This window comes from Pseudophryne corroboree, chromosome 1 (assembly GCF_028390025.1).
Source record: "Pseudophryne corroboree isolate aPseCor3 chromosome 1, aPseCor3.hap2, whole genome shotgun sequence".
NCBI lineage: Eukaryota > Metazoa > Chordata > Amphibia > Anura > Myobatrachidae > Pseudophryne > Pseudophryne corroboree.
The window spans coordinates 383,436,939-383,509,027 of NC_086444.1; the positions used below are offsets into that span (position 1 = coordinate 383,436,939).

Consider the following 72,089-nt stretch of genomic DNA (forward strand, 5'->3'; position numbering starts at 1 on the left):
TGACTAGATTGCTTAGATTTTAAGCACACGGATCTGCCGTGTGTATGTTCCCCAGCGATAGCGATGCACGGCCCCGCACATTGCTATCGCCGGTGCTAGATTAAGCCTGCATGCAGGCTCAATCTAGCGCAGTGTTTCCCAACCACGGTCCTCAAGGCACACCAACAGTGCAGGTTTTAGTGATATCCAGGCTTTAGCACAGGTGACTTAATTAGTAGCTCAGTTATTTTGATTAAACCATCTGTGCTGAAGCCTGGATATCACTAAAACCTGCACTTTTGGTGTGCCTTGAGGACCGCGGTTGGGAATGCCTGATCTAGCGGGTCGCTCACTTCAGCGCTGTGTGAAGTGAGCGGCCCCCAGTCGTCGCCCCTTGCTCTGCACATTGCGCTGTGTTGAGCGGGAGGAGAGATGTGTGCTGAGCGGTCTGTGTTAAGATCGCTCAGCACACATCTCCCCCGTCAATAGTGGCCTTTAGAATGGAATTGTTGAAGAAGGTTGACAGTAATGACCCATAGAAGGGAATTATATGGGTGTACCACTTCTCGCCAGCAAGTAATGAACTTACTAAGGTGGCTAAGTGGTACTGGCTCATCATTAACTCTGAGGTGGACTTACCTCTTCTCAGAGATTCTAAATTATACCTTGCTACAAACGCAGTAAAAATATCAGAGACTGGGTGGTTCGGACAGATATCACGGGGTTGTCATGAAAGTGGACAAAACGGGAACTACCGGTGTCTAGGATGTGCAACATGTGGGTTCTGTAACAAGGGAACACACTCCATCGGCCACATTCTGAAAAACTGATAAAAATCAAGCATGTACTTAATTGCATTAGATGCCCCTGTGGTCTAGTATACACTATGTAGGCAAAACTGTCTGTAAATTTAAAGAACATATGGCAATGCACCGCAGTGCAATACGTCTTGCCTTAGAAGGTAAAACATCCGACCATCTGGTGGCGAAACATTTTAGGGAACTTAATCATGGCCTCACGACGATATGTTACAAAATGATTGCTAACATCCCCGAGCATTATAGAGGGGGATGATAAGGCTAAGAAGCTGCTGTAGGCTGAGGTGAGGTGAAGTTACCGTTTGAACACTGTGTATCCTTATGGTTTAAATGAACAACTTCCTATAAAGTTTATTATCAGAGCTATTTATACCATTCGAGTTCAGCCTTATGTATACTGTGATATTTCTAGTATGTTAATATCTTGCAATGCTGTGCGCTGTTCAGCTCACTACTTTCTACTTGATATTTCTGTCACCTAGCAAAGTCCCCCGTTCCCTATGACGTCATTGCTGATGTGACTGATTACTGCCCAGACACTGATGCATTGGGGCGGGTGGAGCCTGTGTACATGTGGTATTTGATGCTAGGGCTTATAAAGTAAGCACATTGTATTTGTCTTGTACTCCTGATTAAAATTTCTTAATGAAATTTACCCCTTTTGGTTTCTCTAATTTAGCGGTTTCCATCATATGAATGAATGGGGCAGCGTCTCCATTCACTCCTATGGGCTAACATTGATAGGCTGAGCCCTGTGAGTGCAAAGCCAGGAAGCTGTATGGCAGCAGCTCCTGATTGGCTGGCAGGTAAATCTAGTGACATTAGTCACGTGGAGGGCCTCCATTCGCATAGTGAAAGTGTATATAAAAAAAAAATACGGGAGACCCCTATGTCCTTTTCCCCAAAAAGTTTTGGAACCAGGACTGGTCTAAGATCCCGGTGCTGATTCATAAAATACTGGGGAAACCTACACAAATGTTCCCAGTATTTTAAGCACCAGGACCAGCTCAAAGAGCCCGGAGCTGGTTATGCTTAGGAGGGGGGACTCCGCTCATTTTATTTCTGATTTTTAACTCTTTACTATACTTTTACACAATGAAGCCCTCTCACTGATCTGTTCGGGCTTCATTGTGTCATAGTCGACAGTGTTTTACAAAACTCCACCGTAAAACACTGCTCTAGATTACAAATAACATCGACATCAGTAAACTCGAATTGAACTGACACGGTAGTTTAGGAAATTATCAAGTTTGTTTTCAAAAAGCTGCAATTTTACACAGCCGATGTCAGCCGAGATTGATCTCGCTAAAATTGCTTAAACACGAATCTTAGTAAATTTACTTCACTGGTGTGCCAAAAAATCTTAGTATTGTCTATATATATAAGACTATTCCTCAGATTCTTGCTGCTGCGATAACAGGGCATGAGCTTGGTGTCCATAAGATTCAAGCCAGAATCCGTATTGATTAGTGTTCATATTTATTTGAAATATCTAGTAATGTGGGGGCTTAGATGTGTATATGTATTAGCCCACACAAACTTATATTCCTTAGATTTGACTCTTTTACCTTTCAAAAGTTCATCAGGCCAAAGTCTTATTTTTCATTTGATTTAAAGTCTTAGGGCTGATCCAGTGGAGACTGTACATCAGTGAGTTGTATTGACAGAATAGAAGAGAAACCAAAAAACAATTGTGCATAAAACCACACGTGCAGCCCAGGTCAACTTAAAATGGTTCACCACACCATAAACAATACATGCAATGGAAAGGAGAGAGACCCAGTGGCGCAAATGAGGTAATGCAATGAAAAATAATACAATACAATTCCCTTTAAAAGGGGATAATAAGTTCGTTCCAGGATTTTCGTTTTCCTTTCAAGGATTCCACATCAGATAAACACCTCAAGCAGGGAAGAAAAAATATCCTTAGTGCAACACTGTTATAAATGGGTATGTCACACTTTTAACATATGATTTCGCACTCACATTTTATAAATATTATATGTGCTCATCATCCTCCACATATGTGTTTTCTTCCTTCACCGCAGTATATGAAACTCAAGAAGGAAAATATATTTAGTGCAACACTGTTTCTTTAAAACAGAAAAGGTTTATTACAGAATTACACTAACAATAGTTAAAAAGAAACAAAGCATATAGGACCTCCTCAGAGGACAGAATGACTCTCACGACAGAGGGATTCGGAACCAGCCGGTCCAACCGCAAAAAGTGTCAGCGTCCCCACGATATTCCAGAAGAAAGTCCAAAGTCCAAACAGAGTCCACCTGCTTAACGCGTTTCGGACTCTATGGTCCTTCGTCAGAAGCACGGTGGAGTGCAGTCCAATGGGATTTTTATACCCAAAACAATCAAATAAGACCACCCCCACCCAACCTGAGAATGGGCGCCAAACCACAACAGCCAATAATATAAATAATAGGAACAAATTCATCCTTAGTGTTCCGTAGTGTCACTTCCGGCATTTCTGGAAGTGAGGTGTGCGTTTCACCGCGTTCCACTTGATAATATTCGGAACGTCACTTCCGGACATACCCGGAAATGACAAATGCATTCCACCGCGTTCCACAGCAGCCGCCTGTAATACTTCCATAGATGCGCTGTTAGTGGAAGAACTCAAGGACATAGCGGTAGATGTCTCCATAGTAATGCGGTCATTTTTCAAAGCGGCGCACATTATCATGGGGTGACGGTGGTCTATAATAAATGAATACAATACAAATTAATAATTTGAACAATATAAAAATAAAATTTTCAAAAGAGGAAAGAAGTAAAAAAAAAATTTTTAAGATCAAAATACAATTAAAGAGAAAGAGTGATAGGGAATAAAACAAATCTTAAAGAAAGTGCTTAAGTTCAAAGTCCCCATTTAAACCTCTAGGAACAAGAGTTTTTAATACGTAGATCCATTTAATTTCGGCTTTAGATAATCTCAGGTCTACGTCCCTAGTTTTCCAATTATGTTGTATTAATTGGATACCCCAGAAGGATTTAACATGACATTCATTTGAATGATGTTTATCTTTAAAATGGGCAGATAATGTATGTGACTCTAAGCCCTTTTTGATGTTATAAACGTGTTCTGCTAGTCTAGTTTTTAAAGTTCTTGTGGTTTTACCCACATATAATAGATTGCAGTTACATTGTACCACATAAATAACATTCTTTGAATTACATGTAATAAAATCCCTTATAGGGTACGTTTTGCCATTAACCACAAAATCTCTTATTTTAGAGGGATTGTTCTTAGTAGTGGTCTTGCACATTAGGAAAGATCCACATCGCTGGAAGCCTTGTATTCTCAGGCTACTTCGTTTTACTTCATAAACACTACTCCGCACTAATTTATTTTTTAATTTTGGGGCTTTTCTGTATATAAAGGATGGTTTAAATGGAAATTCCTTCCCAATAACCGGATCTTTACGGAGTATAAACCAATTCCTCTTAATACATTTTTCTATTTCTTTTGAGTTGGAACTAAATCTACTGGTAAATGCCCACATATAGTTATTATCATTCAAAGCTTTAGTTTTATCCTTTAATAAATCACTCCTCTCTATCTTTTCAAGCTGATCTTCTGCCTTAGTTAACTCTTCTATTTTATATCCCTTTTCCAAAAAGCGTCCTTATGTTTCATTAATGAGTTTTTTACAAATTTCAGGTTCTGAACAGTTCCTCTTTATACGGCTGTACTGTCCAAAAGGTTTACCCCTTAACCAATTGTCATGGTGTAAACTGTCCCTATAGAGGTAACTATTACAGTCAGTAGGTTTACGGTAATTCTTTGTTTGAATTTCACCATTTTTTACATACATCAATAAGTCAAGAAAGACTATTTCACTCTTACTGGTTTGAAAAGTCAAAGTGATATTGAAATCATTAATATTTAAAGAATTACAGAAGACATGAAGATCTTCCTCTGTCCCCTTCCAGATGAAAAATATATTGTCAATAAATCTTTGCCAGGATACCAGGCCCGCCCCCAGAGAGCCATCATGCCAAATGGCATTTTCCTCCCAAAAGGACATGAAGAGGTTGGCATAACTGGGGGCGAACCTGGTACCCATGGCAGTTCCAATGGACTGTAAATAGTAGGATCCATCAAAGAAAAAATAATTGTTTTTCAAAATAAATTCTATACCTCCAAGTATGAAAGCTGAGGTATTTTCATCAAAGTTACTTTGGTTAAGAAAAAAGGACACTGATTCCAATCCTTTGCTGCAATCTATGACCGTATATAGGGTACTAACATCAGCACTACATAAAATATACCTCTCATCCCATGTCATATCATTCACCTTGTTCAGAACATCCTTAGTATCTTTAAGATATGCTCGAGTTTGTTTAACTAACGGTTGTAAATAGCTGTCTATAACTGCTGAAAGATTACTAGTAGCACTATTGATCCCTGCAATTATTGGACATCCTGGGGATGCACAGGATTTTTATGATAGAGAGGAGTGATTTATTAAAGGATAAAACTAAAGCTTCGAATGATAATAACTATGTGTGGGCATTTACCAGTAGATTTAGTTCCAACTCAAAAGAAATAGAAAAATGTATTAAGAGGTATTGGTTTATACTCCGTAAAGATCCGGTTATTGGGAAGGAACTTCCATTTAAACCATCCTTTATATACAGAAAAGCACCAATTTTAAAAAATAAATTAGTGCGGGGTAGTGTTGATGAAGTAAAACGAAGTAGCCTGAGAATACAAGGCTTTCAGCGATGTGGATGTTGCCTAATGTGCAAGACCACTACTAAGAACAATCCCTCTAAAATAAGAGATTTTGTGGTTAATGGCAAAATTTACCCTATAAGGGATTTTATTACATGTAATTCAAAGAATGTTATTTATGTGGTACAGTGTAACTGCAATCTATTATATGTGGGTAAAACCACAAGAAATGTAAAAACTAGACTAGCAGAGTCACATACATTATCTGCCCATTTTAAAGATAAACATCATTCAAATGAATGTCATGTTAAATCCTTCTGGGGTATCCAATTAATACAACATAATTGGAAAACTAGGGACGTAGACCTGAGATTATCTAAAGCCGAAATGAAATGGATATACGTATTAAAAACTCTTGTTCCTAGAGGTTTAAATGGGGACTTTGAACTTAAGCACTTTCTTTAAGATTTGTTTTATTCCCTATCACTCTCTTTCTCTTTAATTGTATTTTGATCTTAAAATAATTTTTTTTTACCTCTTTCCTCTTTTGAAAATTTTATTTTTATATTGTTCAAATTATTAATTTGTATTGTATTTATTTATTATAGACCACCGTCACCCCATGATAATGTGCGCCGCTTTGAAAAATGACCGCGTTACTATGGAGACATCTACCGCTATGTCCTTGAGTTCTTCCACTAACAGCGCATCTACGGAAGTATTACAGGCGGCTGCTGTGGAACGCATTTGTCATTTCCGGGTATGTCCGGAAGTGACGTTCCGAATATTATCAAGTGGAACGCGGTGAAACGCACACCTCACTTCCGGAAATGCCGGAAGTGACGCTACGGAACACTAAGGATGAATTTGTTCCTATTATTTATATTATTGGCTGTTGTGGTTTGGCGCCCATTCTCAGATGGGGTGGGGGTGGTCTTATTTGATTGTTTTGGGTATAAAAATCCCATTGGACTGCACTCCACCATGCTTCTGACGAAGGACCATAAAGTCCGAAACGCGTTAAGCAGGTGGACTTTGTTTGGACTTTGGACTTTCTTCTGGAATATCGTGGGGACATTGACACTTTTTGCGGTTGGACCGGCTGGTTCCGAATCCCTCTGTCGTGAGAGTCATTCTGTCCTCTGAGTAGGTCCTATATGCTTTGTTTCTTTTTAACTATTGTGAGTGTAATTCTGTAATAAACCTTTTCTGTTTTTAAGAAACAGTGTTGCACTAAATATATTTTCCTTCTTGAGTTTCATATACTGCGGTGAAGGAAGAAAACACATATGTAGAGGATGATGAGCACATATAATATTTATAAAATGTGAGTGCGAAATCATATGTTAAAAGTGTGACATATCCATTTATAACAGTGTTGCACTAAGGATATTTTTTCTTCCCTGCTTGAGGTATTTATCTGATGTGGAATCCTTGAAAGGAAAACGAAAATCCTGGAACGAACTTATTATCCCCTTTTAAAGGGAATTGTATTGTATTATTTTTCGTTGCATTACCTCATTTGCGCTACTGGGTCTCTCTCCTTTCCATTGCTTGTATTGACAGAAGGCACGCTTTTTAGCTTTTCTAAATCTGAAGCAGAGGATATTTTATTTTCTGCAGATCCACAGGCACATAGTGGAGATGTGAACCTGCTGGACCAGTTTAAAGAATTATTGAGCCTTAAGAAACATGAGCTAGATTTGTTTTTTTATGGCCTAACCTTATCCGTGAATTATCATGAAAAAAAAAATCCACACAGGATCAGAATAAAAAACACCCCAACTATTGGGAGGTATAATGCCGATTTCTGTATTAAGTGGATATCTATCTAAATCGATTTGCGTTTACTAGTGATAGAGTATTCCAGACGTGAAATGGAACTGGTTAAAGTGAAAATTTCTGCATATGAAACCAAAGTTAACAGCTGATAAAGGGGGTAATTCAGAGTTGATAGCAGCAGCAAATTTGTTAGCAGTTGGGCAAAACCATAGGGGTGATTCTGGCTTGATCGTAGCTGTGCTAAATTTAACACAGCTGCAATCAGGCACACTGACATGCAGGGGGACGACCATCACAGGGCCAGCCCGCCCCGCATGTCAGTCCCTGCCCTGTTACAGAAGTGCTAAAGCACCGCACAGCGCATCAGACAGGCCAAAAGGCCCCCAGCACCATCCGACAGTCCAGAGGGCCCCCAGCAGCATCTGACAGGACAGAGGGCCAACAGCGCAAGCACACAGGCCAGAAGGCCCCAGCACCATCAGACTTGCCTGAAGGTCCCCAGTGCCATCTGACAGGCCAGCCTGCCCAGCACCATCAGACAGGCCAGTGGGCCTCCAGTGCTATCAGACAGATCCCCAATGCCATCTGAAAGTCCAGAAAGCCCCCAGCACCATCTGACATACCATCGGGCCCTCAGCGACATCTGAAAGGCCAGAGGGCCCGCAGTGCCATCTGACAGGTCAGAGGGCCCCCAGTGCCATCTGTCAGGCCAGACTGCCCCAGCACCATCAGACAGGCCAGTGGGCCCCCAGTACTATTAGACAGGCCCCCAATGCCATCTGACAGTCCAGCACTATTCAAACAGGCCCCTAGTGCCATCTGACAGTCCAGAAGGCCCCTCAGCGCCATCAGACATGCCATTGGGCCCGAGCTCCATCAGACAGGCCAGAAAGCCCCCAGCACCATTAGACTTGCCAGAAGGCCCCCAGTGTCATCTGAAAGGCCAGCCTGCCCCAGCACCATCAGACAGGCCAGTGGGTCCCCAGCACAGACCCACAATGCCATCTGACAGCCCAGAAAGCCCCAGCACCATGTGTCAGGCCCACCAGCACCTAGCACCATCTGACAGGCCCGCCAGCACCCAGCACCATCCGAAAGTCCAGAGGGCCCCAGCACCATCTGACAGGATAGAGGGCCAACAGCGCAAGCACACAGGCCAGAAGGCCCCAGCACCATCAGACTTGCCTGAAGGCCTCCACTGCCATCTGACAGGCCAGTGGGCCCCCAGCGCCATCAGACAGGTCCCCAATGCTATCTGCCAGTCCAGAAAGCCCCCAGCACCATCTGACATTCCATCGGGCCCCCAGCGACATTTGAAAGGCCAGAGGACCTGCAGTGCCATCTGACAGGCCTGAGGGCCCCCAGTGCCATCTGACAGGCCAGAAGACCCCCAGCGCCATCAGACAAGCCAGAAGACTCCCAGAGCCATCAGACAAGCCAGAGGCCCACCCGTGGCATCAGACATTCCAGAGGGCCCCCATTGCCATCAGACAGGCCAGAAGACCCCCATTGCCATCTGATAGGCCAGAGATTACCCCACCTGCACCTGAAAGGCCATAAGGTCCCAATCATCATCAGACAGGCCAAAGGGCCCCTAGTGCCATCAGATAGGCCAGAGGGCCCTCAGTGCCATCAGACAGGCCAGAAGGACACCAGCGCCATTAGACAGGCCAGCAAGCTCCCCACACCATCAGACAGGCCAGAGGACCTTCAGTGCCATCAGACAAACCAGAAGGCCACAAGCACCATCAGACATGCCAGCAAGTCCCCAGAACCATCAGACAGGCCAGTGGGCCCCCAGCACTATTCAAACAGGCCCCCAGTGCTATCTGACAGTCCAGAAGGCACACCAGTGCCATCAGACATGCGATTGGGCCCTCAGCACCATCTGACAGTCCAGAGGGCCCTCAGCATCATCTGACAGACCAGAGGGCCCCAGAGCCATCAGACAGGCCAGAAGGCCCCCAGCACCATCAGACTTGCCAGAAGGCCCAGCGCCATCTGACAGGCCAGCCTGCCCCAGCACCATCAGACAGGCCAGTGGACCCCCAGGACTCTTAGACAGGCCCTCAATGCCATCTGACAGTCCAGAAGGCCCCCAGCACTATCTGACATACCATCAGGCCTCCAGCAACATCTGACAGGACATAGGGCCCGCAGTGCCATCTAACAGGCCAGAGGGCCCCCAGTGCCATCAGATAGACCAGAAGACCCCCAGCGCCATCAGACAAGCCAGAAGACTCCCAGAGCCATTAGACAAGCCAGAGGCCATCAGACATTCCAGAGGGCCCCCATCGCCAATAGACAGGCTAGAGGGCCCCCAGCACCATCAGACAGGCCAGAAGGCCCCAAGCACCATCAGACAGACATTCCAGAGGGCCCCCATCGCCAACAGACAGGCCAGGGGGGGCCCAGCACCATCAGACAGGCCAGAGGGCCCAAAGCACCATCAGACAGGCCAAAGGGCCCCTAGTGTCATCAGACAGTCCAGAAGGCCCCCCAGCACCATAAGACATGTAATTGGGCCTCCAGCATCATCTGACAGACCATGGGGCCCCCTCCAGCACCAGCACCATCAGACAGGCTAGTGAGCTCCCAGCACAATCAGACAGACCCCCAGTGACATCTGACAGTCCAGAAGGCCATCCAGCACCATCAGACATGCCATTAAGCCCCCAGAACCATCTGACAGTCCAGAGGGCCCCCAGCACCATCTGTCAGGCCAGAGGGCCCCCAGCGCAATCACACAGGTTAGAAAGCCACAGCACCATCAGACTTGCCTGAAGGCCCCCACTGCCATCTGACAGGCCAGCCTGCCCAGTACCATCAGACAGGCCAGTGGGCCCCAAGCGCCATCAGATAGGCCCCCAATGCCATCTGACAGTCCAGAAGGCCCCCAGCACCATCTGACAGGCCAGCCGGCCCCCAGAGCCATCAGACAGGCCAGTGGGTCCCCAGCACCATCAGACAAGCCAGTGGGACACCAGCACCATCAGGCGAGCCCCCAACACTATCTGACAGTCCAGAAGGCCCCCAGCGCTATCTCACATATTATCGGGCCCCCAGCGACATCTGACAGGCCAGAAGGCCCGCAGTGCCATCTGACAGGCCAGAGGGCCCCCAGTGCCATCAGATAGGCCAGAAAACCCCCAGCGCCATCAGATAAGCCAGAAGACTCCCAGAGCCATCAAACAGGTCAGAGTGCCCCCAGCACCATCAGACAAGCCTCCAACACCATCTGACAGTCTATAAGGCCCCCAGCACCATCAGACATACCATTAGGCCCCCAGCACCATCAGACATACCATCAGGCCCCCAGCACCATCAGACATACCATCAGGCCCCAAGCAACATCTGACAGGCCAGAGGGCGTGCAGATCCATCTGACAGGCCAGAGGGCCCCCAGTGCCATCAGATAGGCCAGAAGAACCCCAGCGCCATCAGACATCCAGATGACCCCCAGAGCCATCAGACAAGCCAGAGGGCCCAAGCACCATAGACAGTCCAGAGGGCCCCCAGCACCATCAGACAGGTCAGAGGGCCCCTGGTGCCATCTGATAAGACAGAGGTTACCCCAGCTGCATCTAACAGGTCGTAAGGCCCCCAGCACCATCAAACAGACCATAGGGCTCCCAGTGCCATCAGACAGGTCAGAGGGCCCCCAGCGCCATCAGACAGGCTAGAAGGCCACCAGTGCCATTAGACAGACCAGCGAGTTCAGACAAACAGTGGTAGCTGCTCAATCATCCCTGGAGATAATTATATATCAGGAGCTAGAAAAGGGGATGGGTCCCAAAGAGCAGGCAGAGAGAGGGGGGTGCTTTCCCCCCCCCTCCCGGTATCACCCCAGCACACTAAAAATTACCTGTAAGCATACCTGAACCTATCTGGTAATAGAATTTCAGAGAAATTGGTCACATAAGTTTGCAAAGACATGTTTAGCTGCTGGCCGCGTCAAGGCTTCTCCGATATCAGCTGTCCTAACACTACATAATGGCAGTGCCCACAGAGGGCCATGTGATTTGACTACAGTAAGGCCTCATGCTAAAGGCTCATACAAAAACGCATCCAGACAGAGGGTTAGCTTACCTGGGAGCCACCCCTAGGATCTCCCATTAGCACTACAAGGAACAGAATGCCTTTCAAATGCTGCTCCCATTCAATGCCTTCTCACACATGTAGGCAAACAGTGGTAGCTGCTCAATCATTCCTGGAGATAATTATATATCAGGTGCTAGAAAAGGGGAGGGATCACAGCGAGTTCCCCACACCATTAGAAAGTCTAGAGGGCCCCCAGTGCCATCAGACAGGCCAGAGGGCCCCCAGTGCCATATGATAGGCCAGAGGTCCCACAGCAGCATCTGACAGGCCATAAGGGCCCCCACCGTCTGACAGGCCAGAGGCCCCCCAGTGCCATCAGACATTCCAAAGGGCCCCCATCGCTATCAGACAGAGCAGAGGGCCCCCAGTGCCATATTATAGGCCAGAGGTTACTCCAGGTGCATCTGACAGGCCATAAGGCCCCCACCACCATCAGACAGGCCAAAGGGCCCCCAGTGCCACCAGACAGGCCAGAGGCCCCACAGCACCATCAGACAGGTCACAAGGCACCAGCGCCATCAGACAGGTCAGTGAGTTCCCACATAATCAGACAGGCCAGAGAGCCCAGAGTGCCATCAGAAAGGCCAGAAGGCCCCCAGCATCATCAGACAGTCTAGAAAGCCACCAGCACCATCAGACATGCCAGCAGGTTCCCAGCACCATCAGACAGGCCAGTGGGCCACCCAGCACTATTCAAACAGGCCCCCAGCACCATCTAACAGCCCAGAAGGCCCCCAGCACCATCAGATATGCCATTGGGCCCCCAGCACCATCAGACAAGGCAGAAGACCACCAGCCCCCAACACCATCTGACAGTCCAGAAGACCCCCATCGCTATCTGACATACCATCAGGCCACCAGCAACATCTGACAGACCAGAGGGCCTGAACTGCCTTCTGACAGGCTAGAGGGCCCCCAGTGCCATCAGACAGGCCAGAAGACCTCCAGAGCAATCAGACAAGCCAGAGGTCCCCAAGCACCATCAGACAGTCCAGAGGGCCTCCAGCACCATCAGACAAGCCAGAGGGCCCCAAGTGCCATCAGACAGTCCAGAAAGCCCTCAGTGCCATCTGACAGGCCAGCCGGCCCCCAGAACCATCAGACAGACAGGCCAGTGTTCCCCCAATACCATCAGACTAACCCCTAACACCAACTGACAGTCCAGAATTCCCCCAGCGCCATCTGACATACCATCGGGCCTCCAGTGCCATCTGACAAGCCCCCACCACCGTCTAACAGTCCAGAAGGTCCCCAGTGCCATCTGACATACCATCGGGCCCCCAGCGCCATCTGACTGGCCAGAGGGCCCGCAATGCCATCTGACTGGCCAGAGGGCTCCCAAAGCCATCAGAATGGCCAGAAGTCCCCAAGCATCATCAGACAGTCCAAAGGGCCCCCAGCACCTTCTGACAGGCCGGTTGACCCCCAACACCATCAGACAGGCCAGAGGGCCCCCAGCACCATCAGTCATGCCAGAGGGCCCCTAGTTCCATCAGACAGTCCAGAAGGTCCCCAACACCATCAGATAAGCCCCCAACACCATCTGACAGTCCAGAAAACCCCTAGTGCTATCTGACATACCATCAGGCCTCCAGCAACATCTGACAGGCCAGAGGGCCTGCAGTGCCATCTGACAGGCTAGAGGGTCCCCAGTGCCATCAGATAGACCAGACGACCCCCAGAGCCATCAGACAAGCTAGAGGGCCCCCAGCACCATCAGACAGTCCAGAGGGCCCCCAGCACCATCAGACAGGCCAGAGGGCCCCAAGTGCCATCAGACAGTCCAGAAAGCCCTCAGTGCCATCTGACAGGCCAGCCGGCCCCCATAACCATCAGACAGACAGGCCAGAGGGCCCCCAGTACCATCAGACTAACCCCTAACACCAACTGACAGTCCAGAATTCCCCCAGCGCCAACTGACATACCATCGGGCCCCCAGTGCCATCTGACAAGCCCCCACCACCGTCTAACAGTCCAGAAGGCCCCCAGTTACATCTGACATACCATTGGGCACCCAGCGCCATCTGACAGGCCAGGGGGCCCGCAATGCCATCTGACAGGCCAGACTGCTCCCAAAGCCATCAGAACGGCCAGAAGTCCTCAAGCATCATCAGACAGTCCAAAGGGCCCCCAGCACCTTCTGACAGGCCGGTGGACCCCCCACACCATCAGACAGGCCAGAGGGCCCCAAGCACCAACAGTCATGCCAGAGGGCCCCTAGTTCCATCAGACAATCCAGAAAGCCCCCAGTGCCATCTGACAGGCCAGTGGTCCCCCAGTGTCATCTGAAAGTTTATAAGGCTTCCAGTGCCATCAGATAGGCCAGAAAGCCCCCAACACCATCTGACAGGCCAGAGGTCCCCCTGCACAATTAGACAGGTCAGCAGTCCCCAAGCGCCAATTGACAGGCAAGCAGGCCCCCTGCACCACCAGACTGGATAGTGAGGCCCAGCACTTACTGACAGACCCATTGGCCTCCAGCACCATCTTACAGTCCAGAGGTCTCCCAGCACCATCTAGGCCAGTCAGCCCCAGCACAATTTGACAGGCTAATTCAGAGTTGATCGCAGCAGCAAATTTGTTAGCAGTTGGGCAAAACCATGGGGGTTATTCCGAGTTGATCGTTCGCTGCCGATTTTCATAGCGCAGCGATCAGGTAAAAAAGCTGCAAAACTGCACATGCACCGCAATGCGCAGGCGTGTCGTACAGGTACATAGAGGATCGGTGCTGGGCGATGGATTTAGCGAAGAATCCATTCGCACAGCCGATCGCAAGGAGATTGACAGGAAGAAGGCGTTTATGGGTGTCAACTGACCGTTTTCTGGGAGTGTTTGGAAAAACGCAGGCATGTCCAAGCATTTGCAGGGCGTGTATCTGACATAAATTCCGGGACCGGACAGGCTGAAGTGATCGCAAGGGCTGAGTAAGTCCAGAGTTACTCTGAAACTGCAAAAAACTGTTTCGTCCCGCTTGGCTGCACACTCGTTCGCACACTTGCAAAGCGAAAATACACTCCCCCGTGGGCAGCGACTATGCGTTTGCATGGCTGCTAAAAGTAGCTAGCAAACAATCAACTCGGAATGAGGGCCCATGTGCACTGCAGATGTGGCAGATATAACATTTGCAGGGAGAGTTAGATTTGGGTGGGTTATTTTGTTTCTGTGCAGGGTAAATAATGGCTGCTTTATTTTTACACTGCAATTTAGATTTGAACACACCCCTCCCAAATCTAACTCTCTCTGCACATGTTATATCTGCCCCCCCTGCAGTGCATATGGTTTTGCCCAACTGCTAACAAATTTGCTGCTGCGATCAACTCTGAATTAGGCCCACTGTCCCCCCGCAACAAATGAGAGTCCTTCACTCCCAGCAACAACTGAGAGGCCATCACCCCCAGCACCATCTTAGCGTTAGCACCCTTGCACCATCTGAGAGGTCAATGACCCCTGCACCATCTGAGAGGTCAATGGCCCAAGCCATTATCAAGAAAGGGTGGCCAAACTCAGAGGGTGATTCAGAGCTGAACATCTACGATCACAATCTCTGTCATGCGGGGGAACACCCAGCATGTCAAGCCCTACACCCCCCTGCAGAGGTGCGAAAGCATCGCACGGCGGCGATGCTTTCACGCCTGGCGAGCAGCTCACTGCCAACATGCCATGTTCTGGGTCGCAGTGGCTGAGTGTGACGTCACGCAGGCGCCGCGGCCCGGCCCATTCGAATGCTGCCGGCACCGCCCCCCCTCCAACCCCACGATCGCAGAGGCGATTGCACCAGTGAGATGCTTTCACAACTCACTGTGTGAGCATGCGCAGTGCGGCCGCTGTGCGTGGGCATAAGACAATGGGCTTCAGGCTGCGATCGCCGTTGCAGTGATCAGCTCTGAATTAGGCCCTCAGTCCTCAAGGACCTCTAACGTTTCATATTTTCTAAATCTCCTCACTTTCACATTTTAAAAGATTCACAGTTGTTCTGTAAAACTGTTAGGGGTCCTTGAGGATGGAGTTTGGCCACCCATGGTATATACTTTAATTGGATAAACACATACTGTATGTTATTAAAAATTCAAACACCAATAAGAATGTCCAATAATAGATTGAAAACAGATTTAGATTGTAAGCAAAGTTTCTATTTACTAAAGCTCATAGAAATATTCTATTATCTGTTTTGATGGTGACAACTCACCACATAGAAAACTAATTAGAATAAAATATTCTTTATTTATTTAAATTGCAAATATACATGTAAGATAATAAAATGCCCTTACAGAATATTGAAAATAATGGGAGGAAAGAAAGAGGGCTTAATGAAAAATAGGATTTGAATTACCTACCGGTAAATCCTTTTCTCGTAGTCTGTAGAGGATGCTGGGGTCCATTTTAGTACCATGGGGTATAGATGGTTCCGCAGGAGCCTTCGGCACTTTAAGACTTCTCAACAGTGTGAACTGGCTCCTCCTTCTATGCCCCTCCTCCAGACCTCAGTATAGGAACTGTGCCCGAGGAGACGGACAACTTCGAGAGAAGAATTTACATTAAACTAGTGGTGAGATTCACACCAGCTCACACCATACCAAAAACATGCCGCCTAACATGGCCTTTAACATAACCCATGCTAATGTGCATGCATAACGTAACAGCAACTGCTTTAAAACATCTTAACACATGAGAACCTGTGTAAAAAGACAAAATGTAAATTTGCAGGAAAAATTAGCACTGGGCGGGCTCCCAGCATCCTCTACGGACTACGAGAAAAGGATTTACCGGTAGGTTATTAAAATCCTATTTTCTCTTACGTCCTAGAGGATGCTGGGGTCCATTTTAGTACCATGGGGATGTACCAAAGCTCCCAGTACGGGCGGGAAAGTGCTAATGTTCCTGCAGAACTGACTGACCAAACTGAAGGTCGTCAGCTGCCAAGGTGTCAAACCTGTAAAACTTAGCACTGGCACCACCATAGGTAGGTTGATATGGAAATAAGACACAACCTTTGGAAGAAAATGCTGACGCGTCCGCAGTTCAGCTCTATCTTCATGAAAAATCAAATAAGGACTCTTGTGTGACAAAGCCCCTAATTCAGACACTCGTCTGCCTGAGGCCAAGGCCCCAGCATGACCACTTTCCAAGTGAGAAACTTCAACTCTACCTCTTGTAGAGGCTCAAACCAGTCTGATTTAAGGAACTGCAACACCACATTAAGATCCCATAGCGTCGCAGGAGGCACAAAGGGAGGTTGGATGCACAGAACCCCCTTCACGAACGTCTGGACCTCAGGAAGGGAAACCAACTCTTTCCAAAAGAAAATGGACAAGACTGAAATTTGGATCTTGATAGACCCTAATCTCAAACCAGCATCCACACCCGCCTGTAGAAATAGGAGAAGACGTCCTAATTTAAACTCCACCACAGGAGACTTCTTGGATTCACACCAAGATACATATTTTCTCCAAATACGATGATAATGTTTGGACGTTACCCCTTTCCTGGCCAGAATAAGTGTGGGAATGACTTCATTGGGAATACCCTTACAGGCTAGGATCTGGCGCTCAACAGCCATGCCATCAAATGCAGCCGAGGTAAGTCTTGATAAACAAACGGCCCCTGCTGAAGCAGGTCCTCGCGAAGAGGAAGAAGCTGAGGATCTTCCAGTAATAACTCCTGAAGATCTGGATACCAAGCCCTCCTTGGCCAGTCTGGAGCAATGAGAATTGCTCGAACCCTTGTTCTTCTGTTGACCTTGAGAACTTTTGGTATTAGTGAAATTGGAGGGAACAGATACACCGACTGAAACACCCACTTGGTCACCAGTGCATCCACTGCTATTGCTTGTGGGTCTGTGGACCTGGAACAATATTTCTGAAGCTTCTTGTTGAGACGTGATGCCACCATATCTACTTGAGGAACGCCCCAATGATCTGCTACCTCTGCAAAGATTTCTGGGTGGAGGCCCCATTCTCCTGGATGGAGATCGTGTCTGATGAGGAAGTCTGCTTCCCAATTGTCCACTCCCGGAATGAATATTGCAGACAGAGCTTTTGCATGTCTTTCTGCCAAGAGGAGTATCTTGGTCACCTCTGCCATTGCCGCTCTGCTCTTTGTTCCACCCTGGCGGTTTATGTAAGCTACTGCCGTTACATTGTCTGACTGGATCTGTATGGGACGACCTTGAAGGTGTGCTGCTTGATGAAGGCTGTTGTACACAGCTCTCAATTCCAGAATGTTTATGTGAAGGAGTACTTCTTGACTTGACCATCGTCCTTGGAAGCTTTCCCCTTGCGTGACTGCTCCCCAACCTCGGAGGCTTGCATCTGTGGTCACCAGGATCCAAGTCTGAATCCCGAACCTGCGTCCCTCCAGGAGGTGAGAACTTTGAAGCCACCACAAGAGTGAAATACTGGCTTTTGTTGACAGAATTATCCTCCGGTGCATGTGTAGGTGCGATCCGGACCACTTGTTCAGTAGGTCCCATTGGTACACCCTGGCGTGGAATCGGCCAAATTGTAGAGCCTCGTAGGCCGCTACCATCTTCCCCAGCAGGCGGATGCACTGATGAATCGATACGCGTGCTGGTTTTAAAACTTGTTTGACCATCCTCTGGATCTCCAGAGCCTTTTCCACCGGTAGGAATACTTTCTGTGCTTCCGTGTCCAATATCATTCCCAGAAATAATAACTTCATTGTGGGTTCCAATTGTGATTTTGGAAGGTTTATGATCCAACCGTGCTGTTGAAGCACCGTTAGGGAAAGTGCAATGTTCTGCACTAGTTTCTCCCTGGATCTCGCTTTTATGAGGAGATCGTTCAAGTATGGGATGACTTTGACTCCTTTCTTGCGTAGAAGAACCATCATCTCCGCCATCACCTTGGTGAATATTCTCGGAGCCGTGGAGAGCCCGAAAGGCAATGTTTGGAACTGGTAGTGGCAGTCCTGCACCGTAAACCTCAGGTATGCCTGATGCGGCGGGTAGATGGGAACATGTAAATAAGCATCTTTGATGTCCATCGATACCAGACATTCCTTTTCCTCCAAGCTGGAGATCACCGCTCTCAGGGATTCCATCTTGAATTTGAATCTTTTCAAATAAAGGGTCAGAGTCTTTAGGTTTAAAATCGGTCTGACCGAGCCATCCAGTTTCAGCACTACAAACAGGCTTGAATAAAACCCTTTTTCCTGTTGTGACACAGAAACTAAGGAAATTACGTTGTCTTGACATAATTTCTGTATTGTGTTCAGCACTTTTGCTCTGTCCTGAACAGAAGCTGGTAAGGCTGATTTGAAAAATCGGCATGGAGCAAGGTCCTGAAATTTCAATTTGTACCCTTGGGATACTATCTGCAATACCCAAGGATCCAGATCTGAGTGAACCCAGACCTGGCTGAAAGACAGTAGATGTGCCCCCACCCGATCGTACTCCCGCAGGGGAGCCTCAGCGTCATGCTGAGGTTTTAGTAGTAGTAGCTGTTGACTTCTGCTCCTGCGAGCCTTATGGTGTTTGTGACGACATGTGATGACACAGCTGGCGCGTCGTGTCGCTCAGTGGTAAAAGACACGTGGTTACTTTCCTAGCCCTGGTCCTACACATGGACTTCACCAATTGCCAATATGTTATTAGTTATATGTTAGGCAATATTGTATTATATTGTATGATGTTATTGTTACAAGGGTACAGTTATGTTTTCGATGTATATATATGAATGTATTGGTTATTGTGTTATAGTTTGTAAAATAATGTTTCCCCCATGTGACTGATCAGATAACCTGTGTGTTTGCTGTTGGGTAGATACAGCCAGTCTCAGATGTCAGGCCATACAACCCCCCTCATTCTTCCCCACACAATGGATTCCAGGCCACACAATCAGATTAAGTAAAGTTAATTTAGTAACATCTATTGTGGCCTAGGGGAAATGCCTGGGCATGTGAAAGTAGGTTTGCTCTGAAACTGTTCTGGGGGTGTCGCCTTATTGTAGGAAAGACAAAGGTTTTGATAATAGCAAACAGGGGAGGTGAGAGAGATCTGGGAGAGAAGGTCAGAGAGTGGCAGGACACTGGCTAAGAAGTAATGTTCTGTCAGGAGTTCCAGGAGGGATTGTCGGGTAGAATTGGATCACAGAAGTGTGCTGAGCTGTTTATAACCCATTCTGTTCAATAAACCACTGTTGGTTTTTCATCTACCACCATGACTGAGTGATTTGGAACCCAGTATCCTCACATTTGGTGGCAAGCAGAGGGATCACTCAGGTTACAAGCATGGATGCAAGATATTACAGCAGATTGGAGGCAGCAGCACAATATTACAAAGACATCAAGAAGGGAGTCCTGCAAGGACTGTGTCATGGAAACAAAATTGTAATCAATACAGTGGATACCAAGGAATCCCTAATTGGAAAACTGGCTCAATGGGACGTTGAGCACCCTTGTGATAAGGAGGAAGAAGAGGATATGGTCCAGGCCTCAGCGGAGGAGACCAGTAATGGAACCAGGGCAGTGGAGCTTGTGGTTGGAAGTTTGTCAGCATATCGGCAGGCTGGGAAGCCGGATCTTTTATTTACAGTTACCAAAATGCAGTACATTTGGGAGTACTGGAATGAAGCTCAGTGGGAAATCAGCAGGTGGAGAGTATCCAGCATACAGGACAAGTTGTGTCATCTGGGGAATGCGTTCATGCACTGCAGAAGTGAAGCAGCCACATGGAATCTGCTGGGGGAGCCAGAGTTTGAGGAATTTGGTGAGGAAGTGATTGCCACAGTGGCCCAAATGACACAAAGGATACAATATACAGAGACGGAAGGGCAAGTGCAGAGTAAATTGCCTTCCCGGACAGAGCCAGAGGAGTTGGCATTGGATCGGGGGCCCCTGGATACCCCAGCATGGCGAGACCAGTGTTACAGGGTGGATGCGGAAAGGCACCACCTGCAACAGCTTCTCCCATACCCAAGGGAAGAAGTTGCCCAGTGGTCTATGCGGAAGGAAGCACAATACAGCACAATACAGCAGTACAGCAGTGAGCACAATCCAGGCACCCCAGGAGGAACTGCACTACAACTTCCCTTTTGCTGAGATGGAGGATGAGGACTTAGTGAGAGAGTGTCAAGAACTGTCTGCCCAGTATGTTACACTGGAAAAGAACGACCTTGACCAGGTGGATGCAAGGAAGCACTGTCTGCAACCCGTTCTCTTCTCCCTGGGGGAATGTCACAGTGAAACACTCAGTGACCGGCCTGAGCTGTGTTACAACTGGCCATTTGCAGGCTTGGAGGATATAGAAACCATCCCAGAGTGCCAGCGAGGCATTGAGGAAGAAGTTGCCACTATCACGCGACCACCACTTCAGCAACAGAGCCTCCAAGGGAATCCTTCAGGTGAGCACCAACCAGTCCTGGCTATTGAGCCATTTACAGTGTTGTGTTTGGGGGAGGCTACTGAAAATGAGAAGGAAGTGGGGTCTGTCATCCAAACACCCCAGGAGAAGATGCACTATACCTTCCTATTGGCAGAGGTGGAAGAGGAGATCTCTGCGAGGGCAGCAGTAGGTGGTAATGTCCCAACTATAAGCATGGCTAGTGCAGACAGTGTCTCACTTCAGGCTGATCAGCATATTCGGCTGAGGGAGGCCTATTGTGAAGCTATGTTCATGGCTGCCCCAGTTATTTTATCAGAAAAGGATGTTCAGGAAGGGCCCAGTGTATCCCCAGCTATTGTATCTCTCCCTGAAGATTCTGGAGGTCTGTTCCCATTCAGTGAACTTGATGGTAAGGAGCTGCAGTCTGAATGCCAGAATCTTCCCTGTGACTCAGAGAAAATCCAGGTATCAGACCTGGTGAAAATAGCATCAGCTCAGGAACTGGAAGGGAACATGTTGCTCTACTCTAGGGCACCTGAATGTGTTTTGGACTGGCATTGTGTGCAAGGTGAAATGACTGACTCTAACCAGGACAATGGTGGTCAGCCAGGACATGTAGCAGTGAATGGAGAAGGTAATGCCACTGTCCCTGTGAACCTACATCCATGTTCCAGTACAACGATGGTCGAGTTGGTGGGTACACATAAGGAAGCTGAGCAGATTGTACTCCAGGCCAAAGCATACAAGACTCAGAGTAGGATCCCACAAGTTACCCAGCCAGCCAGGCTGGAGGAAGCATTTACCCAGGATAGCACAGAAGAAACTTCTGGCGTGAAGGAATCCCCATTGTGCCCTGACAATTACCATACCCGTGGTTCATGTTTGGGGGAGGGAAGCCACTGTCCTGATGCACCAGAGGTGATGGAAGTGGGGTTCCCAGGGAATACATTGTTGGGGAGGGAGAGTGAGGGCCCCAGATATCAGATTTTGTTTATGGAGGAAAATTGTGACTATCTGAAATGTGAGGTTACCCAGTTGGGTGTAGGGGAATTATTAAGTCCCCAGGCGCAGTTATTGGACTTACTGAATTACACTGTTGCACATGCTGTTACCCCAACCCAGCGGCTGTCTACAAAGGGGACTTTGATTAATGTATTTGGATGGGACACCGGGGGGAAATACAAGAACTATGGATTGCTGATCACGTTTCCACCGGACCCTGGTAAGACTGTATTGATTTATGTACTGTGGGCCACGCACCCACCAGACCGGGGAAAGAAATTCCCACACAAGCCTCATGACAATTACCACAGACTTTGGACCTGGGACGCTGGTGGGCTCCGTACAAACTGTAAAAATAAGAATTTACTTACCGATAATTCTATTTCTCGGAGTCCGTAGTGGATGCTGGGGTTCCTGAAAGGACCATGGGGAATAGCGGCTCCACAGGAGACAGGGCACAAAAAGTAAAGCTTTAGGATCAGGTGGTGTGCACTGGCTCCTCCCCCTATGACCCTCCTCCAAGCCTCAGTTAGGATACTGTGCCCGGACGAGCGTACACAATAAGGAAGGATTTTGAATCCCGGGTAAGACTCATACCAGCCACACCAATCACACTGTACAACCTGTGATCTGAACCCAGTTAACAGTATGATAACAGCGGAGCCTCTGAAAAGATGGCTCACAACAATAATAACCCGATTTTTGTAACTATGTACAAGTATTGCAGATAATCCGCACTTGGGATGGGCGCCCAGCATCCACTACGGACTCCGAGAAATAGAATTATCGGTAAGTAAATTCTTATTTTCTCTATCGTCCTAGTGGATGCTGGGGTTCCTGAAAGGACCATGGGGATAATACCAAAGCTCCCAAACGGGCGGGAGAGTGCGGATGACTCTGCAGCACCGAATGAGAGAACTCCAGGTCCTCCTTAGCCAGGGTATCAAATTTGTAGGATTTTACCAACGTGTTTGCCCCTGACTAAATAGCCGCTCGGCAAAGTTGTAAAGCCGAGACCCCTCGGGCAGCCGCCCAAGATAAGCCCACCTTCCTTGTGGAATGGGCATTTACATATTTTGGCTGTGGCAGGCCTGCCACAGAATGTGCAAGCTGAATTGTATTACACATCCAACTAGCAATAGTCTGCTTAGAAGCAAGAGCACCCAGTTTGTTGGGTGCATACAGGATAACAGCAAGTCAGTTTTCCTGACTCCAGCCGTCCTGGAACCTATATTTACAGGGCCCTGACAACATCTAGCAACCTGGAGTCCTCCAAGTCCCTAGTAGGCGCAAGGCACCAAAATAAGCTGGTTCAGGTGAAACACTGACACCACCTTAGGGAGAGAACTGGGGACGAGTCCGCAGCTCTGCCCTGTCCAAATGGACAACCAGATATGGGCTTTTTTGAGAAAAAAACCACCAATTTGACACTCGCCTGGTCCAGGCCAGGGCCAAGAGCATGGTCACTTTTCATGTGAGATGCTTCAAATCCACAGATTTGACTGGTTTTAAACCAATGTGATTTGAGGAATCCCAGAACTACGTTGAGATCCCACAGTGCCACTGGAGGCACAAAAGGGGGTTGTATATGCAATACTCCCTTGACAAACTTCTGGACTTCAGGAACTGAAGCCACTTCTTTCTGGAAGAAAATCGACAGGGCCGAAATTTGAACCTTAATGGACCCCAATTTGAGGCCCATAGACACTCCTGTTTGCAGGAAATGCAGGAATCGACCGAGTTGAAATTTCTTCGTGGGGCCTTTCTGGCCTCACACCACGCAACATATTTTTGCCACATGTGGTGATAATGTTGTGCGGTCACCTCCTTTCTGGCTTTGACCAGGGTAGGAATGACCTCTTCCGGAATGCCTTTTTCCCTTAGGATCCGGCATTCCACCGCCATGCCGTCAAACGCAGCTGCGGTAAGTCTTGGAACAGACATGGTACTTGCTGAAACAAGTCCCTTCTTAGCGGCAGAGGCCATAAGTCCTCTGTGAGCATCTCTTGAAGTTCCGGGTACCAAGTCCTTCTTGGCCAATCCGGAGCCATGAGTATAGTTCTTACTCCTCTACGTCTTATAAGTCTCAGTACCTTAGGTATGAGAAGCAGAGGATGGAACACATACACCGACTGGTACATCCATGGTGTTACCAGAACGTCCACAGCTATTGCCTGAGGGTCTCTTAACCTGGCGCAATACTTGTCCCGTTTTTTGTTCAGACGGGACGCCATCATGTCCACCTTTGGTATTTCCCAACGGTTTACAATCATGTGGAAAACTTCCCGATGAAGTTTCCACTCTGCCGGGTGGAGGTCGTGCCTGCTGAGGAAGTCTGCTTCCCAGTTTCCATTCCCGGAATGAAACACTGCTGACAGTGCTATCACATGATTTTCCGCCCAGCGAAAAGTCCTTGCAGTTTTTGCCATTGCCCTCCTGCTTCTTGTGCCGCCCTGTCTATTTACGTGGGCGACTGCCGTGATGTTTTTCCCACTGGATCAATACCGGCTGACCTTGAAGCAGAGGTCTTGCTAAGCTTAGAGTATTATAAATTTACCCTTAGCTCCAGTATATTTATGTGGAGAAAAGTCTCCAGACTTGATCACACTCCCTGGAAATTTTTTCCTTGTGTGACTGCTCCCCAGCCTCTCGGGCTGGCCTCCGTGGTCACCAGCATCCAATCCTGAATGCCGAATCTGCGGCCCTCTAGAAGATGAGCACTCTGTAACCACCACAGGAGAGACACCCTTGTCCTTGGATATAGGGTTATCCGCTGATGCATCTGAAGATGCGATCCGGACCATTTGTCCAGCAGATCCCACTGAAAAATTCTTGCGTGAAATCTGCCGAATGGAATTGCTTCGTAGGAAGTCACCATCTTTACCAGGACCCTTGTGCAATGATGCACTGATTTTAGGAGGTTCCTGACTAGCTCAGATAACTCCCTGGCTTTCTCTTCCGGGAGAAACACCTTTTTCTGGACTGTGTCCAGAATCATCCCTAGGCACAGCAGACTTGTCGTCGGGATCAGCTGCGATTTTGGAATATTTAGAATCCACCCGTGCTGTTGTAGCAGTATCCGAGATAGTGCTACTCCGACCTCCAACTGTTCCCTGGACTTTGCCCTTATCAGGAGATCGTCCAAGTAAGGGATAATTAAGACGCCTTTTCTTCGAAGAAGAATCATCATTTCGGCCATTACCTTGGTAAAGACCCGGGGTGCCGTGGACAATCCAAACGGCAGCGTCTGAAACTGATAGTGACAGTTCTGTACCACGAACCTGAGGTACCCTTAGTGAGAAGGGCAAATTTTGGACATGGAGGTAAGCATCCCTGATGTCTCGGGACACTATATAGTCCCCTTCTTCCTGGTTCGTTATCACTGCTCTGAGTGACTCCATCTTGATTTGAACCTTTGTAAGTGTTCAAATTTTTTTAGATTTAGAATAGGTCTCACCTAGCCTTCTGGCTTCAGTACCACAATATAATGTGGAATAATACCCCTTTTCTTGTTGTAGGAGGGGTAATTTGATTATCACCTGCTGGGAATACAGCTTGTGAATTGTTTCCCATACTGCCTCCTTGTCGGAGGGAGACCTTGGTAAACCAGACTTCAGGAGCCTGCGAAGGGGAAACGTCTCAACATTCCAATCTGTACCCCTGGGATACTACATGTAGGATCCAGGGGTCCTGTACGGTCCCAGCGTCATGCTGAGAGCTTGGCAGAAGCGGTGGAACGCTTCTGTTCCTGGGAATGGGCTGCCTGCTGCAGTCTTCTTCCCTTTCCTCTATCCCTGGGCAGATATGACTCTTATAGGGACGAAAGGACTGAGGCTGAAAAGACGGTGTCTTTTTCTGCAGAGATGTGACTTAGGGTAAAAACGGTGGATTTTCCAGCAGTTGCCGTGGCCACCAGGTCCGATGGACCGACCCCAAATAACTCCTCTTCCTTTATACGGCAATACACCTTTGTGCCGTTTGGAATCTGCATCACCTGACCACTGTCGTGTCCATAAACATCTTCTGGCAGATATGGACATCGCACTTACTCTTGATGCCAGAGTGCAAATATCCCTCTGTGCATCTCGCATATATAGAAAATGCATCCTTTAAATGCTCTATAGTCAATAAAATACTGTCCCTGTCAAGGGTATCAATATTTTTAGTCAGGGAATCCGACCAAGCCACCCCAGCTCTGCACATCCAGGCTGAGGCGATCGCTGGTCGCAGTATAACACCAGTATGTGTGTATATACTTTTTATGATATTTTCCAGCCTCCTGTCAGCTGGCTCCTAGAGGACGGCCCTATCTATAGACGGTACCGCCACTTGTTTTGATAAGCGTGTGAGCGCCTTATCCACCCTAAGGGGTGTTTCCCAACGCGCCCTAACTTCTGGCGGGAAAGGGTATACCGCCCATAATTTTCTATCGGGGGGAACCCACGCATCATCACACACTTCATTTAATTTATCTGATTCAGGAAAAACTACGGTAGTTTTTTCACATCCCACATAATACCCTCTTTTGTGGTACTTGTAGTATCAGAAGTATGTAACACCTCCTTCATTGCCCTTAACGTGTGGCCCTAATAAGGAATACGTTTGTTTATTCACCGTCGACACTGGATTCAGTGTCCGTGTCTGTGTCTGTGTCGACCGACTAAAGTAAACGGGCGTTTTAAAACCCCTGACGGTGTTTCTGAGACGTCTGGACCGGTACTAATTGTTTGTCGGCCGTCTCATGTCGTCAACCGACCTTGCAGCGTGTTGACATTATCACGTAATTCCCTAAATAAGCCATCCATTCCGGTGTCGACTCCCTAGAGAGTGACATCACCATTACAGGCAATTGCTCCGCCTCCTCACCAACATCGTCCTCATACATGTCGACACACACGTACCGACACACAGCACACACACAGGGAATGCTCTGATAGAGGACAGGACCCACTAGCCCTTTGGAGAGACAGAGGGAGAGTTTGTCAGCACACACCAAAAACGCTATAATTATATAGGGACAACCTTATATAAGTGTTTTCCCTTATAGCATCTTTTATATATTTCTAACGCCAAATTAGTGCCCCCCCTCTCTGTTTTAACCCTGTTTCTGTAGTGCAGTGCAGGGGAGAGCCTGGGAGCCTTCCCTCCAGCCTTTCTGTGAGGGAAAATGGCGCTGTGTGCTGAGGAGATAGGCCCCGCCCCTTTTTCGGCGGGCTCGTCTCCCGCTCTTTAATGGATTCTGGCAGGGGTTAAATATCTCCATATAGCCCCCGGAGGCTATATGTGAGGTATTTTTAGCCAAAAAAGGTTTTCATTTGCCTCCCAGGGCGCCCCCCTCCCAGCGCCCTGCACCCTCAGTGACTGCCGTGTGAAGTGTGCTGAGAGGAAATGGCGCACAGCTGCAGTGCTGTGCGCTACCTTAAGAAGACTGAGGAGTCTTCTGCCGCCGATTCTGGACCTCTTCTCGTTTCAGCATCTGCAAGGGGGCCGGCGGCGAGGCTCCGGTGACCATCCAGGCTGTACCTGTGATCGTCCCTCTGGAGCTAATGTCCAGTAGCCAAAGAAGCCAATCCATCCTGCACGCAGGTGAGTTCACTTCTTCTCCCCTAAGTCCCTCGTTGCAGTGATCCTGTTGCCAGCAGGACTCACTGTAAAATAAAAAACCTAAGCTAAACTTTTCTAAGCAGCTCTTTAGGAGAGCCACCTAGATTGCACCCTTCTCGGCCGGGCACAAAAATCTAACTGAGGCTTGGAGGAGGGTCATAGGGGGAGGAGCCAGTGCACACCACCTGATCCTAAAGCTTTACTTTTTGTGCCCTGTCTCCTGCGGAGCCGCTATTCCCCATGGTCCTTTCAGGAACCCCAGCATCCACTAGGACGATAGAGAAATACTATTCACAAAAACCACCTGACCCACAAGAGAAACCAGCCAGTCATTGTTATGATGGGGCACAGACTGTCTGATGTAGAAGAGCAGCACTGCGCTCAGCAAGCTTAAGCTACTTAGGACACAGGGCGAGAAAGTAGGGAAAGGTAATGTGACGACATGTGATGACACAGCTGGCGCGTCGTGTCGCTCAGTGGTAAAAGACACGTGGTTACTTTCCTAGCCCTGGTCCTACACATGGACTTCACCAATTGCCAATATGTTATTAGTTATATGTTAGGCAATATTGTATTATATTGTATGATGTTATTGTTACAAGGGTACAGTTATGTTTTCGATGTATATATATGAATGTATTGGTTATTGTGTTATAGTTTGTAAAATAATGTTTCCCCCATGTCACTGATCAGATAACCTGTGTGTTTGCTGTTGGGTAGATACAGCCAGTCTCAGATGTCAGGCCATACAACCCCCCTCATTCTTCCCCACACAATGGATTCCAGGCCACACAATCAGATTAAGTAAAGTTAATTTATGCTAGCCATACATCAGACCAACTTTTCTCCAACACTCCAAACTTCCAACCATCCAACTTGTCTGTTCAACTAAAACAGTGCCCCACACATCTAACCAACTTTTTACCAGTGCTCCACACATCTAACCAACTTTTCATCAGACCAACCAACCTGCCAACTTCTGTCCAACTTGTGATGTCACCGAAGTAGGCGGACAGTGCCTGCCTACAGTTCTTCAGTTTTGTTTTGTTTTTTCATTTCAAAACATGCAGAAGTGTCTTTTTTTTTAGTGAAACTGGGCTTTTCTTTCACCACCATACATTTATTAGATTTACTTATTTTTATACTGAACTATGGATACCAGCATGGTTGGGCTGCTAAGGCAAATTGGAACTTGGAGAAGCACAAGTACAAGCTTTCCCTGGTACATGTACTTCAGTATCTTTTTATTTTTGATCATTTTAATTTGTAAAAACATACCTTTTGAACTACTCCTGGGCAGCAGTACAAGAATTGAAGTAATCATTTGCTATCTGTAAATTTTGTTACAATTTTTTTTTGTTGAACTACAATTGTCATAGCATGACCTGGTGTCACGGCAAGCTGCCAGTTGTGGTTCTGCAAGTTTCAGTTTGCATATACATACACAACTGCAATCCTATTTTCAATGCAACACCCATGTTAATTAACACTGCTGTGGGTCAATGTTGAGAAGCTACGAGTTTAAGTAACTCTTGAAAGGTGTTGTCGGGCATTCTTAAATAGTAGTCATCCGGGTTATTTTCTCTTATTTCTTTTAACAGCTCCATAGAGTGTCTCTTCTTTTCAACCATGCTTTGGTCCAGCAGCTTCTTTTGCGATTCTTTCTGGTCTTTCTCCTAGTATGTAGAAATAGGTTTACAGCAGCTATAGCAATTGCTGCTCTTGCTCTTCTTGGATCGACATTAATTTTTCCGAGATTTGTCTGAAAAGGTGTTGTTGTTCCAATCAAATGGATGATTTAGGATCACTGAGTGTTCTATAATAGAAATTATAATATTGAGTGTTAAAGCAGATATATTGAAATAAACAGTTGTTAATGAAAAGACAGCATCATTTTCGCTGCCTATGAAGGCCGCAGATCCATACTCCAGCGGACACAGGGCTCGAGTAGTAATGAAAGTGACAAGTGGTCGCAGCAGTCATTTATTTCCAGTTATTTATATAGTGCACACATTCCGCAGCCAGTACCTGCCCCAGTGGAGCTTACAATCTATATTCCCTGCCACATGTATACACATTCACACTAGGGTTGATTTTGTTGGAAGCCAATTAACCTACAGTATCAGTATGTTCAGGGCCGGATTAACAATGGGGCGGATGGAGCTGCAGCTCCAGGCCTCCCCATGAAAATAGGCCCAAGGAGACTGACAGTGGTGACAGGAAAAAACTTTTTCCTGTCACAACGCACAAGCTGTCAGCGGCCGTCATACTCCCCTCTGCCGTAGTGGCGGACTCAGGGTTGCGGGGGGGGGGGGGGGGGGGGTCGGGGCGGGCACCCAGGCACGTGTCCCCTCCGTGTCATTTAGGAGTTTTTTTTTGCAGCCAGATGCACGGCCCGCACCAGCATGAGGCTCCTCCCCCGTGCATCTAGGTTTTATTCTAGCCAAGCTCCGCCTCCAGCTTTCAGCTCCAGGCTGGAGCCGGGCTAGGAATCACAGGGGCTGGTTGAGCTGGGGGCACGTCGGGTAGCCATCTGACAATCCCCCCCTCAGACTGCTATATGTCACATATTGATGGCCATCCGCAGCCACATGCGCATGGCTGGCTGCGGACGGGAGGCACTCGTACCCGGCCGTTGTGTTTGTGTTGTGGCCGAGCAGCTCCGCCTCCCTTATCTCCACTCTTCCAGTGTTCTCAGTGTCACGTCAGTCCAGGCTGCCAGGGGAGCTGGTGAAGGCGCAGGGGCGTTTATTACAAGGTAATTTTATTGTTTGCTGGCGTTGCCTGTGATGAGGACACTGTGGATAAGTACTGTGATGTGGTAGAAAATATTGAAGGGAGGTTACCAATGTAAGGTTAATATTGCGGGGTGGGGGTTGCTGTGAAAGGACAAAATGGGGGGGGGGGGGGGGGGGGGAGCTGTACCTGTGCCCATACCTGCCTGCACAGACTCTCTCACCATGTCCCCTACCAGACCTGTCCCCTCACCCTGTCCCCTACCAGACCTGTCCCTGCACCCTCACCCTGTCCCCTACCAGACCTGTCCCCGCACCCTCACCCTGTCCCCTACCAGACCTATCCCCGCACCCTCACCCTGTCCCCTACCAGACCTGTCCCCGCACCCTCACCCTGTCCCCTACCAGACCTGTCCCCGCACCCTCATCCTGTCCCCTACCAGACCTGTCCCCTCACCCTATCCCCTACCAGACCTGTCCCCTACCTGACCTGTCCCTGCACCCTGTCCCCTACCAGACCTATCCCCGCACTCTCACCCTGTCCCCTACCAGACCTATCCCCGCACTCTCACCCTGTCCCCTACCAGACCTATCCCCACACCCTCACCCTGTCCCCTACTAGACCTATCCCCGCACCCTCACCCTGTCCCCTACCAGACCTATCCCCGCACCCTCACCCTGTCCCCTACCAGACCTGTCCCCGCACCCTCACCCTGTCCCCTACCAGACCTGTCCCCGCACCCTCATCCTGTCCCCTACCAGACCTATCCCCGCACCCTCACCCTGTCCCCTACCAGACCTGTCCCCTCACCCTATCCCCTACCTGACCTGTCCCCTACCTGACCTGTCCCCTCACCCTGTCCCCTACCAGACCTATCCCCACACCCTCACCCTGTCCCCTACTAGACCTATCCCCACACCCTCACCCTGTCCCCTACCAGTCCCAGTACCCTCACCCTGTTCCCTACCAGACATGATCCTGCACCCTCTCCCTGTCCCTTACCAGACATGATCCTGCACCCTCACCCTGTCCCTTACCAGACCTATCCCCGCCCCCTCACCATGTCCCCTACCAGACCTATCCCCGCACCCTCACCCTGTCCCCTACAAGACCTATCCCCGCACCCTCACCCTGTCCCCTACCAGACCTGTCCCCTCACCCTATCCCCTACCTGACCTGTCCCCAACCTGACCTGTCCCCTCACCCTGTCCCCTACCAGACCTATCCCCACACCCTCACCCTGTCCCCTACTAGACCTATCCCCACACCCTCACCCTGTCCCCTACCAGACCTATCCCAGCACCCTCACCCTGTTCCCTACCAGACATGATCCTGCACCCTCTCCCTGTCCCTTACCAGACATGATCCTGCACCCTCACCCTGTCCCTTACCAGACCTATCCCCGCCCCCTCACCATGTCCCCTACCAGACCTATCCCCGCACCCTCACCCTGTCCCCTACCAGACCTATCCCCTCACCCTGTCACACACCAGACCTGTCCCTCCACACTCGCTCTGTCACCCACCAGACCTGTCCCCGCACACTAATCCTTTGAGCTCAGAAAAGGCAGCCCCGGGACTTAGCAGCAAGGAGAAGTTCCAGCAGGCAAAGCAGAGCAGCTGGCAAGAGTTCTGCCAAGGAACCAGTGGGCGGTGCTTAAACTACACTGGCAAAGGAACCACCTGCCAGGACATTTTAGTTTGCCCTGCCCACCACTGTGATTGATGCTCATCCTCTTTTCTTTACCTGTTCAGTCCCCATCACCACCACCACGCTCTTTTTCACAAATCGACCCCCCCTCCCCGGCCAATCCTGCACGTTCTTGACTCCTCTCTTTGTTCTGTCTGTAAGAGCCATTTTGGCACATGCCCTCCCTCCCATTTTGCATGCATTCAGGAGGACAGGCTCTCTGAAATTACTATTATAATAAGATTTTACTTACCGATAAATCTATTTCTCGTAGTCCGTAGTGGATGCTGGGGACTCCGTCAGGACCATGGGGATATAGCGGCTCCGCAGGAGACAGGGCACAATAATAAAAGCTTTAGGATCAGGTGGTGTGCACTGGCTCCACCCCCTATGACCCTCCTCCAAGCCTCAGTTAGGATACTGTGCCCGGACGAGCGTGCATAATAAGGAAGGATATTGAATCCCGGGTAAGACTCATACCAGCCACACCAATCACACCGTACAACCTGTGATCTGAACCCAGTTAACAGTATGATAACAACGAAGGAGCCTCTGAAAAGATGGCTCACAACAAGAATAACCCGATTTTTGTAACAATAACTATGTACAAGTATTGCAGACAATCCGCACTTGGGATGGGCGCCCAGCATCCACTACGGACTACGAGAAATAGATTTATCGGTAAGTAAAATCTTATTTTCTCTGACGTCCTAGTGGATGCTGGGGACTCCGTCAGGACCATGGGGATTATACCAAAGCTCCCAAACGGGCGGGAGAGTGCGGATGACCCTGCAGCACCGAATGAGAGAACTCCATGTCCTCCTCAGCCAGGGTATCAAATTTGTAGAATTTAGCAAACGTGTTTTCCCCTGACCAAGTAACTGCTCGGCAAAGTTGTAAAGCCGAGACCCCTCGGGCAGTCGCCCAAGATGAGCCCCCTTCCTTTTGGAATGGGCTTTTACCGATTTTGGCTGTGGCAGGCCTGCCACAGAATGTGTAAACTGAATTGTATTACAAATCCAGCGAGCAATCGTCTGCTTAGAAGCAGGAGCACCCATCTTGTTGGGTGCATACAGGCTAAACAGCGAGTCAGATTTTCTGACTCCAGCCTTCCTGGAAACATATTTTTCAGGGCCCTGACAACGTCAAGTAACTTGGAGTCCTCCAAGTCCCTAGTACCCGCAGGTACCACAATAGGTTGGTTCATGTGAAAAACAGAAAACACCTTAAGGAGAAATTGAGGACGAGTCCTCAATTCTGCCCTGTCAGAATGAAAAATTAAGTAAGGGCTTTATATATGATAAAGCCGCCAATTCTGACACACGCCTGGCTGAAGCCAGTGCTAATAGCATCGTCACCTTCCATGTGAGATATTTTAAGTCCACAGTGGTGAGTGGTTCAAACCAATGTGACTTTAGGAAACTCAAAACAACATTGAGATCCCAAGGTGCCACTGGGGCACAAAAGGAGGCTGTATATGCAGTACCCCTTTTACAAACATCTGAACGTCAGGCACTAAAGCCAGTTCTTTCTGGAAGAAATTCGACAGGGCCGAAATTTGAACCTTAATGGACCCTAATTTTAGGCCCATAGACAGTCCTGTTTTCAGGAAATGTAGGAAACGACCCAGTTGGAATTCCTCTGTAGGGGCCTTCTTGGCCTCACACCACGCAACATATCTTCGCCAAATGCGGTGAAAATGTTTTGCGGTTACATCCTTCCTGTCTTCGACCAGGGTAGGGATGACTTCATCTGGAATGCCCTTTCAGGATCCGGCGTTCAACCGCCATGCCGTCAAACGCGGCCGCGGTAAGTCTTGGAACAGACAAGGCCCCTGCTGGAGCAGGTCCTTTCTTAAAGGTAGAGGCCACGGGTCTTCCGTGAACATCTCTTGAAGTTTCGGGTACCAAGTCCTTCTTGGCCAATCCGGAACCACGAGTATCATTCTTACTCATCTCCCTCTTATGATTCTCAGTACTTTTTGTATGGAGGCATAGGAGGGAACACATACTCTGACTGGTACATCCACAGTGTTACCAGAGCGTCCACCGCTATTGCCTGAGGGTCCCTTGACCTGGCGCAATATCTAGTTTTTTGTTCAGGCGGGACGCCATCATGTCCACCTTTGGTTTTTCACAACGGTTTACAATCATGTGGAAGACTTCCCGATGAAGTCCCCACTCTCCCGGGTGGAGGTCATGCCTGCTGAGGAAGTCTGCTTCCCAGTTTTCCACTCCCGGAATGAACACTGCTGAGAGTGTTATCACATGATTTTTCGCCCAGCGAAGAATCCTTGCAGTTTCTGCCATTTCCCTCCTGCTTCTTGTGCCGCCCTGTCTGTTTACGTGGGCGACTGCCGTGATGTTGTCCCACTGGATCAATACCGGCTGACCTTGAAGCAGAGGTCTTGCTAAGCTTAGAGCATTGTAAATTGCCCTTAGCTCCAGTATATTTATGTGGAGAGAAGTCTCCAGACTCGATCACACTCTCTGGAAATTTTTTCCTTGTGTGACTGCTCCCCAGCCACTCAGGCTGGCATCCGTGGTCACCAGGACCCAGTCCTGAATGCCGAATCTGCGGCCCTTTCATAGATGAGCACTCTGCAGCCACCGCAGAAGAAACACCCTTGTCCTTGGAGACAGGGTTATCCGCTGATGCATCTGAAGATGCGATCCGGACCATTTTTCCAGCAGATCCCACGTAAAGGTTCTTGCGTGAAATCTACCGAATGGGATCGCTTTGTAAGAAACCACCATTTTTCACAGGATCCTTGTGCAATGATGCACTGATACTTTTCCTGGTTTTAGGAGGTTCCTGACTAGCTCGGATAACTCCCTGGCTTTCTTCTCCGGGAGAAAACATCCTTTTCTGGACTGTGTCCAGAATCATCCCTAGGAACAGTAGACGTATCGTCGGAAAAAACTGCGATTTTGGAATATTTAGAATCCACTTGTGCTGTCGTAGAACTACTTAAGATAGTGCTACTCCGACCTCCAACTGTTCTCTGGACCTTGCCCTTATCAGGAAAGCGTCCATATTTCTTTTAAGAAGAATCATCATTTCGGCCATTACCTTGGTAAAGACCCGGGGTGCCGTGGACAATCCAAACGGCAGCGTCTGAACTGATAGTGACAGTTCTGTACCACGAACCTGAGGTACCCTTGGTGAGAAGGGCAAATTTGGACATGTAGGTAAGCGTCCCTGATATCCAGTGACACCATATCGTCCCCTTCTTCCTGGTTCGCTATCACTGCTCTGAGTGACTCCATCTTGATTTGAACGCTTGTATGTAAGTGTTCAAATATTTCAGATCTCACCTAGCCGTCTGGCTTCAGTACCACAATATAGTGTGGAATAATACCCCTTCCCTTGTTGTAGAAGGGGTACTTTGATTATCACCTGCTGGGAATACAGCCTGTGAATTGTTCCCAATACTGCCTCCCTGTCGGAGGGAGACGTTGGTAAAGCAGACTTCAGGAACTTGTGAGGGGGAGACGTCTCGAATTTCCAATGTACACCTGGGATACTACGTGTAGGATCCAGGAGTCCACTTGTGAGTGAGCCCACTGCGTGCTGAAACTCTTGAGATGACCCCCTACCGCACCTGAGTCCGCTTGTACGGCCCCAGCGTCATGCTGCGGACTTGGCAGAAGCTGTGGAGGGCTTCTGTTCCTGGGAATGGGCTGCCTGCTGCAGTCTTCTTCCCTTTCCTCTACCCCTGGGCAGATATGACTGGCCCTTTTGCCCGCCTGCCCTTATGGGGACGAAAGGACTGAGACTGAAAAGACTGTGTCCTTTTCTGCTGAGATGTGACTTGGGGTAACAAAAGGTGGATTTTTCAGCTGTTGCCATGGCCACCAGGTCCGATGGACCGCCCCTTTATACGGCAATACTTCCATGTGCCGTCTGGAATCTGCATCACCTGACCACTGTCGTCTGGCAGATATGGACATCACATTTACTCTTGATGCCAGAATGCAAATATCCCTCTGCGCATCTCGCATATATAGAAATGCATCCTTAAAATGCTCTATAGTCAATAAAATCTTGTCCCTGTCAAGGGTATCAATATTTTCAGTCAGGAAATCCGACCAAGCCCCCTCAGCGCTGCACATCCAGGCTGAGGCGATTGCTGGTCGTAGTATAACACCAGTATATGTGTATATACTTTTAGGATATTTTTTCAGCTTCCTATCAGCTGGCTCCTTGAGGGCTGCCGTATCTGGAGACGGTAACGCCACTTGTTTTTATAAGCGTGTGAGCGCCTTATTCACCCTAAGGTGTGTTTCCCAACTCGCCCTAACTTCTGGCGGGAAAGGGTATACCGCCAATAATTTTCTATCGGAGGAAACCCACGTATCATCACACACTTCATTTAATTTATCTGATTCAGGAAAAACTATAAGTAGTTTATTCACACCCTACATAATACCCTTATTTGTGGTACTTGTAGTATCAGAAATATGTAACACCTCCTTCATTGCCCTTAACATGAAACGTGTGGCCCTAAAGGAAAATACGTTTGTTTCTTCACCGTCGACACTGGAGTCAGTGTCCGTGTCTGTGTCTGTGTCGACCGACTGAGGTAAATGGGCGTTTTTACAAGCCCCTGACGGTGTCTGAGACGCCTGGACAGGTACTAATTTGTTTGCCGGCCGTCTCATGTCGTCAACCGACCTTACAGCGTGTTGACATTATCACGTAATTCCTAAATAAGCCATCCATTCCAGTGTCGACTCCCTAGAGAGTGACATCACCAATACAGGCAATTTGCTCCGCCTCCTCACCAACATCGTCCTCCTACATGTCGACACACACGTACCGACACACAGCACACACACAGGGAATGCTCTGACAGAGGACAGGACCCCACTAGCCCTTTGGGGAGACAGAGGGAGAGTTTGCCAGCACACACCAAAAACGCTATAATTATACAGGGACAACCCCTTATACAAGTGTTTTCCCTTATAGCATTTTTATATATGTAATCATATCGCCAAATAAGTGCCCCCCCTCTCTGTTTTAACCCTGTTTCTGTAGTGCAGTGCAGGGGAGAGCCTGGGAGCCTTCCTCACAGCAGAGCTGAGCAGGAAAATGGCGCCGTGTGCTGAGGAGAATAGGCCCCGCCCCCTTTTCGGCGGGCTCTTCTCCCGGAGTTTGTGAGATCTGGCAGGGGTTAAATACATCCATATAGCCTCAAGGGCTATATGTGATGTATTTTAGCCATAAAAAGGTATTATACATTGCTGCCCAGGGCGCCCCCCCCAGCGCCCTGCACCCTCAGTGACAGTTGGTGACTGTTGGTGAAGTGCTGACAACAATGGCGCACAGCTGCAGTGCTGTGCGCTACCTTATGAAGACTGAAAGTCTTCTGCCGCCTGTTTCTGGACCTCTTCAACTTCGGCATCTGCAAGGGGGGTCGGCGGCACGGCTCCGGGACGAACCCCAGGGTGAGACCTGTGTTCCGACTCCCTCTGGAGCTAATGGTGTCCAGTAGCCTAAGAAGCAAATCCATCCTGCACGCAGGTGAGTTTTCTTCTCTCCCCTAAGTCCCTCGTAGCAGTGAGCCTGTTGCCAGCAGGACTCACTGAAAATAAAAAACCTAACTTAAACTTTTATTCTAAGCAGCTCAGGAGAGCCACCTAGATTGCACCCTTCTCGTCGGGCACAAAAATCTAACTGAGGCTTGGAGGAGGGTCATAGGGGGTGGAGCCAGTGCACACCACCTGATCCTAAAGCTTTTATTATTGTGCCCTGTCTCCTGCGGAGCCGCTATATCCCCATGGTCCTGACGGAGTCCCCAGCATCCACTAGGACGTCAGAGAAATATATATATATATATATATATATATATATGGGATGAAGTTATGTGACCGCCGGTCACAGCACCTCCCTCTTCATTCCGCCCCCTGAAAATCCTGACGGTTGGCATGCCAGCCAACAGGGACTATTCCCATTTGTGGGTGTCCATGACACCCATAGAGTGAGAATAGAACCTGTGGTGACCACAGCAAGCCTGCAAGGGGCGGCTTGCGCCAGCTGGCATACCGCTGCCGGGATGCGGGTCATGCATACCCAACCCATATATATATATATATATATATATATATATATATTATAAAATTTGTTGTTTTTTTCTTCTGTACCATCTCAGAGTAATGACACGAGATGTTCCCACCATACACTATCACCCCAGACTGCTCTCCCCTCCTTTCCCTACCCCGGACTGGTGTGCCATCCTTTTTTCCCTCCCCTCACGCTATCTTTCAAGGCCAGGCTCCTCTCCTAGGTCTGTCCCATCTCCCTAGCTAGATAACTATATATATATATATATATATATATATAGTTATCTATATATATATATATATATATATATATATATATAATATCAGTAATATCATGAGATGACCCCACCATAGACCATCACCAATCCAGCATGCTCTTCATAGTGCTGTCTGCACCCCATAGCACATGCCATGCCATGTGCAGACCACCGCCACAGTAGGGCCCACACACCATTGGACATGACCCCTCAAAAAAATAATCACCTGCAACATTGGCCACACCCCCTGCAGCGGCACATTAGGCCCTTCATGAATTTCAGCTCCAGGCCCATGTGTACCTTAATCTGGCACTGAGTATGTTTTTGGATTGTGGCAGGAAACCCACACAAGTACGGGGAGAATATACAAGCTCCACACAGGGCCGTGGTAGGAATCGAACTCATGACCTCAGTGCTGTGAGGCAGTAATGCTTATCATTACACCAGTGGTTCCCAAACTGTGTGCCGTGGCTCCCTGGGATGCCTCGGGACACTTGCAGGGGTGCCATGGGTTGGTGGTCCAGGGCCAATTTAAATTATTTATGATCAATGTAATAGGCAAAACCAGTGCTGGTGGCTGCCAGTCATAAAATATGTGGACAAACAGAAGCAAATCCTGTCCCTCACCACACAATTGAACCTAAGGATGACATATAAACACAATTTATTTAATTTAATATTTATTCTAAATCTCTCAATAAAAAACTATTGGCCTAGGGGTGCCGTGAAAAAAATTCTGATACTCCAGGGCGCCGTGATTCAAAAAACTTTGGGAACCACTGCACTACACCTTCCGTACAGTCATCTTCCCAGGGACTGATAATGTGTTACAATTGTTGTCATACATCTTTACTGCAGTCATCCCAAACAGTCATGTGAGAATCTTCTAGCATCAGGTGTCTTTTTTGCCAAAATCTCCTATATAATAGCCCAGATCTGTGATCTTGTGATTCATTTGCTAACGCTGGGCGGAGTCACAACAGTGGGCGGAGTTAGTCAAATGAGTCACAGATCTGGCCAAATCTATAGGACACTAGGAGCAGCTGCAGAAGCAGATAGTATGGACATGGCACAGGCAGGGGTGCATACCTCCCAGCTTTCACACACACACACACTCACACTCACACACACACACACACACAGCGAAAAGGGGGCGTGGCTTCACGGGAGGGCCCCGTTTTCGTCAGTGAGGGGGCATGCCCAGCGCTCTGTGAGCTGCTGGCATGCCCCCAGGGGCTGATTATGAGTCCGGGGGGCACAGGGTACTTGAGACAGGGGAGCCCTATCTCATTGCTGTGCCTGCTGTGGGTTGGGGGCGTGGCCTAATCGCGCCCCGCGAGGCCACGCCCCATTATGCAAATTCCGGGATTTTTTTTTTATTATTTTTTTTTATGGTATTTTGGCCCCTCAGCTATTGGTAAATCCAGAGGAGGTGGTCGCTCCCCCTACACACCCGCACAGGCAGAAGAAAGCAGGGAGACTGCTGCCTCCCTGCAACACCACAGACATGCCAATACGCAGCAGCGTATGCTGACTGTAGCACAATGCTGCCGTTGTTGCTGGCAGGACGGGGTGGGGGGAGGGGGGGGGCTTCTGACCTGGGACAGAGCTACTCCAGCCAGGGGGCCCCCTAAAACTGTGGGGCCAACGGTACGTACCGCCTGCCCCCCCCCCTTAATCCGGCTCTGCTGCTGGAACCCCCCCTTAATCCGTACCCCCTGATGCCCCCTCTCCCTCTGTCTCCACTATTCACCGCTGCTCTGCTAAGCAGAACAGCGAGTACAGGAGCTTTCCAACTGCTCCCCCCCCACCGCAGGACACTGCGACCCGCGGGTGGGACAGCGGGACAGACCCCAAAAAATGGGACTGTCCCGCGAAAATTGGGACATTTGGGAGGTATGGGGGTGTGTGAGGGGGTATGCCATACTTGATCCCCACATCAGCATACTCAGCAGGGTCTCTCTGGCAGGGAGGAGCGTCACATTCTGGCACACTCCACGCTTCTTAGCTGTAGTTTTGTGGGTCACCAGCCGCTGTGCACTTTCCGTACTGCCTCTGTTATCTCCAGCCCCTGCGACCCCACCGCTAGCTGCAGCGCTGCCACCCGCAGTGAGTTGCGCCCAGCTCCTTCACACACTTTAGCCGGCGGGTAGCGCTGCAGAAGTCCGCGCTGCTTCCAGGCTCTGACCCCCTCCTCCCTCCAGCATCCGCGTCTCCTGGGAGCTAACCAGTCACTCCCAGTCTCCCCTTACCATAGTGCCCAGCAGCCGTGAGGTCCGCGCCACGTGCATGCTATGACCCCCTCCTCCCTCCAGCCGCAGCATCTCCTGGGGGCTAACCAGTCAATCCCAGTCTCACCTTACCACAGTGCCCGGCAGCTGCGCGAGGTCTGCGGTGTGTGACTGAGGAGGGGGGGAGTGATGCGGACGGGCAGAGGAAGCAGGAATACAGCCTAAGAGAGTCAGCCATGCCAAGTCTCCACCAGCAGCAGATGCCAACAGGTTGGAGTGGAACAGCAGCAGCCAGCAGCAGTGACTCCGGTAAGACACATCTGTCTGTCACCACTGTTCTGTCCCTAATACCAATCTCTCCCGTGCCCTGTGTTCTGTCATGTCCCTGTAACCCCTGGCCTTGACCTGCCACCCTTATCCTGGCCCTTTCACCCTTATCCTGGCCCTTTCACCCTTATCCTGGCCCTGTCACCCTTATGCTGGCCCTGCTACCCCTATCCTGGCCCTGTCACCCCTGTGCTTGCCCTGTCAACCCTATACTGGCCCTGACACCCCTGTCCTGGTCCTGCCGCCCCTACACTGACCCTGTCACCCCTATCCTGTCCCTGTCATTTCTGTCCTGGCCCCGTCACCCCTGTCCTGGCCCCGTCACCCCTGTCCTGGCCCCGTCACCCCTGTCCTGGCCCCGTCACCCCTGTTCTGACCCTGTCACCCCTGTCCTGGCCCAGTCAACCCTGTTCTGACCCTGTCACCCCTGTCCTGGCCCTGTTACTGCATACCCTCCAACTACCTTTTTGGCAGGTACAGTACCCGCAGCACCTCCAGACCTCTCCCCAATGCACCACACCTCCGCACCTTCCCCTCCACCACATGCGGCACTCCACCCCTCCCCCACATGCTGTGCCTCCAGACCCCCTACACCACCCGCGGCTCCCACTCCTCCGCCCCTTCACCACCCCCAGCAATCTCCAGGCCCCCTCCACCATTCACCCCCCTTATATGTCTCCCCCACACCTGCCCCCCTCCACCCGCAGCATCTGCAGACACCCTCCTCCATCCGCGGTCCCCCCCTCACCCACCCCTCCCCCACCAATGGCACCCCCGCACCTGCCCCACCACCACCTGCAGCACCTCCGGACCTCCTTCCCCATCTGCCGCAACACCCGTACCTGCCCCTCCCCTACCCATGGCGCCTACGGACCCCTACCCCACCAGTGGCACTACCGCCCCTTCCCATCCCACAGCACCTCCGGAACCCTTCACCCATCTGCAACATCCCTACACCTGCCCCTCCCCCACCCATGGCACCCCTGCCCCTCCCCCACCTGCAGTGCCTCCGGACCCCTTCCCCATCTGCATCCCCCACTCCTCTGCCCCTCCCCCACCCGCAGCACCTCCCAACCCTTCCCCATCCGGGCCCCACCCCCACTTCCGCCCCCCCTCCATCCGCAGCATCTACAGACACCATCCGCAGTACCTCCCGCACCCGCTACATTCTGTACATTGTGGCCTGCAGGTGCTGTTCACGCCGTCGCAAGGGGCTGCGCCTCCTTCACCATCGCACACCCTTTCATTGTGCAATATTTAACCACTAACAAAGGAATGCAGGTGATACTCCATATAACACAAATATTGAACCCCAGAAAGGCATGCAAGGGTTAAGGGGGCGTAGCCCCTTGCGACGGTGTGAAGAGCGCCCGTAGGGCGCGATGAAGCACCTAGTAAACAGATAATTCTGCACTGTGTGTGCGTACGTAAGTACGTGTGTGTGTGTACGTACATGTGTGTGTACGTACGTACATGCGAGTGTCACAGTGTGTGTGTGTCAGTATATGTGGGTATATCAGTGTACGTATGTGTATCACACTGTATACGTGTGTGTGTCACAGTGTGTGTGCCCACATGTCACAGTGTACGTGTGTGTCCACATGTCACAGTGTACGTGTGTGTCCACATGTCACAGTGTACGTGTGTGTACACATGTCACAGTGTACGTGTGTGTACACATGTCACAGTGTACGTGTGTGTACACGTCACAGTGTACGTGTGTGTACGTACGTACGCATGCACGTGTGTGCGTACGTAAGTACATGTGTGTACGTACATACATGTGTGTACGTACGTACGTACGTACGTACGTACGTACGTACGTACGTACGTGTGTCACAGTGTACGTATGTACATACGTGCGAGTGTCAGTGTGTGTGTGTCAGTATGTGTGTATATCAGTGTACGTATGTGTGTCACACTGTATACGTGTGTGTACATGTCACAGTGTACGTGCGTGTACATGTCAGTGTACGTGCGTGTGCATGTCACAGTGTACGTGCGTGTACATGTCACAGTGTACGTGCGTGTACATGTCACAGTGTACGTGCGTGTACATGTCACAGTGTACGTGCGTGTACATGTCACAGTGTACGTGCGTGTACATGTCAGTGTACGTGTGTGTGTACGTACGTACATGTGTGTGTACGTACGTGTGTGTACGTACGTACATGCGAGTGTCTGTACGTACGTGCGAGTGTCAGTGTGTGTCAGTATATGTGTGTATATCAGTGTACGTATGTGTGTCACACTGTATACGTGTGTGTACATGTCAGTGTACGTGTGTGTACATGTCACAGTACGTGTGTGTACATGTCACAGCGTACGTGTGTGTACATGTCACAGTGTACGTGTGTACATGTCACAGTACGTGTGTGTACATGTCACAGTGTACATGTCAATGTACGTGTGTGTACATGTCACAGTGTACATGTCAGTGTACGTGTGTGTACATGTCACAGTGTACATGTCAGTGTACGTGTGTGTACATGTCAGTGTACATGTCAGTGTACGTGTGTACATGTCAGTGTACGTGTGTGTACGTACATACATGTGTGTACGTACGTGTGTGTCAGCGTACATACATGTGTGTACGTACGTGTGTGTCAGTGTACGTACGTACGTACATGCGAGTGTCACAGTGTACGTACATGCGAGTGTGTCAGTATGTGTGTATATCAGTGTACGTATGTGTGTGTCACACTATACGTGTGTATATCAGTGTACGTATGTGTGTGTCACACTGTATACGTTTGTGTGTCAGTGTACGTGTGTACACATGTCACAGTGTACGTGTGTGTGTACATGTCACAGTGTACGTGTGTGTACATGTCAGTGTACGTGTGTGTACATGTCAGTGTACATGTCAGTGTACGTGCGTGTACATGTCACAGTGTACGTGTGTGTGTACGTACATACATACATGTGTGTGTACGTACGTGTGTGTCAGTGTACGTACGTACGTACGTACGTACGTACGTACGTACGTACGTACATGCGAGTGTCACAGTGTACGTACGTGCGAGTGTCAGTGTGTGTGTGTCAGTATATGTGTGTATATCAGTGTACATATGTGTGTCACACTGTATACGTGTACGTGTCACACTGTATACGTGTGTGTACGTGTCACTGTATACGTGTGTGTACGTGTCACAGTGTACGTGTGTGTACGTGTCACAGTGTACGTGTGTGTACGTGTCACAGTGTACGTGTGTGTACGTGTCACAGTGTACGTGTGTGTACGTGTCACAGTGTACGTGTGTGTACGTGTCACAGTGTACGTGTGTGTACGTGTCACAGTGTACATGTGTGTGTACGTGTCACAGTGTACGTGTGTGTGTACGTGTCACAGTGTACGTGTGTGTGTACGTACATACATGTGCGTACGTACGTGTGTGTCAGTGTACGTACGTACATACATGCGAGTGTCACAGTGTACGTGCATGCGAGTGTGTCTATCACAGTGTACATATGTGTGTGTCAGAGTGTATGTGTGTGTGTGTGTATATATATATATATATATATATGTTTGTGTGTGTGTCAGTACATGTGTGTATATCAGTGTATAAGTGCTTGTCAGTGTATATATATATATATGTGTGTGTGTGACAGTATGTGTGTGTATCAGTGTATATATGTGTGTCAGTATGTGTATAACAGTGTTTATATATGTGTGTCACAGTATACGTGCGTGTCACAGTATACGTGTGTGTGTGTGTGTGTGTGTGTGTGTGTGTGTGTGTGTGTCTGTACATGTCACAGTGTACGTGTGTGTACATGTCACAGTGTACGTGTGTGTACATGTCACAGTGTACGTGTGTGTACATGTCACAGTGTACGTGTGTGTACATGTCACAGTGTACGTGTGTGTACATGTCACAGTGTATGTGTGTGTACATGTCACAGTGTACGTGTGTGTACGTACGTACGTACGTACGTACGTAAGTGTGTGTGTACGTACATGTGTCAGTGTACGTACGTACGTACGTACGTACATATGTGCGAGTGTCAAAGTGTGTGTGTCAGTATGTGTGTATATCAGTGTATGTATGTGTGTGTCACACTGTATATACAGTAGGTGTATATATGTGTGTATCACAGTGTACATAGGTGTGTGTCAGAGTGTATATATGTGTGTGTCAGTACATGTGTGTATATCAGTGTATAAGTGCTTGTCAGTGTATATATGTGTGTGTGACAGTATGTGTGTGTATCAGTGTATATATGTGTGTGTGTCAGTATATGTGTATAACAGTGTTTATATATTTGTGTCACAGTATACGTGTGTGTCACAGTGTGTGTGTACACATGTCACTGTGTACGTGTGTGTACATGTCACTGTGTACGTGTGTGTACATGTCACTGTGTACGTGTGTGTACATGTCAGTGTGTCACAGTGTACGTACGTACGTACGTACGTACGTACGTACGTACATGCGAGTGTCACAGTGTATGTACGTGTGAGTGTCACAGTGTGTGTGTGTGTGTGTGTGTGTGTGTCAGTATATGTGTGTATACCAGTGTATAAGTGCTTGTCAGTGTATATATATATATATATGTGTGTGTCAGTGTGTGTGTGTGTGTGTGTGTGTGTGTGTGTGTGTGTGTGTGTGTGTATAACAGTGTTTATGTATGTATAATACTCCGACCAGGGACTGCTCCAGGCCCTGGTCAGAGTAATGGATGCAGGTGACTAACCGTAAGCCGTACAGAAGTGGAATGTGGTCCCCTCTGCTCTCCCCACCTATTGGCGGTCCCGATTCTCCTCTGTGGGATGGTATTGTCACTGCCAGCAGCTTCTTGCTTCTGCAGGTGTATGGGGCAGCATAGCCTGTAAGGAGCAGAGAGTGCAATAAATAAATACAATTCTACATAAACTCATTGGTATGCTACATACCCCTATGACCCTGACCCATCCCCTGTACACATACCCCTATGCACCTGCCTTATCACTTATACAATACAGAGGGAAAAGGGGGTTGTGGTGGGGCTCACAAGTGCCGGGAGGGGATGGCGCTGTGGTATTGGGGTACCGGAGTGCGCATATTAAGTGTGTTAGGGGGAATAATTGACCACATAACAATTGTATATGTGTGTGTGGGTAGAAGGGCTTGCAGGTGGCGAGAGGGGGTGTCTTGGGGGAATCTTGGTGCAGGATGCAATAGTATTTGAGGGGGGCTTATAACCCACATGTTACCAGGTGTAGGGGTGGGTAAGGGTCAATAGCTGACCACTTAACAAGTCTGTGGGGGATGGAGGGGTGCTGCAGGTGGGGGGGAATAAGGATGCAGGAATACATTTGCACCTACCAGTCTCCGTGGATGCCTTGCAACTGGAGTTTGCTGCACTGTGAGGTGGTCCCTTGCTTCTGGAGCTGGAAGGTGGCAGGTCCCTGCGATGATGAAGGCAGCGGTCCCTGCAGCCAATGGAGGTGTGGTGGCAGTCCCTGCAGCTTGTGCCTGTAGCTGGTCCCTGCAGGATGGACGAGGCGGCGGTGAGGAGATCCCGGCGCAGGCAGAGGATAGCGGGCAGAGGGGGATTAATTAATTGTGCTGGCGGCCGGTGCGCGGAGGGAGGCTGGCGGCTGTGAGCGAAAGAGGCTGGGTGAGGCAGCTGGAGGGATGGAGCTTGGCAGCGCTGGAGGAGGCGGCGGTGACGCGTCCCTGTGCGGGACAGAGGTTGGCGGCCGCTGCAGACAGAGATGGACCGGTGGGGCTGGCGGTCGGTGCGCGGAGGGAGGCTGGCGGCTGTAAAGTAAAGATGCTGGGGTGAGGCAGCTGGATGGATGGAGCCTGGCAGCGCTGGACGAGGTGGCGGTGACGCGTCCCTGTGCGGGACAGAGGCTGCAGACAGACGGACGGTGCGGTGAGGCTGGCGGCGGGTTACTGTGGCTGAGGCAGGTAAGGTGGGGGTGGTGACGTGGCCGGAGGGGTCTGCAGTCCAGAGACAAAAGTAGGCGGACCCTAGCAGCCAGTGTCCGCCTATTAATCGTTCAGTTGGGGGGAAAGTTTTCCCCTACACCTGAACGATTGGTTGGGAAAATCAAACAGGTTTGATTTTCCCAACTAGTTGGTCAGACCGTTTCTGACCGTTTTTTAGCGTGTGGGAGCAAACGGCTGATAATCGTTTGCTCCCACACACTGCCAGATTATCTTTCCAACCAGCCAACTAGTTGGCTGGTTGGAAAGATATCGTCCTGGTGTATGGCTAGCTTTAGTAACATCTATTGTGGCCTAGGGGACATGCCTGGGCATGTGAAAGTAGGTTTGCTCTGAAACTGTTCTGGGGGTGTCGCCTTATTGTAGGAAAGACAAAGGTTTTGATAATAGCAAACAGGGGAGGTGAGAGAGATCTGGGAGAGAAGGTCAGAGAGTGGCAGGACACTGGTTAAGAAGTAATGTTCTGTCAGGAGTTCCAGGAGGGATTGTTGGGTAGAATTGGATCACAGAAGTGTGCTGAGCTGTTTATAACCCATTCTGTTCAATAAACCACTGTTGGTTTTTCATCTACCACCATGACTGAGTGATTTGGAACCCGGTATCCTCACAGTGTTGTAGATTTTTTACCTCTTCCTCGACCTCTTCCTGCGAAGAAGGGGGTACCCTTTGCCTTTTTGGACTTGTTGGGTTGAAAGAATTGCATCGTATGAGAATTAAATCCTTTCCTAGGTGGAGCAGCTGCGGAAGGCAGAAATGCTGACTTGCCTGATGTAGTTGTTGAAATCATGGTATCCAGCTTGTCTCCAAAGAGGGCTTCACCATTGTAAGGAAGCGCCTCAATATTCTTTTTTTATTCCGCATCAGCATTCCATTGGCGGATCCACAGCGCCCTGCGGGCTAAAATCGCCATAGCGGAGGATCTTGAACTCAGCAACCCAATATCCTTCATAGCTTCAACTAAGTAACTTGCAGCATCTTTGATATGGCCGAGAGTTAGGACTATTTCATCCCTGTCAACTGTGTCTATGTTAACAAGCAAGCTGTCAGACCATTTATCCACAGCGTTACCTACCCTCGCACAAGCAATGGTGGGCCTGAGCACCATTCCGTTAGCCGTATATATGGATTTTAGGGTTGTTTCAATTTAAGGTCAGCTGGATCTTTTAAAGGGGCTGAACCAGGGGTAGGTAAAACTATTTTCTTAGACAGCCGAGAAACTGAGGTGTCTATCATTGGGGGTGTCTCACATTTGTGCCTGTCTTCCTCAGGGAAAGGGTACGCTACACGTATCCTTCTGGGAAGGGTACATTTCTTCTCAGGGTTAGCCCAAGATTCTTCAAAGAACGCATTCAAATCCTTTGAAGGAGGAAAAGTCACAACCTGCTTTTTATTTAATTTAAAATAATCCTTTTCCTCTGGGACCAGTGTTGTTTCAGGAAACTCCAACACTTCCTTTATAGCAACTATCATACATTGTATGCTTTTAGATAATTTGGGGTCTACCTCTCTCAAATCCCCAGTGTCGACGTCAGAGTCGGAATCTGTGTCTGTTCCCTTGCATTATCTGGGCCAGAGATCTTTTCTGGGAACTGGATGGGACCCGAGTGGATGATATGGAGGGATCAGTAAACAGTGCATCCTCCACAGACTGCCTCCAATATTTAGTCTGTTGTTCAGACTCAGAGAATTTCTTTGCAAGCATTGACATACTCTTTTGCAACATTCTCACCCACTCCGGCTCCTTCTGAGAGGAAAGGGCCACCACATTACCCTCTTGTGCATCTAAAATGGGTTCTTCCTGGGAAGAACCCTCCCCAATGTCTGACATGTTACACACTTGTACACACACACACACCCCTATCACACAGGGTTGCTATTGGGGACAGACCCATACTAAAGTCTGTCAGAGAGACACAGAGGGATCTGCCAGTCCACACACTGCGCCTTATTGTGAATTGTGGAAATATTACCCACTTACAGCGCATATACCAATAATAGGCCCACAGACCTAATTATAATGAACACTCTCTGCCCCTTCTATAACACCCTGTACTTGTATCAGCGTTGTCATGAGGAGAAACAGCGTTCAGGAGCTTCACACTGGAGTTTCTACAGGAGAAAATGGCACCCAGTGAGTGTTCTGGCAAGTCTGAGGAGAAGCCCCACCCTTCATCCTCAGCAATGTAATATTTATACTGGCTGGGGATGGCACATCAGCGGCTGTACATGTATGTACCCTTTTTGCCAGTGAGGGTAAGGTTTTAAAACATGCCCTCAGAGCTCCCCCCCCCCCCCCCCCCCCTGTGCTCTGCACTTGTGCTGAGAGATATGGCACGCAGCGTGCGCGTGTACCTGTATGCCGGCAACGATGACCAGAGGATCCCCTCTCTGCAGGACTCCGGTAATATACTCACAAGCCTTCTGACTTCTGGCTCTGTTAGGGGGTGGCGGCAGTGCTGTGGGAGTGAACGCTGGCCAGGCTTGGGCGGTGTTTAGTACCCTTCAGGAGCTAATGGTGTCCTGTCAGCAGAAGCAGAACCATTAACTAATTAGGAAGTTGGTTCCTACTTTCCCCCCTAAGTCCCACGAAGCAGGGAAGCTGTTGCCAGCAGCTTCCCTGTAAAATAAAAAACCTAAGAAAGTCTTTTTCCAGCAAAGCTCTGTAGAGCTCCACTAGTGTGCATCCAGTCTCCTGGGCACATTTTCTAAACTGAGGTCTGGAGGAGGGGCATAGAGGGAGGAGCCAGTTCACACTGTTGAAAAGTCTTAAAGTGCCGAAGGCTCCTGCGGAACCGTCTATACCCCATGGTACTAAAATGGACCCCAGCATCCTCTAGGACGTAAGAGAAATTTAATTGAAAATGTCAATGCCCCCTTTCCCCTTGATACAGTGGGCCTAATTCAGCATGGAACGACATGCTGATGCCCTCTGCAGTGTGTGCACACGCAGAAGCCACATTTCGCATGCACACACAGCGGGATGCGATGGCATCTCACATGAGCAAACACCTATGCTGGATGGACAGGCAGAGTCGTACATGGGGCGTTTCAGGGGCAGCATGCCGGCATTTCAGGGGGCGGCATTACGGAGTTGGGGGTGAAGTGGTCCGGACAACGCAAGCATGTCCAGACCGTTTGCGGGGCGATGTGCTTGCATGTTTGCATGGGGGGGATGGGCAGAACCCGGCATGTAGGGTGAACTTGCCAGTGCTGGGTGTCCACCCACTTGTCAGAGTAAAGGGTTGCAGATGTGCAATTTTTCTCACATCTGCAACACATGCTGAATTGGGCCCAGTATTTGCTAGACTGACTGTTGTACTATTGTGAATGTGACCATTAAATGACCTATAAATATCCTAAATAGGAGGAAAATCTCTTGTCTTCTATTTAAAAGTGGTTGAGTAGAGAATCTAAAGTACTGAATTCAAGTATTAATCAAATTCACAAACTGAGTCAATTCAAAATTCTATCTCATATTAATTGCACCTTTACGTATAGCTAACATAACACACATTTATTAAAAAAAAAAACATAGAAATGTTATATTATTGTAACTTTTGAGATTTTAGTATGTAGCAATTCAAATGTATCCACATTCCTCAGAGTGTGTAGGGACCATACTACCATAATGTGGTACCCCGACGCGGTGAGGTGTAATGGATGCATTGAGTACAAGTTGGGTGTACCAGGTTCTTGGTCAGATTCTCTCCTGAGATACTTTCTTGCTGTACCAAACCCTGGCAGCATATCTTGCAGGAGCATAACACTTTGTGTGTGATTAGCAGCCAGTGTATATAACAGCTGGAATATTCTCACCCAAGTGATCTGCTCCTCAGGGTCAGACCATACTTGCTTACTTTCCTGCACCCTCCTCCGGGAGGAGGCAGCATTGTAGGTGCATGGGGGTGTGTCCGGCTGCATGACGGGCTGCCTGGGGGCGTGGTCGGTCAATGTGGGCTGTCCGGGGGCTTTATTACTGGGAAGTGGGCAGTCTGGGGGGCGTGGTATCACAATTGCGTCATCGTGGCTCCGTCCCCCGCTATACAGTGCCGAGAAAATAGGCGCTGTATAGTGGGGGGCGGAGCTGCGATTACGTGATTCAACCCTAATCACGTCATCAGATCTCCTCAGACCACCCAGGATTTCTTTTTTATATTAAAATAAGATTCCCCATTCTCCTCTGTTACCTTATCAGGGATATGCAGAACTTCTCTGATAGCTTCTATGAGAGCCTCTATTCCCTGTGACAGAGTAACCTCCCCCACCTCTGAGTCCACATTCCACTCCTCCATGTCTGACCCATCATCATCAGAGTCAGACTGCAGGATATGGGCCAAAGGACGTTTTTGCGGACAAATGGCAGGGGACTGAGACGCTGGTTTGGGTACTAAGTCGCTGTTCAGGGCCGAAAATAGGATTTTCCTCACCCGGTACAAGGCAGTAATTTGGCGCCTCCTCCCTCCCCCCCTCAAAAAACCCCCACAAAACAAAAAAAAACAGACAGTTCCTGCTGTGGGTGGCCGAGGCGGGGTGCGGAGGGCCTGACAGGGAAAACGGGAGGATTGTCCACCTTTCCGGGGGTCCGGGAGAGTGACCCGATTTTCAGGTGCCTCCCGGCCATTCCGGGAGGGTAGGCAAGTATGGGTCAGACTCTTCCTCCAAATGCAGCCACAGCAGTGAGGGTGGCTGGCAGTCCTGATCTCACAACTTTGTTTATTTCTTTTCTCTCAGTTCTGCTTCCCACTGACACCCCAGTGTCTTTTCTGGAAGTCACTGTCACTCTGTAAAGGTTTCTGCTCTGACTCCTGCATTAATCTTGTAGTGTCTTCACTCAGCCCTGATGTCTCCACCTCACAAGATGGCCACCAGAGCTGTTCCCCCACTTTCCTCCGACCAACTGACACTTACCAACTGCCTTTTCTCTTCTACCATTTGTTGCCATCCTTCCTGCTGACCAATCACAGGGCTCCTCTCTGCTTGTGCATGTGCAGAAAAGCACAATGTTGAGTGGCAGCTGTAATTCCTCCAGTATTGGGGTATTACATTAGTAATAAATTTACATTGTAAGATTAGCTATCATTTAGTTAACAAGATGTTACTATAATTTCATACCTCCCAACTGTCCCGATTTTTGCGGGACAGCCCCGTTTTTGGGGGACTGTCCCACTGTCCCACCCGTGGGCCGCAGTGTCCCACGGTGGGGGGGGGGGGGGGGCAGTTGGGAGGCTCCTGCTCTTGCTGCTCTGCTTAGCAGAGCAGCAGTGAATAGACATTGTAAAGCGTCTATTCACTGGAGTCAGAGGGAGAGGGGGCATGCCAGCGGCTCACAGAGCGCTGGGCATGCCCCCTCAGTGATGAAAACGGGGCGTGGCTCGCGATTGCGGGTCCTCCCGTGAAGTCACGCCCCCTTTTCTTGGGCCACGCCCCTTTTGGGAGTGCGCGCAGCTTCGCCGCGCGTGTGTCCCTCTCTAGAAAATGAAAAGATGGGAGGTATGCCATTTGGAGATATTGGGGTCTATGTGCTAAGCTCTGATGAGAGATAATGTACCACCCAACCAGCAGCTAGGTGTCATTTTTTAAACCCCCGCCTGTAACATGGCAGTTAGGAACTGATTGGCTGGTATTTTTTTAATTTTGTCCAAGGCTCAATACATAGACCCCTCTGTTACTGTATGTAGCAATTAAAAGATACTCACATTTGTCAATGTACAGCACTATATAGTATATCCTAGCTTACTGTGTTAATTCATTGTATATATTACATCTGGCCACACACCTCACACCTCACTTCTTCCACACATTACAAGGATGTGAGAAAATAAACCTTTCTCTTACGTCCTTGGGGATACTGGGAATCCATTTAGTACCATGGGGGTATAGATGGGTCCAATAGGAGCCTTGGGCACTTTAAGAATTTGATAGTGTGCGCTGGCTCTTCCCTCTATGCCCCTCCTACCAAACTCAGTTTAGAAAATGTGCCCGGAGGAGCCGGTCATGTAGCTGGAAGCTCCTGAAGAATATTTCTGCATTCATTTTGTATGTTTGTTATTTTCAGGCAGGACCAGGGGTGCAAGTATATGGGTATGCTCGGGTACGGAGTACCCTTAAGAATTTGGCAGCGGGTACGCAGTACCACCTGCCACACACTTTGCCATTACTACAATTATAATGTGCCACAAAGCAACAAGACCATGGTGCTTGGCAGCATGACGGCTCCTCCCTCTTTGTCAGGGTTACTGGGAGTGCAACAGTGGCTGTATTTTCCTGTTATAATGGAGGTATATATATTGTTATTAAATTGGGGGCATTAATATATATTTCTATTATACTGGAGGTATCACTATATATTTCTATTACTGGAGGCATTACTATATATTTCTATTATACTGGAGGTATCACTATATATTTCTATTATACTGGAGACATTACTATATATTTTTAGCCTTGCCTCCAGATTCCAAAAAAAAGGGGCTGTCGTGTGGCCATGCCGCTAGTGTCATGTAGCCACTCCCACTAGCAGCATGTGGCCATGCCCCCTCACAACATGTGACCACGACCATTTTTGAGCACTCAGTACCACTAAGAAAATATTTCTACTTGCACATCTGTCTGCTTCGTGGGACTTAGGGGGGGAACGGCCCAACCTCTCTCAGGGTTAATGGTCCTGTTCCCCGCTGACAGGACACTAGCTCCTGAGGGAACTATTTGCACGCCCCACCACAGCAAGCGTACATTCCAGCAGCACGCCGCCACCCCTAACAGAGCCAGAAGAAAGAAAAGTGGTGCGTACTCGAGCTTCGAAAAATACATATCTGACGGAAATGCAGAGTCATTTCAGCACTATAAGGACTATAACAAAATATGCAAAAAATAAATATGAGCGGCTAAAGTAGAAACTGAAAAACTAGTAGGAAAGCAAAGTGAATCCCCCCAAATTCTTTAAATACATCAAAAAGCAAGAGATTAAAGAAGGAGAGTATAGACCCTTTAAAAGACAAGTTGGGAGTCTTAGTCAAAAATGATAAGGACATAGCGGACAAACTAAATGAGTATTTTTCAACGGTATTTACAAGAGAGGACCAAATTCGGGGACTAACACACAATCACAATAATGATAATGTCCCACTGATAAGTGCTTATTTAAGGGAGGAGGTAGTCTGTGACCGATTAAAAAATTTAAAGATTTATAAGTCACTGGGTCCCGATGGAATTCACCCAAGAGTTCTAATGGAGCTTCACTCTGAACTTGCTATTTTTGATCTTTAAAGATTCAGTTATATCAGGTATGGTTCCCAAAGACTGGCGTATAGCGGAAGTAGTGCCGATATTCAAAAAGGGAAGTAAAGCTGAACCATGTAATTATAGACCAGTTAGGCTTACATCTATAGTGAGGAAAATATTGGAAGGTATTCTAAGGGATAGTATTCAGAAGTTCCTTGAAGTCAATAAGGTCATTAAAGGAATCAACATGGATTTGTGAAGGACAGATCATGTCAAACCAACTTACTTGGCATTTATGAAACCGTAATTGCGAACCTTGATCAGGGTAAGGAGGTGGATGTTATCTTTTTAGACTTTGCCAAAGCTTTTGACACTATACCACACATGCGACTTATCTATAAGCTACAAGAAATAGGACTAGGGAGCACAATATGCACTTGGGTCAAAAATTGTTTAGATAATAGGGAGCAGCGCGTTGTGGTTAATGGATAATTTTCAAATTGGACTGAAGTGCTAAGTGGTGTGCCACAAGAGTCTGTACTAGGACCACTTTTGTTCAACATTTTCATTAACGACCTAACAGAAGGTCTAGAGAGTATGCTTTGCTTCCCAGATGGGGGGAGTTGGTGTAGCTTATAGGGTGGTGTAGTGCAGTGATGTAGTGTACCATGTAGGGTATATAGTGTAGTAATGTATTGCAGTATATAGGGGCATGTAGTGCACTGATGGGGTGTAGCATAAGGGGATGTAGCGTAGTGATGTAGAATAGCATATAGGGTATGTAGAGCAGTGCATAGGGGCATGTAGTGTAGTGATGTATTTCAGCATGTAGGGGATGTAGTATAGCGATGTAGTGCAGTGGATAGGGGAATGTAGTGCAGTGATGAAGTGTTATGATATAGTGCAATGTATGGGGAAACACAGAGAAGCATGTAGTTGAACACGGTGGTGGGGCATGTGACGCATAGGGCATTTGAGGCACATATTGGAATATTGGCCTTCATTCCGAGTTGTTCGCTCGTTCTTTTCCTTCGCACCGGTGCGATTTTCCACTAACTGCGCATGCGCAATGTTCGCACTGCGGCTGCGCCAACTAAATTTGCTAAGAAGTTTGGTATTTTACACACAGCATTACGAGGTTTTTTCTTTGTTCTTGTGATCGTAGTGTGATTGACAGGAAGTGGGTGTTTCTGGGCGGAAACTGGCCGTTTTATGGGAGTGTGTGAAAAAACGCTGCCGTTTCTGGGAAAAACACGGGAGTGGCTGGAGAAACGGGGGAGTGTCTGGGCAAATGCTGGGTGTGTTTGTGACGTCAAACCAGGAACGACAAGCACTGAACTGATCGCACTGGAAGAGTAAGTCTGGAGCTACTCAGAAACTGCAAAGAAAAATCTTTTCGCAATATTGCGAATACTTCGTTCGCAATTCAGCTAAGCTAAGATTCACTCCCAGAGGGCGGCGGCTTAGTGTGTGCACTGCTGCGAAAAGCAGCTAGCAAGCGAACAACTCGGAATGAGGGCCATTGTCCAATAGTATCTCCTTTTTTCAAAACTTTTGATAATCTGATTTTTTTAGTCTGATAGGTTTTATCTGTCTGGTTTTTTTTTTGTTTTGTGGGGGGGGTTTTGAGGGGGGGGGAGGGAGGGGGTGCCAAATTACTGCCTTGCCACGGGTGATGAAAATCCTAGTTTCGGCCCTGAACAGCGACTTAGTACCCAAACCAGCGTCAAAGTCCCCTGCCATTTGTCCGCAAAAACGGCCTTTGGCCCATATCCTGCAGTCTGACTCTGATGATGATGGGTCAGACATGGAGGAGTGGAAGGTGGACTCAGAGGTGGGGGAGGTTACTCTGTCACAGGGAATAGAGGCTCTCATAGAAGCTCAGAGAAGTTCTGCATATCCCTGATAACTTAACAGAGGAGAATGGGGAATCTTATTTTAATATAAAAAAGAAATCCTCAGCCACTTTTCCTGTGTCAAAGGAACTAAATACCCTGTTTGAAGAACCATGGGTTAATCCTGCTAGGAAATTTCAAATCCCTAAAAGGTTGCTATCATCTTTTCCTTTTCCTCCTGAGGATAATAAAAATGGGAAAATCCACCGACAGTGGATGCATCAGTATCCAGGCTGTCATGGAAAATTGTATTGCCTGTCCCGGGTGCAGCTTCCCTAAAAGACACAGCTGATCATAGAATTGAGATTACACTCAAATCTTTGTATACAGCTGCTGGGGTGGCTATAGCATGTGGGTGGATTAGTAAGGCCATTGCCAAATGGTCGAGTAAACTAAGTGAGGGGTTAGGTACCTTGCCTCAGGGGGAGAATATTTTACTCCTGCAACATATACAATGAATTTTATGGTGGAAGCCATAAAAGAAATAGGCTTGCTTAATGCACGCACCACTGCTATGGCAGTGTCAGCACGCAGAGGCTTATGGCTATGCCAGTGTACTGCTGACGCGGACTCCAGGAAAGGCGTGGAAGGAATACCCTTCGCAGGAGAGGCCTTATTTGGAGATGAACTAGACAAATGGATCTCCAAAGCTACTGCGGGTAAGTCCACGTATCTTCCATCTGCAGCTCCACCAGCCAGGAAGGCCTACTCAGGACCTAATCTACAGTCCTTTCGATCAGCCAAGTTTAAGGGCAAGACCAGAGGTTCTTCTACAGCCACCAGAGGCACTAGAAGTAAACCATGCAAACCAGCAACTGCCGGTTCAGCTCAAGCTCTGCTTCCTCAAAGCCTTCAGCATGACGGTGGACCGCGATGCCTGGAAGACTGGCAGGTGGGAGCCTGACTAAAAATTGTCAGTCATATCTGGACATGTTCGTGCCAGGATCCCTGGGTCATAGATCTTATTTCCCAGGGCTACAGACTGGAGTTTCAGGAGCTCCCACCTCACAGATTCTTCAAATCAGGTTTACCAGTTTCACAGGAGGCAAGTATAACCTTACAGGATGCCATTCAAAAACTGGTACAGACTCAGGTCACTGTTCCAGTTCCACCTCATCTGCAAAACAAGGGATATTATTCCAACTTGTTTGTAGTACCGAAACCGGACGGATCGGTAAGACCGATTTTGAACCACAAGTCGTTGAACCCGTACTTACAAGTGTTCAAATTCAAGATGGAGTCTCTGAGAGCAGTGATCTCTGGTCTGGAGGAGGGGGAATTCCTAGTGTCTCTGGATATCAAGGATGCGTACCTTCACATTCCGATCTGATCGCCTCATCAGGCTTATCTACGGTTTGCACTGCAGGACTGCAACTACCAGTTCCAGGCCCTGCCATTCGGTCTCTCCACGGCACTGAGAGTGTTCACTAAGGTGATGGCAGAGATGATGTTTCTACGCCGCAAACAAGGAGTGAACATAATTCCGTACCTGGATAAAGGCACCGTGCAGGGAGCGGTTTTTGGACAGCATTGGCCTCTCAACCAGACTACTCCTGGATCACGGGTGGATTCTGAAAATCAAAATCTCACCTGGAACCGACGCAGAGGCTTCCTTTCCTGGGAATGATACTGGACACAGGGTCTCAGAGAGTGTTCCTTCCCTTGGAGAAGGCTATGGTAATCTAGTCGATGGTTCGGGCGGTCCTGAATCCACCTGGATCTTGGTGCATCTGTGTATTCGCCTTCTAGGGAAAATGGTGGCCTCTAAGGAGGCGATTCAGTACGGAAGGTTTCATGCAAGGCCCTTCCAGCTGGATCTGTTGGACAAATGGTCCGGATCGCATCTTCACATGCACCAGAGGATCTGCCTGTCACCAAGAGCCAGAATCTCCCTTCTGTGGTGGCTACAGACTTCTCACCTCGTTGAGGGTTGGAGGTTCGGGATTCAGAATTGGATTCTGCTAACCACAGACAGAAGCCTCAGAGGTTGAGGAGCAGTCACCCAGGGGGTGCAGTTTCAAGGAAGATGATTATGTTGGGAAGTCATCCTTCCAATAAACATCTTGGAACTCAGAGCAATCTACAATGTCCTTCTGCAGGCCTTATCTCTACTTCGGAATCAGGCCATTGAAGTCCAGTCGGACAATGTAACGGCGGTGACGTACATAAACCGACAGGGCGAAATGAAAAGCAGAGCAGCAATGTCAGAGGTGTCAAGAATTCTCCTCTGGGTGGAAAAACATGCCGTGGCGTTGTCTTCATTCCGGGAGTAGACAACTGGGAAGCAGACTTCCTCAGCAGACACGACTTGTACCCTGGGGAGTGGGGCCTCCACCCAGAGGTGTTCAGTTGGTTGACACGTCGGTGGGGATATCCACAGATCGACATGATGGCCTCTCGACTCAACAAGAAGCTCAAGCGGTATTGTTCCAGGTCGAGAGACCCACAAGCAGTGGCGGTAGGCACTCTGACAACTCCGTGGGTCTCTCAGATGGTGCACGTGTTTCCTCCACTTCCTCTGATCCCAAGAATTCTAAAGAGAATAAAAAGGGAAAAGGTTCAAGCAATCCTCATTGCTCTGGACTGGCCTCGAAGGGCCTGGTATATGGATCTTCTCGGGATGCTGATCGAAAATCCGTGGCCTCTACCTCTTTGCAAGGATCTTCTGCTGCAGAGCCCGTTCGTCTATCAAGACTTACAGCAGCTACGTTTAACGGCATGCAAGTTGAACGGCTGATTCTAGCTAGGAGAGGGATTCCTGACAAGGTCATCCCGACTATGATCCAAGCCAGGAAGGGGGTAACGTCTAAACATTACCACTGTATATGGAAGAAGTATGTCTCTTGGTGTGAGGGCAGACAATATTCTGTGGTGGAATTTCATCTGCGACGTCTCCTGCTTTTTCTGCAGTCGGTAGTAATGTGGGCCTACGCCTAGGCTCAATTAAAGTCCAGATTTTTACCTTGTCTATTTACTTTCAGAAACAATTTGCTTCTCTCCCTGAGGTCCAGACATTTTTGAAAGGTGTTCTGCACATCCAGCCTCCCTTTGTGCCTCCCACGGCACCTTGGGATCTCAATTTCGTGCTGCAGTTCCTCCAATCGGACTGGTTTGAACAGTTACAGGAGGTAGACGTAAAGTACCTTGCGAGGAAGACCGTCACACTGTTGACATTGGCTTCAGCAAAACGTTTGTCGGAGCTACAGGCGTTGTCTCACAAGAGCCCCTACTTAATTTTCTATGAGGACAGAGCTGAACTCAGAACTCGTCAGCAATTTCTTCCTAAGGTGGTGCCCGCATTTAACATCAACCAACATATTGTGGTTCCGGCTGTTACGGACACATCTACTACTTCAGAGTCTTTGGATGTTGTGAGGGCTTTGAAGGTGTACGTAAAGAGGACAGCTCATCACAGGAAATCCGACTCCCTGTTCGTTCTCTATGATACCAATAAAATTGGGTGTCCTGCTTCAAAGCAGTCTATTGCACGCTGGATCAGGCTCACTATACAGCATGCTTATTCCACGGCAGTATTGCCGGTTCCAAGATCTGTACAGGCCCACTCTACTAGGTCGGTGGGTTCTTCTTGGGCGGCTGCCCGGGGTGTCTCGGCTTTACAGATCTGCCGAGCAGCTACTTGGTCAGGTTTGAACATGTTTGCAAAGTTTTACAAGTTCGATACTTTGGCCTCTGAGGACCTTCAGTTTGGTCAATCAGTTCTACAGGAACCTCAGCACTCTCCCACCCGGTTTGGGAGCTTTGGTACTTCCCCATGGTACTAAATGGTGTCACAACTGAGGGCCTGAGCTGACGGGAGGCAGCCTCAGTTGTAGGGGCTGAGATGTACCGGAACCTGGGAGGTTGTATCAGACCCCTGGACATGTAAGTAACATGAATAATAACTGCCCGAAGGCGTGACCATGACAACTTGGATAAAAGTCAATGATGTTTATTATGACAACTCCGCAACACAGCAGCAGTAAAAGAAAACGTAAAAGTCAGCAAAGAATAAATACAGTTCCTGGGTACTACAGGATGGCAGGAGCCACAGGGCACTGGTAGTGTGAGATAGTTCTTATGATCTTCTAGATGGAAAGTCCTTACCAGGCCCGACTGTAGCAATGGAGATAACCCAGGATTGTGCCAGCTGGTGTTCCAGGAAAAGCTGGGTTGCTGAAGATAAAACAGCTGCTGTGGATACTGGCTGGAACCAGACTGTTGTTAGCACGGAGTGGATACTGGCTGGAACCAGTTAAATAATAAATGAACTTGGGAGCGATGAAATATGAACTGAAATGTAGAACTTGAGAGCGGAGAAATAATAATACCGGTGGAGAGTGGTAAAGTGTAGAAAGGACACCGGCCCTTTAAGGGAAGCTGTACTCTGCTGGAAGCTGAGCTGGAAGCAGGTAATGTTGTAGCTGGAAACAGATGAATCCACAATGGATTGGAGAGTCAGGCTACACCGCAGGTGGAATGCTGGTGCGGGTCTCTATGGTGGAAGTCTTGAGACAGGAGCTGGAACCTGGAAGACAATCACAGGAGAGAGACAAACAGGAACTAGGTTTGACAACCAAAGCACTGACGCCTTCCTTGCTCAGGCACAGTGTATTTATACCTGCAGCAAGGAAGGGATTGGCTAGGCAATTATGCAGATTAACAATACTGACAACAGATTGGAGGAAATGATCAGCTGACAGAATCCAAGATGGCTGCGCCCATGCAGACACTTGGAGGGAAGTTTGGTTTGTAATCCATGTGGTAATGAAAACAGTAATGGCGGCGCCGGCCACTGGAGACAGGAGACGCCAGGCTGACAAGTGCACATCCAACCACGCGGACACAGCGGAGGCCGCGGCTGACGTAATCGCCACTCTGACACTCTGCATGCAGAAGCTCAGGGACGGCGGCGGAGGCCGCGGGAGACGCCATGCCAGATGTAATAAGGCGTTACTGTGACAGCGTCTCAGAGAGACAGGAGAGGATGCAGGAATGTGAACATTAGGATAACAGATGGGATCCGGTCCTGGAGCGCTGAGCCAGCCTTAGGAGGCATCTGATGGGTAAGAAATGGCGTCCAGATACCCGGATCGTGACAGCACCCCCCCCCTTTAGGAGTGGCCCCAGGACACTTCTTTGGCTTTTGAGGAAACTTGGAATGGAATCTCCGGACCAAGGCAGGAGCATGGACATCAGAAGCATTGGTCCATGAACGTTCCTCAGGGCCGTAACCCTTCCAGTCAATAAGATACTGTAGTTGACCGTAACGGTGACGTGAGTCCAGGATCTTGGCCACTTCATACTCAACGCCTCGTTGAGTTTGGACTTTCGGAGTTGGAGGAAGTGAGGAATGAAACCGATTCAAGATCAGCGGTTTCAACAGGGAAACATGGAATGTCCTGGGTATTTTTAAGAAGGGAGGCAACTGGAGTCTGTAAGCAACAGGATTGATGACTTGTTCAATCTTGAAAGGACCGATATAGCGAGGTGCAAACTTCATACTGGGAACTCTTAACCTCAAATTCTTCGTGGATAACCATACCCGATCACCCACCTTGAGAGCAGGAACTGCTCGACGCTTCTTATCCGCAAACTTCTTGTACCTGAACGATGCCTTGAGCAGAGCTGATCGTACGCTCTTCCAGATATTGGCAAACTGATGCAAGGTGATATCCACTGCGGGAACAGAAGTTGCTGGAAGCGGTTGGAACTCAGGAACTTTAGGGTGGAATCCAAAGTTAGTGAAGAATGGTGTTGAAGCAGATGAAGAATGATACTGGTTGTTATGACAGAACTCGGCCCAGGGAAGTAATTGAACCCAGTCATCTTGAGAGGAGGACACATAGATGCGGAGGAAGGCCTCCAAGTCCTGATTCACCCTCTCGGTTTGACCATTGGTCTGAGGATGGTAAGCCGTGGAAAACTTTAGCTTGACTTGGAGGACTTGACATAAACTTCGCCAGAATTTGGCTGTGAATTGAACTCCTCGATCTGAGATAATTTCTTCAGGAAGACCGTGGAGTCGGAAGATCTCTTGTATGAATACTTGAGCCAACTTGGAAGCTGACGGAAGACCGGTGAGAGGAATGAAGTGTGCCATCTTGGTGAACCGGTCAACTACCACCCAGATGGTATTGAACTTGTTGCACATGGGTAAGTCTGTAATGAAATCCATCGACAAGTGGGTCCATGGTCGACGGGGAACGGATAGTGGAACCAGTTGCCCCGCAGGCGACTGGCGGGATACTTTATGTTGGGCACACTTTGGGCAAGATGCAATAAACTCCAAGACGTCCTTTTTCAGAGTTGGCCACCAATAGGACCTAGAGATAAACTCCAGGGTTTTTTGGATACCTGTATGTCCGGCAAAACGGGAAGCATGGGCCCAATGCATGAGCTTCTTCCTTAGCATCGGCTTCACAAAACTTTTCCCTGATGGGGGCGTAGAGTCCATCCCTACCGTGGAGAATGCCAACGGATTTATAATAGGATGCTTGTCTGAAGACTCTGACTCATTTTCTTGCTCCCATGAGCGGGAAAGGGCATCGGCCTTGCGATTCTGAGAGCCCGGACAGAACTGGAGTTTAAAGTCGAACCTGGAAAAGAAAAGTGCCCATCTGGCCTGACGAGGGTTGAGACATTGTGCGCCCTTCAGGTATAAAAGGTTCTTGTGGTCTGTAAGTATGGTGATTGAATGAGAAGCTCCCTCCAACAGATACCTCCACTCTTCTAGAGCGAGCTTGATGGCTAGCAACTCCTGGTCGCCAATGGCATAGTTGCGCTCAGCTGGGGAGAACTTCCGGGAGAAGAAACTGCAAGGGTGTAAATGGCCATCTTTAGCCCTCTGAGATAACACCGCTCCTACTCCAACGGAGGAGGCATCCACCTCTAAGATGAAAGGAGAGTCGATGTCAGGCTGTTTCAGAACAGGCGCAGAGATGAACCTTTGTTTTAAAAGATGAAATGCTTGCATGGCTTCTTCAGACCACTTGGACGGGTTAGCACCCTTCTTAGTGAAAGCAGTAATAGGCGCCATAATGGTGGAAAAGTCTCGTATAAACTTTCGGTAATAGTTGGCGAACCCTAAGAACCTCTGGACCCCTTTGAGGGTTAAGGGTACCGGCCAATTTTGGATTGCTTGTAGTTTCTCAGGATCCATCTCTAGTCCGGAACCGGACACAATGTACCCTAGAATTGGAATGGACTTGACTTCAAAGACGCATTTTTCTAATTTGCAATAGAGATGATTGACACGGAGACGGGACAGAACCTCTTTAACCCAAAAACGATGTTCCTCTAAATCGTTGGCAAAAATTAGGATATCGTCTAGATAGACCACGACATGACGGTATAGAATGTCTCTGAAGATCTCATTGACAAAATGCTGGAAGACAGCTGGAGCATTGCTCAATCCGAAGGGCATGACGAGGTACTCATAATGTCCGTCACGGGTGTTAAAGGCGGTCTTCCACTCGTCACCCTCACGGATCCGGATGAGATTGTATGCACCTCGCAAGTCCAGCTTTGTAAAGATGGTAGCTCCGCTAACTCTGTCAAAGAGCTCAGTAATCAGGGGTAAAGGATAACGGTTCTTGATGGTAATGTCGTTCAAACCTCTGTAGTCGATGCACGGCCGCAGACCACCATCTTTCTTTTTTACAAAAAAGAAGCCTGCGCCGGCTGGAGAAGAAGAAGGTCGAATGAACCCCTTTGCTAGGTTCTCTTTAATATATTCCTCCATAGAATGCGTCTCAGGCAGAGACAACGGATAAGTTCGGCCTCGAGGTGGAACCTTCCCTGGAACGAGATCAATCGGACAGTCCCATTCTCTATGAGGAGGAAGGATATCAGCAGAAGCTTTACTGAACACATCCGTGAAATCTTGATATGGAGGAGGTGGAACATCAGACGACCTGGGGGAGGAAGAACAGACAGGCAATACTTTAAACAAACATGTCTCAGCACAGGAGGAACCCCATGCCAGGATTTGCGTAGTCGTCCAATCAATTGTAGGATTGTGAAGACGGAGCCATGGAAGGCCCAGGACCACAGGATGTGTGGCTCTTGGAATCACTAAAAAAGAAATAAGTTCGGAATGAAGAACTCCCACTCTTAGACGAACTGGTAGAGTCCTTAAAGAAATGACTGCATCAAAAATTTTGCTGCCATCCACGGCAGTTAAAGAAATGGACGAAGGAAGTCTCTCGGTGGGTAGGGACCACCGTTTAACATAGGCTTCGGTAATAAAGTTCCCAGCTGCTCCGGAATCAAGGAGGGCAATGACGTTCCGATAACGTTGAGCAACTTGAAGCGAGACTGGGAGATTACAATCTTGAGGAGATGGAGAGGAGATCATTACTCCTAGCCGGCCCTCTCCTTGGCGAGCTAGGATTTGGAGTTTCCCGGACGTTTGGGACAGGCATTAATGGTGTGAGACGGAGCTGCACAATAGAGACAGAGAAACTCGGAGAGACGTCTTCGGCGCTCAGCAGGAGTTAAACGGGAACGGCCAAGTTGCATGGGCTCATCTTTAGATGGTGACAGTTGACGAGGAGGAGGAGCAGAAGATTTTGGAGCAGATGATCTTCCACGCTCAGTTGCTCTCTCTCTGAAACGTAAATCAACTTTCGTGCAGAGTGAGATTAGCTCATCTAACTTAGAAGGTAAGTCTCTGGTAGCTAACTCATCTTTAATACGCTCAGATAAGCCATGCCAGAATGCAGCATACAGGGCCTCGTCGTTCCATGCCAGTTCGGATGCCAGGATCTGGAACTGTATCAGATATTGTCCTACAGTACGTGACCCCTGGCGTAAACGGAGAATCTCGGATGAAGCTGAGGTTACCCGGCCTGGCTCGTCGAAGATGCGCCTGAATGTTGACACGAAGGCAGTGTAGGAAGATAGCAGGGTGTCGGACCTCTCCCATAACGGTGATGCCCAATCAAGGGCTGAGCCACTGAGAAGAGAAATAATGTAGGCAATTTTTGTACGGTCACTGGGAAAATTGCCAGGTTGTAGCTCAAACTGAATCTCACACTGGTTGAGAAATCCCCTGCAGAATCTTGGAGATCCGTCAAATTTTGCTGGCGTTGGAAGATGAAGACGTGGAGCAGAAATGGGTAAGGTGGGTGGGGTTATAGCTGGAGTCACTGTGGTTGACGCACCAGACGCGCCTGATCCACGGAGAGTTGTCTGAATCCCATCCAGCCGAGTAGAGAGATCCTGGAGACAGCGGATGATGTGGCCCTGTGCAGCCTCCTGATGTTCTAGTCGGGCTGCCAGTTCTTGCATCGGCCTGGCCGCTTGATCCTGGTCTCCGGCTGGATTCATTAGGTCAGTGCTTACTGTCACAACTGAGGGCCTGAGCTGACGGGAGGCAGCCTCAGTTGTAGGGACTGAGATGTACCGGAACCTGGGAGGTTGTATCAGACCCCTGGACATGTAAGTAACATGAATAATAACTGCCCGAAGGCGTGACCACGACAACTTGGATAAAAGTCAATGATGTTTATTATGACAACTCCGCAACACAGCAGCAGTAAAAGAAAACGTAAAAGTCAGCAAAGAATAAATACAGTTCCTGGGTACTACAGGATGGCAGGAGCCACAGGGCACTGGTAGTGTGAGATAGTTCTTATGATCTTCTAGATGGAAAGTCCTTACCAGGCCCGACTGTAGCAATGGAGATAACCCAGGATTGTGCCAGCTGGTGTTCCAGGAAAAGCTGGGTTGCTGAAGATAAAACAGCTGCTGTGGATACTGGCTGGAACCAGACTGTTGTTAGCACGGAGTGGATACTGGCTGGAACCAGTTAAATAATAAATGAACTTGGGAGCGATGAAATATGAACTGAAATGTAGAACTTGAGAGCGGAGAAATAATAATACCGGTGGAGAGTGGTAAAGTGTAGAAAGGACACCGGCCCTTTAAGGGAAGCTGTACTCTGCTGGAAGCTGAGCTGGAAGCAGGTAATGTTGTAGCTGGAAACAGATGAATCCACAATGGATTGGAGAGTCAGGCTACACCGCAGGTGGAATGCTGGTGCGGGTCTCTATGGTGGAAGTCTTGAGACAGGAGCTGGAACCTGGAAGACAATCACAGGAGAGAGACAAACAGGAACTAGGTTTGACAACCAAAGCACTGACGCCTTCCTTGCTCAGGCACAGTGTATTTATACCTGCAGCAAGGAAGGGATTGGCTAGGCAATTATGCAGATTAACAATACTGACAACAGATTGGAGGAAATGATCAGCTGACAGAATCCAAGATGGCTGCACCCATGCAGACACTTGGAGGGAAGTTTGGTTTGTAATCCATGTGGTAATGAAAACAGTAATGGCGGCGCCGGCCACTGGAGACAGGAGACGCCAGGCTGACAAGTGCACATCCAACCACGCGGACACAGCGGAGGCCGCGGCTGACGTAATCGCCACTCTGACACTCTGCATGCAGAAGCTCAGGGACGGCGGCGGAGGCCGCGGGAGACGCCATGCCAGATGTAATAAGGCGTTACTGTGACAGCGTCTCAGAGAGACAGGAGAGGATGCAGGAATGTGAACATTAGGATAACAGATGGGATCCGGTCCTGGAGCGCTGAGCCAGCCTTAGGAGGCATCTGATGGGTAAGAAATGGCGTCCAGATACCCGGATCGTGACAAATGGATTCCCAGTATCCCCAAGGACATAAGAGAAAATAGGATTTTAATTACCTACCGGTAAATCATTTTCTTGTAGTCCGTAGAGGATACTGGAAGCCCGTCTGGTGCTTCGTTCTTCCTGCACTGTTACTTAGTTAAGTATTCTGGTTTGTTCAGCTGTTGCTGTTCATGTTTCAAGTTTGGTTAGCATGGCTTTCCTATTGTTCTGTGTGTGCTGGTTCATAATCTCACCACTTTCCTTATCTATCCTTCTCTCAAAGTATGTCCGTCTCCTCGGGCACAGTTTCCTAGACTGAGTCTGGTAGGAGGGGCATAGAGGGAGTAGCCAGTCCACACTGTCAAATTCTATACCCCATGGTACTAAATGGAACCCCAGTATCCTCTACGGACTACGAGAAAAGGATTTACTGGTAGGTAATGTCAAAGTCGAAAAATATTGTAATACATATGCCTTGTACTAACCCCATGCACATGCCCGCTGCGCGTGCACTCGCTCTGCCGTGCGTGCGCATATCCGCAATTTGCGTAATGGAGCTTTCACGGCCATGCGCCTTAGCGCGTGGTATGCGCATTTACGGTAGAGTTTGTGAGCGTGTAGCGTGTTATTAGAACATTACATATTTAACCCATATAGCGTACATTCTAGATATAGTTCCCCTAGACCATGTCAGCGAGTATTGATAGTTTAAACAGTTCCTGGACAGAGAGATTCGCCTTTGCATGATAGGAAGGGTCAGATAAAGGTTGGAAGGTGATGTCTAGTATCCAGCTGTAGGGTATTTTGAGGGTAACATTCCGATGTTAGTTAGAGAAAGATCGCTTGTTCCTGCGTATAGTTATGTACAAAAGTAGAATATGAACATTAACTGTATTTACTGTATTTTATGTATGCGGCGGGAATCCAGAGGATACCACCCACAAGAGCAGTTGGGGAAAGACATCGCCCACCTATTCAAATCCACCTATGACCTTTGCTGTAATGTAGAGACACATCCCTGTGTCCAATGGACAATGAGATTACAGTGACCATTGTATTGCGTATGCTTGTTGTGTATAAAAAGACCACTGTTGCCTGGCCGGTCAGAAGACTCTAAACGCTATCTGTATGACCAGCGGAGGACCGACTCGGGTTGCGCTTGCGAACATTATCACGTATGTATATTCTCTGTAGCCATTATTCTGTTTAGATTTACTTGTTAGCCTGTAGTGTATGATTTGTATTGTTTTTACCTTTTGGAATTAATTCACGGAGGCCTTAGAACCCTGTGGTTGCAACTACAAATCAGTGTTGTGTTTTCACTTTCCTGCATGGGCTTTAAAGTAGATTTATCTGTATAAGGTGTATAGCATTGATAAGGTGTACGCACTGCGGGTACTTTGTATCGCCAGCGCTACTTAAGGTTTAAAGGTATAACATCATTACAGTACTTTGCTGTTAAGGGTTTAAAATATAAGCATATCATTACATTGTATCATTAACAAGGTTTAAAGGTTATCCATCGTGTGTGCGCTCGCTGTGTGCGCTCGCTGTGTGTACTCCGTACACTCAGCGCAGCATGTGTACACAAAGTGCGTAGCACGTGCTTTTAGTTTAGCGGCCATAACGGCTCCGCGGTAAAAGTGTATTTAGAGGTATAGCTTTGTGGTCTAAGATAATATCAACATTATCAATTGGGAGCTCGTCCGGTTCCTTCTCATTCCCGCAGCCTAGCAGAGTTTTCGCAGACTTTATCTATCAGCAAAGGGCGGAAGGGTATCCCCCTGTAAACCTTCTCTTGGTCGGGGGATATAATAAGTGCTGATTAGATAAGCGTCTGCCCTGCATGGTTTGAAGGGATGCTGGAGGGATCCGTAAGGTAAGAACGCAAAAGCTATTTTTCTTTTTAAAATCTGTAAATTTCTGTTTTGGCGCCAAATGCGCACGCAACACACGCACACACCGGTATTTTGTACTTTGCATATCTGCTCACACCATTGCCATAATCACTGATTACTAGATTTATTTTGACCTGTACTGGAAAATTTGTTGCTATTTAGTTAACATATAGAGTTAATATTTAAGGGAGTAAGTGTAAAACGCACACGCAGCCTGGCCTAGTTGTAAAGGTTTATACATTGGAAACTGTGTGTGTGTTAAGTAAGTGATTATAGTTAAATATCGCTTACATTTATAGAAGTGTGGGATTTGTAGTACGGCGGACGTACGGCCTTTGTACACGTGTCTCGGACAACGTTCGGGACTGCGTACGCAACGTAAAGGCCTACACACGTGGCGTGTTTACGCAACGTGCGTACAGGTACGCCCACTAAATACAAATCACACAATAGCATTGTTTCAGTTTAGGCGAGACGGTAGCCACGCGATAATAGCACAAATTTGTTCAAGTGTATATGAGTGAACGAGCGTGAGTGTGCAAACAATAAAAGTTTTGTGGAACCAGAGAATTCGGGATCCCGTAGGAGACCACATCAGGTGAGTGGACACTTGGTGGCGTGGGAGTGGTTTTCTCACGTTAACATTGATTAGAGTAAAAAGGAGCAATTAGTATAACAGCAGACCAAGAGGTCAGCGAAGTCAGAAATCTGCTGACAAAGTCAAGCGAAGCTCTGAATACCGTGGCCTGAAAGGTCAGCGGTGAGAGCGCAGCCCCGGGGGTTAGCGTAGTACCCATATAGGCCTGTTCTGAAAAGCTCCGGCTGAGGTTTCGCAGCCTGAAAAACGATTCCATTGGTCGTATAGCGGATAAGTAACAGTTACTTATACGCCGTGCGATTGTACCGCGCGTTAGTTTGTGCAACAGTTAGTTCAACTTGATACCCATTACGCCATTTGCGTAAAATTGCGAGATCATAGAAGCTAATTGTAGCACACGCAACGTGATTTGTGTAACAGTTTTTTATTTTAAGGGAGTTTTGCTGGTCACTCAGGAATTCTCCAACGACCAATATTTACTGGGAAGGGTAAGTCACTCCCACACACTCTCAGTAAATAGAGGTTACATAGGGCCCTAGGTTGGGTACGACCGGTGCTGAGGACAGTGCTTAGGTGTATTGGCCAACGTGGGCGTGAGTGGGTGAGAGCGCTCTGAGAACTTTCACCGTCGCCTTACCACTGAGTATTTTGGTTTTTGTAGGAATTAGCTGAGAAGGCAATACCTGCAAAGAATGGGGGCCAGTTGCTCAAGTAAGGGACGATCAACCAGGGTTCAGGTTGATATTCCGCGGCCCAAAGGGTCGGCGAGGTACATAATGTGTGAGAAATATGGATCACACGCAGAGGTTTTATGCAATGAATGGGAACGTATGACTGCGGAAGATAGGGAACCATTCCCTAAGGTAGGCAGTTTTAGACCAGAGGTGTTGCAAAATTTAAGGAGAAGGATATGTCTAATAAGATCCAGAAAACAAAGGATTAGACATAATGATTGTTTACATTTATGGCAACAGGAGGGTGATATGCAAAGGGGATTAGCTCAAACAGCTGGTTCCAACCCTAGCAGGAAACTGATAGCAACTGCACCACCACCACCGTACATTACAGGAGAGAAAGTGGCTACAGAGAATGGCATACTAATATATGATAAGAGTGAACTTGATAAATGTATTAATGCTAACCCGTGCAAGTTATATCCCATCTTAAACTTCCCTCAGGACTGCGACCAAGAAGATGAGCCCAGCACGATATCGGCACTCTCTCTGGCAGCCACCATACAAGACACACAAGTGGGCACGGCCCAACCAGTAAGAGCAGTAGCAAAGGCCCCTAGCGGAGGGACAGGTGAGGTCGTGTCCACAGGTAAGTACGGTACAGTACATTATGCAGAGTCAATTGCACCTCACATTGTAGAAGCAACCCAGAATTATGTAATTGAACTAAATCCTGTCAGGGTGATCGCAGTCCCCAATGGGAAGACTGACGCTCAGGGAATCACTCCCGTCTGGAACATTGCTATGCATTGTCCCTGCTCCCGGACAGAATTGAGAACAATTATGTCTGAATTTCCCGATCCTAGGAAGGATCTAGCCGCATGTCTTTGGTTTATTAGAGAACTAGGTAACGCCACCGAACCCACAAACAAAGATTGGCGGACAGTGCTACGGGCATGTTTTCCCTCTAATATTGACCCTGTGAAATTCATTGCCGATTGTAAATTAGACGCAGAGGTACCTCTCACTGATGAATACACTCAGGAGAATGTACTACAGATCAATCTGCAATTAGGAGTATATTTCCCAACTGTTGTCAGGTGGAATAAAATCTTCTCCATTAGACAAAAAGAAGGTGAAGCTGCTTCTGAATATTTCCATCGAGCACTGCAGGAAATGGCTAGATACACTGGGGTCGAGGATATTAAGGAAAATGTACATCATAGGGAGGTAGCTGTGTCCGTATTAATGGACGGTTTAAAAGAAACGTTGAGAACAAGGGTACAAACCACTCAACCTAACTGAAGAGGTATCTCGGTGGCTGCATTAAGAGAGTCCGCTATTGAGCATGATCGGAACATCATTAGGCACAGGGAGTCACAGGGGGATAAGCTGATGACAGTAAGTATAAAAGCCCTGACGACGAAGCCACATCAGCCTAAACCCCAGACCCCTGATGGTAAGTCGTATGTGGTAAAATGTTATAAATGTCAGAGGGAAGGACATTACGCACGGAACTGTAATTTTAAAGACCCACATAAGGTATATCGACCCCCTAGACCAGAACATGACTCACAGTATGACACACGTAATTGGGATCAGGGACCGCATAGGAGGAATTACGAGCCACATGCAGGGGAAACAAGGAGGTACCCACCTAGGAAGGACTGGCAGACCTCTGGGAATTCTCAGCTACCCCCCTCACATATTGTAGCTGCCAGCGCGCTGCAGGAGGGTCACAACATACAATAGGGGTTAGGCCACACCTGTAGTTTGCAGCCAGTGAAGTTGATTGCTAGCCTTGGAAGTGAACCCGAGGTTACAGTTGACGTAGCTGGTAGATCACTACCTTTCCTTGTAGATACAGGGGCAGCCAGGTCATTGTTAAATTCAACGGTAGGTATGAAAACAACGGGTAAAACAATTTCAGCAATGGGGGTAACAGGAGTAGTGCAACACTACCCTTTAAGTAGACCAGCAGAGATTACGATAGGGCCTTTGCAGACCAAGCACTCCTTTTTGCTAGCTGCATCGGCTCCGACTAATCTACTTGGGAGAGATTCATTCTGTAAGATGAGGTGTGTCATATACTGTACTCCTGAGGGTGTCTTCTTAGATATACCCGAGAATCATGTTCAGGAAGTGCAGGATATGTTAGACACTACACAAAGGTTAATGTCACACTCTGCTGTTATAGACAGGTGTCCATCCAAGGTAGAGGAAATGATCTCCCAGATACCGGAATCCCTCTAGACCAAAGATGGACAAGACACTGGATTGATGGCAAACGTAGCTCCTGTAGTAGTTCCAAGTAAAAGATGGTAGGATAGCTCCAAAAATCTCACAGTATCCTCTGAAGCCAGAGGTGGAATTAGGAGTGTACCCAGTCATAGAGCGCTTGCTACAACAGGGCATCCTAGTTAGGACGTCCAGCACTGCCAAAAGTCCCATCTTCCCTGTGAAAAAGAGTGGGGGGAGGGGTTACAGGCTAGTGCAGGATCTAAGGGGGATAAACAAGATAGTTGAGAGACAATTCCCCGTAGTGCCAAATCCAGCTGTCATCCTCATGCAAATTCCTCCTACTGCGAAGTTTTTCACTGTC

General features: G+C 48.5%; 1 long non-coding RNA gene across 1 annotated transcript; it reads right to left on the minus strand.

Moving 5' to 3' along the window:
• Window positions 1-28,361: 28,361 nt before the first annotated feature.
• LOC134887043 (uncharacterized) lies at window positions 28,362-46,078 on the minus strand. Its single transcript, XR_010170995.1, has 3 exons — window positions 45,937-46,078; window positions 45,326-45,458; window positions 28,362-29,138 (listed from the first exon to the last, which is right to left on the minus strand). It is a non-coding gene; the product is annotated as an uncharacterized LOC134887043 (long non-coding RNA).
• Between the last annotated feature and the right edge of the window lie 26,011 nt (window positions 46,079-72,089).